Below are 72089 nucleotides of genomic sequence, written 5' to 3' on the forward strand. Positions count from 1 at the left end.
TATGGGAGCAAGAGAAAACAGAAGTCAACTTTACATGTGGATCCTATGGGGGCAAGACATAGGATAAAGAAGAAAACAAGACTGTAGATTCTAAGTCTGTGAGCATAGTGTAGCTACGAGGTATCTATAGATCTTTTTTTTTTTTTAATTTCTGCACTTTCTTATTATTATTTTATTTTTGTATCTGATGCAGAACCATCTATTTCAAAGACATACTGTTTTAGTCTAGAGTGAGTAAAGCACAACTAATATGGCACATCCAAATAGATCAATTTAAAGATCAGCACAGCTATAACTGATACCAGAAAGTGGAAAAAAAGGCTATGTAAGGAAATGTCCCAAAAGTTAAATGATACAATTTAGGTTTTTTAACATTAGAATTGATCCCATATTAATCAATATGGTAGTCTCTTCAACTTAGTTAAATGACTCAACAATAATGTCATAACTGTAGTGTTGTTTCTCTGGACAGTTTAGGGCTAATATTGCACATTATATGTCTATGGAAAATCAAGCTGTTCTTTCAGCCTTACTGATGACCCAAAGTAAAAACTCAAATTTTTACTGAAGTAAGGAAAACTAAAGTTTGGGTTGAATTAAATATCTGAGTTGTCTGAAGAGTTTATTCTAATAGTTTCATTTGGGGGTATGTAGAGTAAATAAATGGAAGAAAGGAAAGCAGCAAAGTTTTATGAATTTTGAGTACTTCCCAGACTCCTCCTTGGCTTCCAGGATAAAACAAAGTTTAAAACAAACTATTCACAGGGAAACCAACAACAGAAAAATCACACAGTGCTACTTCCATTATTAGAAGGTTTCAATTTATAGCCAATAAAAAGTTTCCAGATACTCCGCATTAAACTACTGGATGGTGCTACTAAGAACAATATATAATGGCCAGCTTGTAGGATCTGGGAAGAAGGCTTTTTGTACGGAAGATAGAAATAATGCTCTAGTATGCATTACTGACAACTCGCTCCAACAGTAGAAAAAAAAAAAAAAAAAAAAAAAAGAAGAATCAATTTCTTTTTCTCTCCCTTTTCGTTCAGAATAATAACTATACATTAAATGTTGGGTTTTTTGTGTCTCTATCTTGTAGAATTTTGGATTATATTTTGCTTTATGTTTTCAAACTATCCTCTGCAGCCATAAGGACATGAAATTCACTTTTACAAAGTACTTAAAAAAGAATTGCTAGGCTCTAGTAGCTGGGACTTTAATAAAAACTCAAGCAACAAAGAAAGAAGTTTTTTTTAAAAATAGATGGGTAGATGGATATTGAGCTAGACAGATTATGTGTGGATTAACTGAAAATTTACAGATGATGGCACGTAATAACTGTTCTCTTCTTCATCATCCATCTTTTTTTTTACAGGTATTCATACATGTCCTCCTATCCAAAAAGAAATTACATTCAGTGGTTCATAGTTAGGGATTCATAAGCAGGGATTCAACATAAATTCTACAGTTATGATTGTATATATCTCTAACTGTAATCCCCCCAGGAATGCTACTGAGACACTAAAATTACATGCAATTTCTAAAGTACTGAAATCTTACTTTCTCCTTCTGTACGCCTGATAGACTGTGGATCTTGGAACACTGCTGTGCTTTTTTAGAAACTAGCACAATAATTCCATTGTCATACATACCTGGCATATTCTCTTTGTTCTCATTCGAAGAGGACTTACCATGTGGATAGACCCCTTAGTCTTTTCTAAATGTTCCAGACTATGCCTGCCATAGACTCTTGGTTGTGTCTGTTTTTCAGCATTAATGGATTATATATTTCAATCATCAGTGTGACTCGGGGCAAGAAGCACTTGATCTAGATTCATATTCAGCAGACCTATATGCTGGCAGCATTTGTCAGTATTTTACTCTCAGTTTGTCAGAGTAACAGTTGACTACGTTTTTCACATGCATTGTTGTTACTAGCTGTCTGGCATGCACAGAATTGAACACAGTATTAAAGGAGGTAGGTATGTTTTCACTTTAAATAGGGTGTCACTTTTCTCAGCTGGAGATTTTAAAATTTAAAGATGGAAGAACAATACTAAGTAAGGAGGCTGTCTTGTTAGTCCTTTGAAAATGCTCCTAAGCTTTAAAAACAAAGTAATACCATCCAGAATTCAGAAATAAATGGATAAATATCACAGAAATACCTTACTTCATGCACCTTAAGAGATTGACTTGTGAGGTTTTTCTGTACTGTGAGATTTAGAATGGGTATCAGAACACTATCCCCTCCTTCAGATCTGGCATTGTGTTCAGCTGCTTTCTCTAATGATCTCACATTACTACATTGATGTTCAAATATGCTGTGATCTAATACATATAGCTCCATTGTGAGTATACATGATTCCGCAGTTTTTAGCTGAGAACTGAACTAACAAAACTTAGAAGGCTAGCAAATCACCCAGTCAAGCAAATGTGTTTCTTGCAGTGCTGGGTAAATTCCAGGAAGGTAGTTTGATATAACAACAACAATCATAATACACAACCAAAAGCCTCACAATTTCACCCTAATACCTAAACTGCTTTTTTCAGAAACAGTGTCTTTTTCCTTGCAAGCAGACATACATATGTGACTAATGTGTGCTTTGAACGAGTGTAGCTCCAAATGGACACAGCACTGTGTATATTTTCACGTATGTACACACACACATTATTTTAGGGCCCAGGGCCATGTTTCAATTTTCGCTCTCACAGTAATTTTAGCTGCAAACATATTAGAAAAGACAGTTCCAGGATTTTACAATATTCTGCATTCTCTGTTACTTACCTTTGTTCCTTTACTTGCAAAAAATCAGTAAGTCATCAGCTATCAGGTAAGACAATTTGCAGACCTAAAAATGGAAGGTTTATACATGAGATGCATTCCTATGCATAGCGTTACGCAGTTTATTTTAACTGCTTGTGGTAACTGCCTGTGCTCTAATAAAAATCCCCAAGGATCTAGTAAAATTCCCCAAGGATGTTATCTTTTTGAATACGAGGTGTTATAGTTAAAGTTATTATTTCTTAATTAACTGAAGGAAAAATGTGTTCATTACTTGTAAAACTGCTTATATCATACTCTGGAAGCTAAACAGCATGCAGAGTTGAAAAGCAAACCAGAATCAGAGAATGTTCTCATGCCCCACAAGTGGAAACACAAGAAGAGTAGTAAAAGCTGGGAAGCTGTTTGTGAAAATTAATGAAACACTGCCCTCTTCTGATTAAATCTAATCTTGAGGTAAATGTTCTTGCAATGAAAGAAGAGAGATCTGCGAAAGAATAAATGGACTAAATGAATGTGTGGCTTGGCAGTTAGGTTAGTCTTCTGCAGTGGTAGTTAAGTATTGAACTGCCATAATTTCTGAGCGGCAAATACGTTGACCAACATCAAGGCAAGAGCTACAGATAGCTTCAGCAAAAGTAACATGTATCTGTGTATTTTTGTGATACTACTGTAATAAAAAGAAAGGTGGTGTGACATGTAGCTAGCAGATGGATGATCAGATGCAAACAGAAGGAGGCTATTCTCACAGGTGATTAAGCTGTGAAACTCCTTGCTGCTAGGTTTTGTGGATGCTAACTTTTCAAATATTCAAAAATGAGGAATCAGAGTTTCAGAAAGAAAATCACATTATACAGCTATTAAAGGTAAAGTTTCTGAGTTGCAGACTGCTGGGTAATTATTCTGCAGAAATACCACTATTTGTTTTCCTTCGTCTTATACTCTTCTCTACATATTCACTACTGGCAACTATCAGTGATTAATTTCTAGTATCTTCCAAACTCACCTTGCTGAAGTATCTCTTCTTTAATTGCAAAAAATGAGTTGCTAACTAGCTGCCTGTACACCTACAAGTTGAATAAGGTTCATAAATATGATATATTCCTACACAACCTTCTACGCACTGAAACTTCGGTCTGATTTAGTTTGATTGATTTTATGATAACTTCCTTACAGAGAGCATCTCCCTATATTTCACACCACACTGACATGGAAGATGGCTTTAGCTGTGAAGAACCACATACACAGAAAATCCTAATGCTTTTTGGACCTGTCACAGAAAAGATTGGAAAACGAGGGTCTTACCCCTCACTGGGCATTGGCAGAACTAATGCTTTAGATGAGGTCTAATCCTTCTCCCATATCCTGCAACTTCTGTTGGACAGAAGAAAACTTCTCTTGCTAATTCTTTTCATTTTGACTCATTGGAAAGCTTTTGGGAGGACTGAGGAAATAACCCCCATGCTCCCATCCTGGAAAGATCCACAATTCTACTCATCTTTTATGTGCATCAAACAAAACAGAAATGAACATATAGGGAAACTCCTGCTTTCGCTCCACCATCATGCACTGACTCAGAAAAAAAGGAGGAGTTCTGGCATGCAGAGTTGTGAGCCTGTCCTTAGGTACCCTGTTGTGAATGAGAGCAGAATCCACATCACGGAAGTCTTAGAGTAGACTTCATATAAAAGCTTAGTTGCAAAGGAGCCAATGTAAGTGGAGTGGTTTGGATCACTTACAGTAACTGCTACACTCATTTATTAATATGACTTAAAAGGAAGAAATATTATCCTGCACTTAAGCTACATTTCTTCATAAGGGAGACATTTAAGAAGGTTTTGTATGTCATGTTAGAATGACAAGTTGCAAACTGAGAAAAGGATGATGTTCTGTGACCCAATATAGTCATGGTTAAAAAAAACCCATCAGTTAAGTTCTGCTTTTGTATCTTGGCTTGAGCTACTATGTTAACAGTCTACACCGGAATACTGAGCCATTAAATTATGGAACATAATGTGGCAGCCTAAAATATTCCATAAAATATTCCAATACCAGCAGCTGGGGGAGATGGGAAGACGAAAGAGTGGGGGAGTTTCCCATGATCATTTCTGAAGTACACCATGTAATTTAGCTGAATGTCATATTCTTTAAGGACATATCAGTTTCCAGATTCTTCATTCCTAGCTTAAAGAATATGTAGGCCTTCATCAAGTTCTGACCACTGTTGGACACTTTGAGAAACTCAGAGGCCAAAATTCATCCTCAGTGGAGTTTCATGGGGCCCAGATAAGCTGCTCGCACATATGGGGACTGCAAACGAAGACAAGTAGTAATTTGACCATTTTGCTCCAATTTCCTTTGTTTTCCCCAGACTAGAAAGCTTGACTTCATGAGCATTTTGTCAATGTTTTTTTCTCCTTCAGAACAGCAGTTTACTTGTTAAGTTGTAAATAATACAAAGCTTCCTCTCAATGCTACAAACCAGTTCTTGCTCCTGCTAGTTAGCTCTTATTAACCTTTCTGACTCTTGGCACCAAAAGGTTCTTAACCTTCACCACTAGCCATTTGCTTCATGTTCTTTTTGCTCTCAAACAGACCATAAATATTTTCAACCAATCTACTTCACTGTCATGATCTCCATCATACTGCATCTTTAATCATTTCCTCCAACCAGCATGACAGCCTAATCCTTAGATGAATTGCCAGTGTGTGATATGCTCAGCCCAGAATTATGTCCTTCAAATACTATAGATAATTTGACAAAATTGGTATGTGAATGGAATAAGGTCTGTAAGCCAAAATCTGTTAATTGTTCAATAAAATAAGTTGTGTAAAAATAACGGCTTACGGCTTTTCTAAAAACTGAACACCATAATTATTTATTGTAAATTATTTATTAGGTGATCTTTTTCTATCACACTGGTACTGTATGACTTTTGTTCAACTCTGTCTTGCTACTTAGGGTTTTTTTAAGCCTATAAGCTAGTAGATCATAACCAACTTAATTTCCTTCTCTTTTAAAAATTAACTCTCATTATAGTCAGTAAACACCCTGAGTTCCAAAGTACAATATTCCAATTCTCTTTCACTCACATGCTCAAAAACAGATGCAAAGCAGAAGAAATAAAGGTCAGGAAACCTGGAACATGCCGGTGACAGACACAAGCCTTTAGCTGTATGTTCAGTCATACAGTCACCACTGAAACATCATACGGATGTGAAGCTTCAAGAGAACATCTTCTACTGGATAAAAGGAACGGATTTAAATTATCCATGCAACATTCCTAGGAGTGATAAACAGAGCCAGGAAAGATTCAACCAAATACAGGATGCTGATCAAAATATACAGTCATTTGCTATAAGTGGTGGTAAGAAAATGCTTGTTTGGTGACATTATTTACCATTTAGATGCTGGAAAGAGCATTAGCAGTAAACTTAGGTTAATGTTTGCATTTCTTTGGTAGGTTATTTTCTTACTATATTCACACAAAACAATGTTCACAATGTGCATCTGAAGTCAGATTAGATTCCTTCCTTTATTTGTTTGTATTTATACATTTTTCTAAAGTTGATTTTGCCTTTCTGCCTCAATTAGATAAATATATTGAATATATATATTTTTTTTTATTGATCAAACAGGACTTTGAGCTTCAAAACTGAACTGCTGCTGCCTAATCATTAGCTTGTTTTTAAGCACAGGCAGCATGTTGTTTAACTGAAAAATCTGACGGAATATTAGAAAGACAGAATATTAATATGTATTCTTAGTGAATGGTTGTTTTTACTGTATTTGGAAACTTTTACATTTGCCGTTCTTCATTATTCATGTGGTTGCCTAAATACTGAAAAACAGTTGATTTTACATTTCAACACCATTGACTACTTTCTGTCTTCTGTGTTTTTCTTCAAGCTCAAGCTCTAAATATCAAGAAATCATTAAGAATTTCAGTTTTCACAAAAAACATGTTTTCTGTCCTTGTGATTGCAGAGGAAAAGTTGAAAAAAAAGCAAAGAGGAACAAAGCAGAGAGAATAAGTAAACAGAACTCTAGGTTTCCATAACTCTTTACTTTGTAGACATCCCCCCCAAAATAAGAGCCAAAAATAATAATGTGAGATTGAGGATGAATTTTCTTGAATTCAGTTATGATTTTGTTAGTAAAGTGCTGACTAAAATAGTGTAATAATAAAAATTCCACATTAGAGACTTTTTAGTGTAATACTAAGGCTATTAACATGCTATTTCTACCTTGAAAACACAAATTTTCCACAGCAGAAATTTAAGCAGCTGGTTGGATCACTATCAATCAAAAGTCTATGTCCAGGACTCTTAGTCTAGTCCTTCTAATGTCATAATAATATTAACTGTAAAGTCTTTACTTTACTTAATGTAAAGTAACATAAAGGGCAGAACTTGCAGAAAACTAGGACCTGCAGTTTACACCAGGGCCAACACACAAGACTGCTTACATCTCCTAGTAATTTGTGCAGGGCTGCCACCAGAACATTTTCTGGATGATCTTAAATACTTTTAACTGGTCTTAACGTTTTCTGTGTTTTTTTTTTTTCTTTCTATATGCCCCTAGCCTGTCAGAACTACTCTGTATGCACCCACTAAGCTATGCATGTGTAGCAGCTCTGTGTCTGAGGTGGCAGCTCTGTTGTTTTGTTTTCCCCTTTTTTAAGAAAATAATCCTGGCTTAGAGCCAAGAAGAGAGAAAGGGAGTTCAGTCTGAGAAGAGCTAGCAGCCAGTTTTCATTAAAATAATACTTTTTGGCATACAATTATTCTGGTCAGATAAGCAAATGAAGACTAAGGACTGGAAATACCAGATTGCCTACTAATTAATAAAAGGCTGAAGGAATTACTTGGTTATTTCATGCTAATTGCTCAAATGCCCTTTCCAAGACATCAGGGAAGACATCCCAGAGTGCACTGACTCATAGGAACAAATAGGTCTAATTCTGACCATGCAGAGAAACAAATCTAGATGCGTGTGCAAGCAAAACTCCATTGTGTGAAACATGCTGAAAAGAATACAAAAGACATGAAGCATTCCAAATTTAAGGATATTTCTCTTTGACGGAGAGCCTTGTCAAAAAAACAAAACAAGCTGAAATTCAGCAGTAGCTGGTATTTTAAGAAGAATACAAACCTTTTGCAAATCAAGGATGCATTTGATAAAACCATGAGTTTACTGAGCTGTTTGCAATTATGCCTAAATCTTAAGTTACTTGTCAGAGTGCATTAATAATTAAAACCATTTCTTTCCAATATGTACTTTGCTATGTGTTTGTCTAATTCAATAAAATACTTCACTGTCCCGAGCTGCTCCTTCTCTTGGACAGCAGATTAGATAGCTGTGCACGTACGTTTCTTGAATGTTTTGGGGAATCCAGCAGGCCAGTAATCAAAAGCAAGATATGCAATGTGCCAAGATATTACAATGAAAAGCAGGCATCAGGCTTGTCATTACTGGCACAGAGTAGATCATGGCTGTATGACTGTAGTTTCACTCAGAAAGAGGCATACTCTTTCCTAATATTCACTGCTTTCTTCTCCATTTATATATTTGACATTTCCCCTTTAATTTCTTCTGTTTAACTTAGATTTCATTTCTCTGTCCCATGAACAGTATTTTGCTTGAACTAATTCATGAGGACAGATTGGTGGGCCTCTCCATGTACATCCAGCTGTAAAAAGGGTGAACCTAAATTAATTCTGAAAGAACTTTGGAGACCAAAGGTTGCTTCATGTATTCTGGTCTAGTCTTTGTCTGTTTTATTAGACTACTAATTCTTACTTATATTCCATAGCTATATTTGGGAATAAAAGTCACGTAAGAATGTTACAGCAGGTCTATTATTTACTGAGTTTGCTTCTGATCTTGTCCAGAAGACAATTAAAGCTGTTTTAGTCTTGATTCATAATCCCTTTTATTTATTTTCTTCCAAAATTATGTCTGTGTGTATATTTATTATAAACTCTGCCATTTACACATCACCTGAGGCTAAATTTACTCTTTGGAGCTATAGGGAATCTTGAACACCTGTACAAAATGGCAAAGGAAAACTAGGAACTCTTTACATGCCTTAGTCAAGGAGAATTCAATAGCCATGAACAGCATGAGGTCTATTGCGAGTTCACTTGGCTAGAAAAATAAGCAACAAATATTTGCAAAAAGCCCAAAGGTTAATATGGGAGCCATAAAAATGAATGACACAGTGTTTTTAGGTTAATTTTGAGATAATTTTTTTTTTTTTTTGGTATTAAAGATACATGTTAGCCTGATATGTAACCTGACAAATCCCATAATAAAGAAGAATAATTAGGAAGCTTAAGGTTAACTAAAAGTTGGCAAAGTTGTCAGTTACAAATCAGAGATTTCAGAAACAAGTTTTGTTTTTAATTTTTGTTAGAACTTCAAAATGTCTCACATGATATACTTTAACTTGTTTTATATCTTTGTATGCAATTAATGCCACAGTGTTTTCATTTTTAAGGTGCTCTTTTACCTCTTCAACATTACAGCAGCTTTACAGTATATACAAGATTCTGGTTGCTGCAAAAAATCTACGAGATTGTATAGTCTTTAAATATTGTTAAAAATGTAAACTAGCTTGAGAATCTTACCTTTAAGTAAAACTTGTCAGTAAAATATTTCTAAACTACAGAGTGGAGGCCACATTATTTGGAAAAGCCTCACAGACTGCTGAAGTGTTCTGAATCCTACATTGACATATAAAAATGTTTTGAGTACTTGTTGTAATCATGGCTGAAACTTCAAAAAGGAGACTGGTCAGTGTTAGACATTTCAAATTGTAAGGGGCCTTATGTGATCTTTATGAGTCTCTTTCTAAATACTATTTGAAAACATGGCGACTGATGATTGAAATATTTTAATTAAGTTAGTAACTGCTTTGCTGTAAAGATATTCCTTCAAATCTTAGTATGTGCTTCTGTAGCAATAGATTAATGGTTTTGTTGTAGACTTCTGGGTAGTATGGTAAATAATAAAAATAAAAAATAAATCAGCTATTCATTACTATTTACTACAAAGTTCAGAAAATTTTAAGGTGAAAATTGACTACTTTAGAAAATGCAGAAGGGTCATAGTGTATCATCTGAAATTTGAGGATGTTCAGCAGACTGTTCAAATCTTCAGTCTTTGGAAGATTAGATGGTGGCCTCAAATTCTACCCAGACCAAAAACAAAGGCAATAAAGAAGATAGTAAAAGTGAAGATATAGTGATATAGATCTATTTAGGAGAGTGATATAGATCTATTTAGATCTATAGATATATATTAAGATACTTAATGTCTATTTAGATATATATTAAAAGAGAAGATATTTTGTGTATCTTTCATACACAGTATACTTAATGTATTGTATACTGTATTTTTATAACATACATATAACATACATATCATATTACATGATTTAACTCTTTGTTTCCTTCTTTTTTTAGGATTTGCCCTGGTACAATAAGCAGTCTAGATAGAATCCTGATTCCAGGTTAAAAGATTATGTACAATTATTTTTCCTATGTTTATATCTTCTGTTGTTTGCTCTTCAGATATTTTTTAAATGTCTTAATTTCCCTTTTGTATTTAATTGTCACTATCTTATTCTACTGTTACATTGGCTACATTTTTTTTTTTTTTTTTTTTTTTTTTTTTTCTTTTTTTTTTTTTTTTTTTTTTTTTTTTTTTTAGTCTAAAGGAACTCCTCTGTATCAACTGTGCGTTCTTCTTTACTCTTTTTTTTTCGTTTTTTACTGTTCCAGGCCTTTGTACTTTTGGTAAATCCAATATGTCAATTTAAAGAGTTCTCAAGGTAATTGGTTGAATTGCAATGAGATTTCTGTCTTTCAGTCTCTGTATTCTTAAAAGTTGCTACCAACTATATAAATGCATTGTATTTTATACCCAATCAAATTTTTCCCCCTAGCATGCTATACACGTGGCTTTCAACACTTGCTGGAGGAGCACTGGTGCTGTATGTCTCTCTGAGGATATTTTCCCCATATTTCTGGGAGGATCTGCTCTACTTCTTGAGACGGAAGAGGTTAAAAGCAATAATAAAGAAAAGGGCAAGCAATGGAATTCTCTCAATAATTGATCTTTTCATTCAGAGAGTGGAAAAGATTCCCCACAAGCCATTCATCATCTACGAAGGGAAGGTGCACACCTACCAAGATGTAGACAAGAGAAGTAACAGGCTAGCCCAGGTCTTCCTCCACCATGCAGCTCTGAAAAAGGGCGACACAGTGGCCCTGCTGATGGGCAATGAGCCCGACTTCATCCATGTGTGGTTTGGACTGGCCAAGCTGGGCTGCGTGGTGGCTTTCCTCAACTTCAATGTCCACTCCAGATCTCTCTTGCACTGTATTAATAAATGTGCAGCGAAAGCACTGGTGATAGCAGAAGGTAATTCCCATGTCATGTTTGATTTACTACTGACTTCCCACTGCTTTATACTTTTCCTCTGAAATAGAAAACCAGAGCAGTTCAAAGCTTCAAGCACTTCATATACATATACACATACTTTGGCCATAAAAGAGGGGAAAGTGATAGGTTTGTTTAAATTTTAATGGTATAAATACCAGAAATATGTGGAATTAACCAGCATAAAAAGAAGCTTCAAACTGAAACACTCAAAGTACTGGCCAATGTACCAGCAGAAACAATCGTGCATCAGGAAGGGAACAGCCTGRTGAGAAACTTCAGCAGAATCTCATTTCCACTTCTATTTACTGGCCTRTGTAGATACAAGTCCACTGATTCCAAGAAGACTCACATTTCCTTTATAAGTGATCTTTTTAACTAACAGCTATAATTCACACATACAAACCTATGAGGGATCATTAGTTGGTATGTGTACATATAAATGCTGTAACATAAAATAAAATACGATATTTTAGTATCATCAAGTGATAAGATCAGTTTTACCTATTGCAGTTAAAACCAAATGAGAAGGATAGAGAAATTAACCTTTGTGATTATCTTTTTCACTGTCCCTAGGATCTCACAGGTGGAGTTATCTTGATGTGTGGAGTGGTAGGTTCACTGTAGGCAGTGGAAAAGCACCTAACTCCAGTGCAAGTAATCAGGGCTGTAACTGAAATTATTTTAATACTAAGTACATATTTCTTTAACTTGGCAGATCGTTTAGGATCGATAGAGAAGGAGTTTATTTTTCATCTCATGGACAATAATGTTACTATCTGGCTGATGAGCACCAGTTCTCCTTTCCAGCATGTTGGTACTATACTGGACAAACTAGATAAGGTCCCTGATGACCCTGTTCCATCTTGCCTTAGATCTGTGACTGACCAAGGAAACACAGCTGTGTATATCTTCACATCAGGAAGTACAGGTGAGTATGTGCGCTAAGAACATACTACTGAAACTACCTTAAAATTTATGTGGCATAAATTTGGCACCAAGACACAGAAAGACAAAAGTTGAATTTTTAACTCAAGACAGTAAGCTACACAAGAATTCATTTACTTAAAAGACATTTTTGCTGTGACATAACAAGGGCATAAATCCAGTTAGAGAACTTTTGCATAGGTATCCATGGCTGAATTTAATTTCTTAAATATAATGCCAATAAAGTCAGTCTCTAGCAGTTTCTCAAACTTCATTATGTCAGAATTTCACAGATTATACTAAAAAGAGCTATAGTCAGCACAAGTGCTTGGGCCTTGGGGCAAAACTTTTCCTCAGTGACTGGCCCAAGTAATAAAGCTTCACACTACTTCACTGGGAAGGAAAGGGGAATTCCTCCTCCAACCAAGCCRAACAACTTTGTCAAAGCTACTCCTATTGCAAATAGCAGCTGAGCAGCACAACTCTTCACAACCTTTCCAGTTCTTGCTTTGCGAGGCAACACAGCATATGCAAGGGATCTGCATCCGCTTGCGATGTGTAGGGACTTTCCCTCCCAGACAAAGAGATATGATTAAACAGCCTTAAAGGTGAACAGACCAAAGAAGCTGATACACTAAGGAGACATATTCTTTATCTAAATACTGAAGTATGGGACTCATAAGACTCATAAGAAGGGATAATTCCACTTGTACATTCCAAAAAATTCTAGATAGCAGCAAAACTGTGAATGTAAACAGCACATTTATAATTATTTCCTTTTCTCACTTTGACAGGCTTCCCCAAACCTGCTATCATCACCCATCGAAGAACCCTGTCTTCCTCTTCAGCCTTTATCCAGTGTGGGGCAGTTTCTCAGGATATTATGTATCTCACTCTTCCTTTGTACCACATCAGTGCTTCTCTTCTCGGCATCGGTGGATGCATTGCATTAGGTAATATTTACTGTCTGGTGAAATTTCATTGACTTATGATGACCTCAGATGGTTTTGTTTCTTAAAAATCATTAAGGGAGTTGTGAAGGCAGGAAAGGCAAGGGTGACGAGAAAGAGAGAGAGAGAAAGGATGACTTGATCTAAAATTGCATGGTGCTTGCTGTATACTTTTTACTAAGTCTTCCATGTGAGTAAAATCACAAATGAAGATGCACTTCACACTGTATTCAAAAGATCAACAGGAAACACGATACAGACAAGACAAGAAATACAATATATTCAAGAAATGCAATGCAGAGATGCCTTGAATATATCCCTCTCACTCTATTGACATCCCAGTACATGTATAACTGCCAATGTTGTATCATTTTAATATTTGGTGAATAACTCTCATCATTATGTTTTGTAAGTAACAAATGAAGAATTAAATTTGTGGAACTAAAATACGTAAAAATGCAATTGGCTCACAGTCATCAGCTTTCTTGGCTATAAAATTGTGACAAACACATAAAAAAAGGAAGGATGTGGTAAATAAATCTTTCCTTAAAAYAGCGTATATTTTTTCCTCAACTATACATTCCTATTAACTTCTAATATGAAATACAGTATCTTAAGCTTGGAGTTATTATTCTAAGTGGTACTTATTACAGTTTGAATACATTTTAATGAATATTTGTTTTCTGAAATGTTATCATAAATGTTTGTGCACCCATCTGTAGTAAGCATTTGCTATTTATCTAAATATTAATAAWTTTTTTCCAGAAATTTTCTTCTATGCCTGCCACTTCCTCAGCTGGCAAATAGTGAAAAAACAGAGATCTTGGCTAYGTTATAAACGGCAAAATCTCAAAATATGAAGCCAAAGCCATAGAAATTTTTAGGTATACACTCTAAACTTTGTGTGTTTATTTTTAGAGTTCCTTGGTTACTTGTATGACAACTAAATAAATTATGTCTCTTAAAATAAGAGATAAATACTAATTTTGCACCTAAGTATCCCCTCAGACACAGTATTTGAAAGAGGACATGATTATAACTCCAAATCATAAGTAACTAGGAACTGGGAAGCTTTATGTCTGTGTATAGGACCCACATAGAAAGGAATTTTGGAAAGGACGGAAAGAGGAAAAATAGGGAATGCTTGGTTAACAGCACTTAAAGAAAACTGTAGCAAAAGGATGGTACAGCTGACATGCGAGGGTGTAGGATGGGATAGCTTTTGGAATAGAGAGCACTGGACAAAAGGAACATCAGAACAACAGAAGCAAAAAGTTGAAGGTGAAGAGTTGACAAGAAACATGAAAATGGGTATTGAGACAGAAATAATAGAGGCTCTGAGCCAGTTTTCCTTCTACCTCTTCTTACAAAAAATCAGAAAACTGCCAGCTCCCTTCAAGCTCTCTCCTCCCCCCATCAAGATTTACACTGGTAACAACCTTGAAAGAAACTTAATGGCTTTGAGTTATTCCTGAGAATTGCAGACCTCTAAAAGTTTATGACAGTTTCTCCTTTCCAAAACACGCCTAACTACAGATGTAATGATCTATATAGCATATAATCCAGAAAAAATATGGCCATAAGATTTCTTCTGTGGATTTACATACAAAAGAAAGAATAGGGTAGGATGCCTCCTAATATTTCAATTTAAACATGAAACAAGAGAACACTGAAGTAAAAATATTTTAAGCTGAAAAGTATCATTACAAATTTGAGTATGAAACTGTTAGGAGGGGAAGTCAGATTCACACAATACAATTAATTCCTACTCCTTTTCATACTGTAAGTTTTTAGATTCTAGTCAGAAATCCAAGAAGAAGTGCTCCATTGTGCCAGGCCCATTTAACAAAAACACCTTGCTGCAAATGGCTTACTTTTCACATTAGCTGAATCAAGAGAATGTTGGGTTTTTTGTTAACAATAGTGGTAGAAGATGATAGATTTTAATGYTTATGTTTAATTTCCTTGTTTGTTTTCATCACCTAGGAGCAACTTGYGTTTTGAAGAAGAAATTTTCGGCAAGCCAGTTTTGGAATGACTGTAGAAAATATAACGTAACGATCTTTTTGTACATAGGGGAACTTTGTCGTTACCTTTGTAACCAGCCCAGTGTAAGTTCCTGTTATAACTGCAGTTTTAAAACATAGCAAATATTTTAAGTTATATGGATTTACCTATTTATTGGTGGTAGAGTCTTCTTATGCTTGACATTTTTTTTTCGGAGTATACAAATACGGGGTCTTGTGTTGCTTGCAAATATGATGGAATTACACAAGTATAAACCCGGCAGGACTGGACAGCTATGCTCATATACTATCTTTACGCCTTCTATAAAGCCAAGCTTGTCTGGCTTTTCATCTGAATAAAAATAATAATGGAAGGCAGGTCAGTAAGGAAAAGGTATAAGCAATAGAAGCTTTATCAAACTTGATGATAAAATGTGTGTAAGAACCAGATTAAATCATTAACCGAACACTGCACTGCAGTGTTCCAAACTAGTTACTTATTAAGAAAAGTTGTATCCAATATTTAATATCTGGTAAATAATCTTTGTATGGCTTTGTAAGTGTTGAATGAGTTGTTTATTTTTTCTGAAAAGGATAAATTTACTTTGCTCAAACAGCATCTTTTGCTTCTGTACTGCATATATGATGATAAACCCACCTTTATAAAGGCATGCCACTACTAGTGTGGTAAAACATCATGGTTGCCCCTGGGGTAACAGTACTGAAGGACATAGAGATAATCTTGATCAGATTTAAGACAAAAGTGACATGTCACTGAGCACAGCAGCAACAGAAAAGCAAGCATGTAAGCCTGAAAACATTTACTTGCAATACTTGTTTCTAGATAATGATGGAAAATTACTAAGATGGGTTAATTCTCCTAGCATTATACTTGAGAGTTTGCAAGTTACTGAAGGGAGRTGACAAGAAAGATTCCTTCCTACCACAGAAAACATCATGGACAAGGTTCAAATGCTGTCCATCTGCACTGGTCAGAGATTGGCACGAGACCTAGCAACAAAGGCACAACTGAGTCCATTAGTTCATCTGAACAGATGAACTTGCTTTTGTGTGGTCCAGAGGTAGGAAAGGGGTCAAACAGAAAAAAGGCATCATCAGACCATGACCAAGCCAGGAAAGCTGTTGGCCAGAACTCCAGCCTGTACAAACATTTTGTCAGTACATGGATCAAACAACAAAGGAATAATTAGCTAGGCCAAACTAGTTGTGTAAAGGTCTCTCCTGCAGGAACAGACAGGAAGAACTTTCTTTACTTGGCTCAATGACTGGAATTTAACAGAGAGGATATTGATATTTAACTGGCAACTGGTAAGAAGAGGGGAAAACAGAAAGCTGTTGAGTTCAGAGTGTTGGGGATGCCAGCAAAAGTGAATCAGTGTAAAGGCAGAGTCCTATCAAAAGGATTATATRTTATACTGATCCATAATGTAAAAGATCTATAGTGTATCAGGCAGATTCTTCTACAGTGAGACAAGCCTGTGCAGGCTAATAAACCAGGCAGGCACACTTCATCTAGCCTTCTCTGCTGTGGGATGCCAGAGCACAGCCCAGTCTTGGTGCTGCGCAAATCAGGGCTACCTAGATGAGGGACCATTGGAGTAAGCTCCAACTCACAGCCAGGGCACCAGGCCCTGCTTCACAGAGCATGAAATCAAACAAGAACACGGACTTGGGAATGAGGAAGCACTCCTGGGTTTCTTGACATAGACAGAGACTCCAGAAACCCCTCTGTGACTAACACGTATCTATAGGAAGGTTAACTGGCATCCATGCACCTATCAGAACTGATAACTGTGAAATATGGTACTCCGTAGGAGCTATAACAACCAAAACAGAATATATGCTGAGGAACGTTTTTACAGGAACCACACAGGTTTTAAAATCAAGGTAATTTAAAATTCAGAGTGATGCAGGGAAGCCTGACAGACTCTGTTATACCAGGAACTAGACAAAGTGTAATAGTTTTTGCTAGCTTTATAATCTCTTGAGCTCCTGACATTTACTCTGTCCAAGTTCTACAATTGTACAAGCTATTTTGGAAAAATAAACATTGTTTCATCTTGAAGCTTTGAAGTGTAGAAGAAGGGACAGTATCAGGTATGAAGTAACTATCCCAGATTGCCAACCATCTGGTTCATAATTGGGTTTGATCACATTGACATGTGCCATGCCATCCCTTTGGGTTAATTATCACAACCGCAAAAGAAAACAGGGCTGGTTAAGCAGAAGGGAAGTCTCTGTTCCTGTTTTTAACAAGTGAAGGTTAGCCTGCCTTACAGCTGAACTAGATCAAATGAAATTGTCTGTTAATTGTCTGTCTGACCCCATCAGAGAGAGCTCACAAAACAATTTTATGCAAAGATTTTTTTAAATATGAAAAAGTTATAATACTGATTCTATTAAAGTATTTTGACTTTCCATTTAGAAACCACTTTTATTTTATTTAGAAATCAGCTTTATTATATAATTTTCAAAATTCAAAATCACACTGGAAGGGAAACAAAATGCACTGATTTGTCCTGAAGAAACTGCTTTTCCCGATCTGATTTGTTTTTCACTTTCTGTTGTTCAGTCATGAAGGCAACTGAATCAATCAGTCCTACCTACCTCTCCAAAAAAGTAGTAGTTTTTCCATAGTCAGAGTCTTGACTCCACTTCTTACCTAGGGCTTAAACATGAGAGGTGCTGAGCAGCCTGGCTCAGGGCCAAAACTATTTGCCTAAGAAAGCCTCTGAGTGGTATGTCCTAATAGTTGACATGCAAAAATGACATGGTCACAACTACATTTTGACTATAAATCTGATAGGAGTTTTGCTGAATTTGGACTTCATCACATCTAGCACTGTCTATACGCTGTCACAAGTGTTTTCTAAGAAAGTATGTTACTTATGTAATTGGTTTGGAAAGCAATTTCCATTYTATGGGAAATGGCACTATTTACAGTATATTTATTTACATTTCTAACACAAAATGATTCTTTTAAAATTCATAATAGAAATGTCTGGTGGAATTTGTAAGTGAAAATGCAAAGGAGAACTATAGGAATAAAGAGAAACTGTTCACACTTTATGAAAATCTTTCAACCTTAGACAAAACTCTGATAATTTTCTGATTTTTATAAAACTAATACCTACCTCTAAGCATGTTTGTACAGCTGCATTTTCTAAAGGAAAACTCTTCTACTAGGAAATTTTAGATCAGCTCTACGTATTTAGACCCCTTATCTCAGTTGCAGAATATTTCTTTTTGGCTGTTCACAGAGAGAAGTGGACAGAGTTCACCAAGTGCGTATGGCTCTAGGAAATGGCATAAGACCTGCTATCTGGAAAGAATTCCTGATAAGGTTTGGCCCAATTAAAATATTTGAATTCTATGGATCCACAGAAGGAAATTCTTTTTTCTTAAATTATACAAATAAAATAGGAGCTGTGGGCCGCGCTGGTGTTTTCTCAAGGGTAAGTGTAACCAAGTCAACCAACCAAGCAACTCCCCTTCCTCCTCCAAAAGCAGGTCAAAAAATAAATAAGTAAAAAATTGTAAAGACAAGGAAAATGTGCAAGGTTTACATAAAATAAACTGCTTTTCATGGAAACCAAAGCCTTATTTTCACTACCTCCATTGACTCTGTTCATATATTGTGAAGCTAGAGTAGGTAAACAGAAGTCCACAGAAGCTAAAACTACAGCACTCACTGAACAGAGATTTTTTTCCCRGAACATATAAAAAATAATCCCAATGTATAGAGGTGCCTATGCATAGGATCAATTAAAGATGGTTTTCACTTAAGTTTATTTATCATCTTAACAACTCACAGATATTAAGTGATGAGGCAGAAATTAGTTTTCATTTGACTTATGGTATGAGTCAGGAGATACACATTCTAGAACAAACTCTCACACAAATTTACTGTTTGATTGCATCTTCAYTCATTAAAACTATCATCACACTTTCTTTTCTGAAATAAGCACAAGAATCAAACTCTCAGAATCTCATAATCTAAGAAAGATAAATATAAATCTCAAAATATCTGAAAAATAAATTTCAGATACATGAGTGATGTTGAAATTCTCATTTGAGATACACATCTTCCACTCATAAAAATGCCTTGACAGTCTCAAATGTTTTTCCTATTTGTACAGACTCCTTCTGAATCATGAAAATTAAACTACAATAAAATACTGTTCAAATGATACTAAAGATTCAGATCAGCTAACATCAAAACCAGATTAATGATTTCCAAATGATTTCTGCTTTTAATCTGAGACACTGAAAATGCCTTCCCATGGCCATAATAATAACTCTGCAATGCTTTTGATCTTTTAGCAATCTTAACTATGTGGACAGGGGATGAAGGCCGGAAAGCCTAAATCAAACCATTGTGCTGTAAGTTTCCACTTCGATCTGACTGAAGTAATTTTGAGATGTCTGTAAATTTAATTTGGATTTTTTTCAGAGAATCTTCTTGATTTGCGTTCATGTAATTTTAAGCCATTACTTAGAAGAGAATGGTCGTTTTTAAGCAAAATCAACGATTTAATCAAAAGCAGTGTCCTAATTTATTTTACATAGATAATGTGAATCAGAGTGTACTCTAAAACAGTGGATTTTGTTTCTTCTCTTTATCAAGAAAGGAAACAACAATTTCATCTGTGTATCTAACGTGACTTACCATGATACAATTTTTTTTCTGACAAACATCTGATTACTTCTCAGTAACAGTGTCAGTATATTTCAGGATGTTCCAAACCTTCCAAAAGTAATAGGGGATTATTCATTAATTTAAAGTAATTTTAATCAGACCAGCTGCAAACTGAGTAAAACTGTGGGGTTTTTAATGTATATGCATTCTTTTATTTAGTTCCTACATTCTTTTGAATTGTTGAAATATGATGTCTGGAAACAGGAACTTATGAAGGATGAACATGGAAGGTGTAAGAAAGCACCAATAGGTAAGGAAAATTATCAGTTATCTATAAAATGCATTTTTTACGTGGTAATATTTTGGGGTAGGGATTAACTCTCTGCTCTTTGTGAAATACAGAGCCTTGTGTTTTTTGACATATAATTAGAAGTCAAAAATTATACAGGAAAAACATCAGTCGACACAAATCAACAAATCTGTATCAAGAGATACAAATAATATAAAAAAATACAATAATGTAAGAATATAATTTATATTCAGGGCTCAGAATGATTTTGCTCCCATCTGCAAAAACTTACATGTTCATGTTGCTGAACGAATAAATACATAAATAAATTATCCTGGTGTTTCTGGGTTTTTTTTCCAAATAAAATGGGCAAGCAACTCCTATATAATACTGTATTTTGAGACCAGACATTTACAGATACTTTATAATCTCTAAAAGTTCTGAGAAAGTAAAATATGCCTTTTCAAAATTTGGAGGATATTTTTCAGATTTTCACATTTACCAGCTGAAGTAGATTTAACTATTTAGTGCCTAAAGTTACACAGAATCTCCAAAACTGACTTAAAATAGGACATTGAATGAAAGAGCTGAAGCTCTCAGACTGAAAATAGCATATCTTTATAGCTGAGTGCTGTATTTGATAAAAACCCAGATAACTTGCTTTCATAAAAGACATAGCAATGCAGTTTATTAAAGTTACCTTAAATGTGTTTGTGTGTGCATGTGTGCACGAGTGCATGCATCCATGTGTGACAAAGTTAACAGTTCTAGGAAAAAAATCTGTAACATCACTAGCTTTGGTAATGTAGATTTAACTGTCATTTAGATAAAGTTCCAGAAGTCAAAAAAGGGTCCTGAACCGCTGAGCTAAATAATATTTGCAATAGTAATATCAGACCTTAAAGAAACGTTGGCATTGGCAACCAAAGTAATAATTATTATTAATTATATCTGAAAATGCATTATTTTCTGATAACATCTAAATTGAGAAAAAGTGACTTTTTTCTTGAAAAAAGGCTAGCTTGTTCAGTACTATTACATTAAAAACTGGACATAATTTCTTCCTTTCATAATTAGTTTCAAGACGTAGCTAAAAAAAACTGTGCAAGTGTTTTTGATTTTTACATGTATTTTTTGAATAACTTTGAAGCCATCACTTGATGCAAAGTGTGACAGCAGTGACTGTAAATTCCCAAACTGAGACAAAGAATCATCATGTAAAAATGGCTGGAACGTTGCACAACTCTTTTTTTAATTCAACATTTTTAGATGGCTTTGTTCTTTATGTTATAAAGCATGCATTTTATTTGCAATGGTTTGAGCTCCTCTGAACTATAATATGAGCATTCATTCTACTTCCCACAACTAGAGTTCAGAACAACAAAGGCGATTTCATATAAGAGACAGCTATGCAGCTATGAAGAAAACTAATTGTTTGAAAAACATCTCCATACATCTCTGGAAGGAAAAATAATAAAAACCTTTGGAAGCTGGAAATGTCTCTTAACCTCAGAAGCAGACTGGGAGATAAGCCAGTACCTACCATAGCCATAGAATAATAAGAAATGCATTTACAAGGGGAGTTCTGAGTTAATTCCAGTGAAATCAATGCGATTTTTGTCCTTAATATAAATAACAATTGTACAGCCGGCCATAATGAGTGCTACCTAGTAGGAAAATCCTGCAGACTCCTGCAGAACATCCAGGATGTTCTGAGGAACAGGCACTGTCAGACTTCCCGTCATGGCTTCCAGTGTGTGTTCCCCTCACTAGCACTGTGCAGAGAGCTATCTTTCAGAAAAATATAAAGCATACTAAGCCGGACACTGTGTTTTACTCCCATGAATGTTGTTTGATTACCATCATCCTTTTCAAATGACAAAACAGTTGTCCTTTCCTGGGCCAAATGCTCTTTCAGGGTGAGAAAAGAACACCGGGCAGGCTATGAATAATAAAGTGGAGGAGTGGAAAAACTCTTTCAAGAATCTGGAGAGATTCTTGGAAAAAAAAAAACGCAAAACATATTTTAATACTGTTTCCCTATACTCCAGAATGAAGGACAAGCACTATCAGGGGAACAGGCTTCAGAAACTGAAACTGAAACCTTCTGGAAGAGCCCAAGTGGCAGAAACAGGCAATCCTGCACTCCATGTGAGACTTTTGGGATGACATACAATCCATTCAAGTGCAAACAGAGAAGGACAAACGGTGGAAAAAAATCTTACGGAAACTGCATTCGTAGTAAATGGACCGGCAGGCCCTAGGCCATCAAAGCTCTTCCCTAAGGTCTAGCTTTTCAGGACTGAAGGAAGCAGTATTATGTTCCCTCTTCCAGTCACTTCTTTCTGCTGCTCAGGAAATAGCTATGGAAATGTAGCAATAAGATGAGTAGAACAGATGTGGCTTTCCAAAAGATTTTCAATATGATACTTTATGTTCTAAATAGTTCATTGTTTATACACCTTTCCCCCCTCCTTTTATGGTCTGCAGGTGAACCTGGCCTTCTGGTTGTCAAGGTGACACAGGAAACCCCATTTTCTGGATATGCTGGAAATAAAGAAATCTCTGAGAAGAAACTCCTGCGTAATGTGTTTGTGAAAGGAGATGTATATTTTAACACAGGAGATCTCCTGGTGATGGACCAGAGTGGATTCCTTTACTTCAGTGACCGAGTGGGAGACACTTTTAGGTGAGATAAAGACTTAACAGTTAATCCAGTGAGATGGAAGGAAATCAATTTTCCTTGAAGGAAATCACGCATACACAGGGCTGGATAGCAAAGCTCAGACTTGAACTTGATAAACACCTGTTTGGTTTTAACAGAACCATTAAGRATCTCCTCCAAGGTACATACCTTCAGATCCAGCCGAATAGTCATGGTGAACAATTTTTAAAATTTGAGTCAAATGGCACTTTCTTTTATTTTAAGGCTGGGGTTTCAAATGAGATATCACTAAATCAGAACTGTTTCTATCTGTCTACACTTTTCAGTTAACAGTCGTATACATTAGCAATAGTGCTCCACCACATACAGCCATGTATAGAATAAAAAAAGTTAGCTAATATTTACATTATTTAAAAAAATATTTTCAACAGATGGAAAGGAGAAAACGTTGCCACTGTAGAAGTCTCTGAGATCATTGGGATGATGGATTTTGTTCAAGAAGTTAATGTTTACGGTGTAAGCGTAAAAAGTAAGAACCTCCTTATAGTTTGTGAACATTAAATGAAAATAGTAATTAATTTTCCTGCTCTATTTTTTTCTGTTCTTATATACAAATGCACATTTATATGTACAGAAATCAGTAGAGTCAAGTGGGAAATTCATGCTTTCTTATAGTGCTTTGAAATCTCTGTTTCAAAAAAATGGTGTATTTGATAAAGATGACATGCTGAAAGTCCATAATGAATAAAAGAAACACTTGGATGAAACAGAACTCATAACACAGATATGAGAAGTACAAAATTATAAACTACAGAAGACTTCTGTTAGAGTAGAGCCTTTAATCTGAAAAGGCTCCAGAAGTATGGGTTAGCTGAGTGAACAGTAATGTGGATTGTGAACTGGCTGAAAGGCAGAGCTCAGAGGGTTGTCATCAGTGGYGCAGAGTCTAGTYGGAGGCCTGTGGCTAGTGGAGTTCCCCAGGGCTCRGTACTGAGTCCAGTCTTGTTCAACTTATTCATCAGTGACCTGGATGAAGGGGCAGAGTGCACCCTCAGCAAGTTTACTAACGATACCAAACTGTCATGAGTGGCTGACCCAAAGGCTGTGCTGCCATTCACAGGGACCTGGGCAAGCTGGAGAGTTGGGTGGAGAGGAACCTCATGAGGTTCAACAAGGGCAAGTGCAGGATTCTGCGCCTAGGGARGAATGCACCAGTACAGGTTGGGTGTTGACCTGTTGGAAAGCAGCTCTGCAGAGAAGGATCTGGGAGTCCTGGTGGACAAGTTAAATATGAGCTAGCAATGTGCCCTTGTGGCCAGGAAAGCTAATGGTATGCTGGGATGTAGAAACTGAGAAGAGAACTAGACTTTACACTGCTGATCACAACCCTCTGAGCTCTGCCTTTCAGCCAATTCTCAAACCACATGAATAAGGGGAAAACAATCCTCACTATTGAGAGCGACAGAGCGCTGGAAGAGGTTGCCCAGAGAGGTTGTGGAGTCTCCTTCTCTGGACATATTCAAAACCCACCTAGATGTGATCCTGTGCAATGTACTCTAGGTTACCCTGCTTGTGCAGGGAGTTTGGACTAGATGATGTCCAAAGGTCCCTTCCAACCTCAATCATTCTGTGATTCTGTGATTTGAGAGAGATGTCCTTCAASTGGACACAAAATTGTAAGCTCACTTGGACAGTACATCCCATTCTAATCAACAACTGCAGCTGACAAGCTCTCTTGAATGGCTGCAGTTATTGGACTCTCAGGGCAGAGAGTAACACACACCACCAAAACAAAGCCCCTAGTCCTTAAAAATCACATTCACCCTTGGCCAATTTAAACTGCTTTAAGTATTAATATTACAACATGATAATGTTTTGTATTTCTGAATCAACTTGAGTCTCAAACATTGCCAAATATATTACACACCAGTAGCTAAACAACTCCAAGTTAATTTCYGTGAAAAGGGAATGCCCACATTTTATCCTTTCTGTGCCTTGGTCACACCTCAAAGCTGCTTTCACCTTCTGGACAGATTTGACCCTGGCAGCTTACTTTTTCTAATTTAAATGTTTTGTCCATTGGAATTTTTACTTGTGTGTGAATAAGAGAAAGTAGCAACTGTGTTTGTTACATCTTTCCTAATAGGCTTTTATCTCTGTTTTCATGTAGAACATAATTTACTGCTTGTAATTTACTAGGAGGCACTTGGCACTATATTTGTCACTAATCTGTCCATGRAGTAGAGCAGAAGCCAATTATTCAGAACTGCTTATACAATGTACAGTAGTCATTAGACTTGATATATACYGGAGAGCACACTCACATGTTTACGTTCTGTGCTAGTCTTTGTGGAAATGTTTCCAGCTTTTTATTGACTAGTGATCACTCTGGTTTCAGTTGGCCACTATATTACCGATGGAATGATTAAGCAGGGCAGGAAGGAAACTTAGCAACCAGCTTCAGCTCTACAGAATTCCTAAAAAAAAGATGTTGTTGACATTTTTCAATTGAGTAAAAAATCTGAAAGTAACTTTAAATTTTCCCCCCAAAATTATTTTGTATCATCTACTGAATGATGTCTGAGAGGGTAGGGCAGATACACAGGCTCAAAATCTTTGCTCTGACCAATACTAAATGCTCCCAAAAGTGGTAGAAGATACCTCTTTCATGTACATAACTCATATTTGCGATACTACTTTCAATGCTTTTTTAGATTATGAAGGAAGAATAGGGATGGCAGCTGTTGTGCTTAAGCCTGACCAACCATTTGATGGAGAAAGACTTTACAAGCATGTTGTGGACTTCCTTCCAAGTTATGCCCAACCACGCTTTGTGAGAATCATGGTAAGACAAATCAGTTGTTTCCTGTTCATATTTATCTTTTGTCTGACCTGAAAATCGGTCTCTACAATCATGGAATGTAGAAATTAACTTAAAATAGTTTCAAGAAGTTAAATGCAAAAATAATTTTAAGCTAGCATTCAGAAAAAATATTCTAAAGTAATTATTTGATGGATTAAAAATATATTTTGCTTTAGGAATCCATTTGTACCTAATACTCTTAGATGCACTTAATGACTTAGCAAAGTCATATTTTCTTTTAAAACTGATTACCTTTAAGTAGCTTGTTCCAGCCAATGTAAGACAGAGCAGACACATGAGCAATATTATACATAACAGCATGCATCTGTAAAAAGATGATTCAATCCATTTAAAACCTTTTCCTAACACATTTGATCTTGAAGTGATTATTATTCATTATTACTGTCACAATATCAAAGAAATAGCTATAACTTTGCAATAAATAACATGATAAATTAGAGGATCTCATAATCAAAGAACTAGAATGAGCCCATATGCTCTAGGGTATAAAGGCAGAACTGGGATACAATTCTTTTTCAAAGTGCGCTTTAAAAGTGCAAGGACTATATCCCTTGCATGCTCCCCACAGTATGAACTTGTGCAACAAGAGAGTATGAACTGCAAAGAGCAGGAAAGGGCCCTGTTTTATATCTTCTGAAAGTCTGCATACAGTTTGCTGCTGCCAGGCTATGCTAAGAGCCTTTCGACAATTCTGTCTCTTCCTTAAAATACATTTTGGGTCTGAAGGGTACAARCTGGACTGAGAACAGGATGGGAATATAATACAGAGTGAGATAATGTAACACAGAAAGAGGTGAAAGAGAATATTATTGTTATACATATATTTGAAGAGATAATGTATTCCCTCGTTTAGAGGGAAGTGAGTATTGAAAGAGTTTTAAGAATTGAGAAAGGCTATTTTGTAACTAATGGAAATACTGTACTAGGTAGAAGTATCTCCAAATACTATCTATGGTGCCTAAGGACAGCAGTGCCCTCTCCTGGGAAAAAAATTTGGAACAGAACTGTCTTTATGTTTCTCTCAGACACAGGAAAAAAGCTATGGGAGCTCCACTGCCTATGTATGTAGAACTGTTTAAACTTGGTTAAGCTTACATGTTCTCTGAGAAAAGCTTTTTTTAGCTAGTTGAAGGAAGTCAGATATTGCCAGTAATAGTTTATGGATATCTAAATATCAATAAAATCTGATTAAAAGAGATAAAATCAATTTTATAATAAAATCAAAAAGATTTTTAAAAATTATTACTTTAAAAAGCATCCTAGTAGAGGATAATAGAAAATTTCTAAAAAAAAGAATGAAATTTTTCTGAGTGGAGCTGATTCAGAAAACGAAGTTCTTTTTCTGGAGAAAAAAAAATGAGGAATAGTTCATTCTAATCAAGAGTGACAAATAAAAATAYGAAATTCTCATGCAAAATTGGATTTCAGATAAAACCTGTCCTGAAAATTTTTCAGCTGTCCATATGCATGCTCTTTCTAATTTGGTTTGAAGTCTTTATTAATTTTGTGAAAAATAGAGTGAATGAGTGAGCGAGCTGTTTTCAAATTCTCTGACTCACTCTAAAACCGAAGCAGACAACTAGAGAGCCATGCAGACAGGCAGGGTGCTTGGAGGTAGTAGATTTTTCCTAAACTTTTGCTAACCTGGAGGAAGAAATTATGAAGAGGTTTCTGAGAGCATCCAGGGAGTTATTACAGTTTTGCATTTTTATTCTGTCCTCTGCCCACCCCCCAACAGTATTTCTCTGTATAAAATTCTGATTTTGTACAAATAGCTTCAAGGGGTCATTTCAATAGAAAATCTCAGCAATCTCTACTTGTAATACACATTTGAAAATACTTAATACCTATTTTTATTAGACCTTTCATCTTAATCATTGCAAGTTTTTAAATAATTACCAAGAAAAGACGATGCTGGCTATTGAATTTGAAGCAAGCCCAGTTGGTAATGACAGAATCATATTACCATCTGGCAGCTATTCAGTGGTTGCATGAAATGACTTGGTGGTCTAAGTGTGGTTCCTATCATAAGTSCTGCCAAAAAGAGTGAATTAACTGGCAAACTTATTAGCAGGCTCTGCTTAGAAGCCAAAGATTAAATGATCTGAGACTTGGATATAGAGTGGCAGGGGGAAGAGGAAACTAATTAAATTACAGCTCAAGAGAAAAAACAAACAGAAACTGAAAAGTTGCCTGTTTCAGTTTGAAGAGCAAAAGGAAATTTTGGCTACATTGAAAAAAATGTACAAGTAAAAACAATGCTTAAGAATAAGGCTTCTTTAACTTTCCCCGTAATATGAGCCACGTTTTAATAGATTATTTTTTATAGTGCTCTCATACACTGACTATTGTGCACAGACCAATTATTAATGAATTAGCAGTTGTAGAGCTTCTGTATAGCAACTGCAGCAACTGCTTACACAGAAAAATATCACAGGAAGGTATTTAATATATTGTATATATTTGTATTCAATGTCTCAAATGAAGTTTGGCAGCTGGAAACCAGAGAAGTGCCAGCACTATAAAATCAGCCAGCTCTCTGCAGACCACCACCAAGTGTTCCATAAGTTACAGGTTTTATGATCAGCTGCATTAATGAAAACTTGAAAAAATGCTTACTTTAAAATAGAAATTTGTGAACTTGAAAATGGCTCTGATATAGAGAATGAAATAAAAGCTACCTTTAGATTTAGATTCCACTGCATCTGTGAATCAGATCATTCTTTTTAACTCAAGCCATCCTATAGCAAAACTGTACAATCCATTTTCTTCAGTAATTGCACTATTTTTTTTTCACTGATACGGGCAGAAATGTAATATTGGACTTAACTTATTTCTTTTTTAGGATATTATGCAAATTACTACAACTTTCAAACATCAGAAAATGCATCTGGTGAATGAAGGATTTAATCCAGAAATTATATCTGAACCTCTGTATTTCTTGCATGAACCTGCATGTTCCTATATTCCTTTGACAAGAGAGATATACAGGAAGGTGGTTTCTGGTGAAATACGTTTATAAAGCATATATGTTAAAAATGTTCTACAACACAGAGAATAAATTCTAAATATACTCCTGCACTTATTTCAACATAAGTCTATACCATATTTGTTATAAAACCATAAAATAATCAAATTATTCTCACTGTGACTGTTTTTTCTTCATAACAAGAGAGAGCCACAATTGTTACACATATTCTTTAAGCTGCACTGTATCTATTCCAATTACTTCTACTGCTCGCACATACAAATTTGTATCTTACATTTCTCAGTGATTCARATTACTATTTTTGTCTAAGCCACCTGTAGCCTTAGTTGAATATCTGACTCCTCATTTAGCTCTTAATACTGGTTCTGCTTCTAGAATGCAGATATTTATAATAAAATTTTAGATGAATTAAGCCTTAGACATTAATAAAATATAAAACAGGCAATCAGAAACATCAGCAAAATACTGCRTTAGCAGTATGTGTAGACTTCTGTTCGATGTTTGTTAATCATAGTGTGTATATTTAATTGCAGCATTTTATGTTATGTGTAATTTCAGATTTTTATGGGAAATAAACATACAATGCTAAAATATTGTTATAGTATAATTACAGGCATATTTCACAACTTCCACCAGAACTGACATAAGTTAAACTATTCACAAATCACAGACTCACAGAATGATTGAAGCTGGAAGGGACCTCTGGAGATCATCTAGTCCACCAGCCCTGCTGAAGCAGGGTCACCTAGAGCATGTTAGACAGGATCGCAATCAGATGGGTTTTGAATATGTCCAGAGAAGGAGACTCCACAACCTCTCTGGGCAACCTTCACAAAGATTCATCCACGTTAGCACATGACTTCTTCCTTTACTCACTGAATGTCATACTTCTGAAATGCAGTTCATGTGAAAGGAGAACAGAAAACGCTATAATTTCTTGTCCTCCAGCTTTGGCTGAAAGTGAACATCTAGAATTTGTTAAAAGGTGCTATAAGGATTCCCTGGCAGAAGCAGACCAGAGACTACATTAGCATATCTCCTGGATATACTAAAATGTTTGATATGCACTTTAAATGTTTGTTTACATTTTAAAATCAAACAAGTCCATACTTATATAAAGAAAAACATATCTGTAAATATTCTTAAATTCACATTAGCTTTCTTTTCTCTGGATGAATAACATAGCTATCACACTAAGGTTATTCTTTCCCATTCTTAGCCCATTTCAAAGGCTTGTATAGCTGGCCTTTTCCTGAACATAACATGAAGCTTATTCATTCCTAGGTTTCAATAGGTACTATTACTACACTGCTACTGTTAGTACWGCCATAATGCATTGAAACATGGTAACTGACCAGAATGTTATTGCTGCCTCTCCTACAAACACAGCAGAGACTCTGGTCCTGCCCCACAAGAGATGTTTCTTATCTAACATAAGAAACAATTTGACAAACAAGAAAACTGGCTCTGATCATAAAGGCCTGTGACCCATCCTGTTCCCCAGCWGACAAAGTACTAGGCAGTGTACCTTTAAGGTCCATTATAGTGTCTCTGCCATTTCAGCCTCTGAGATGGACAGTGTTAGCACTGTGGGACAAGACCTGACACAGCAAGAGGGAATGGGCTGCCAGGARCCTAAAAACTGGTAATTAAAACAAGTTTTATAGAAAGTGGCAGCACCCTGCATATACGCRTGGTTGTCTGAGATCTCCCATGAGACACACAAGGCTTCTGAGCTTGGAGATAAGCAGAGCTCCATGAGCAAAACAGTCTCARAAGTCCTTACTTGTATGAATTCACAGTTTGTGGACCAAGAATATTGAGCACAATATGGGGTCAAGGAGGGCCCAAGGACCTCCAATAGGCTGGAATTTAATGTGTGACTATAAATCACCAAACACCTCCTATGACTGCAGTGGGAACCAATGAACTTCATTTGGCTTGCTGACAGCTCTCAATTCCTGGGCATCACAGTGTCCAGAAAAGATGGGATCACTTACTCATGCCTCTGAAATATACTGGTTCCTCCAACCACTTCTTCCATYGATCTTCTAACATATGATTTAATTTTATATACAAACCAAATATATATTTTTTTAGTTAAACAAATTGCAAACTTACACTGTCTAATGAAAAAAAGAAAACCTTTCCAGTAATGAAATGATAATGTAAACAGATATTGGCATAATGCTTAATACTAGTAGAGTGACACTTAAAAAGATGAAGTGTTATGTGACATCAAAGCACTTTATCGGAACTATAAAATCAATGGGAATAAAGTCTTTGCAAAGCATTACAAAAGATATAAGTTGTTATCAAGTCAATATATTCATATATCCTTGTTAAAAGGATGACATCAATTTCAAGCTCTCCACAGCAAAGACCATCTTTTTATTCTACTTTGCATTTGATCCCTCACAATAGCATTCAGTTTCACAAATAAATCTTTCATATGCTGGTAAACTACAGACTACTTACTAATAACTTATTGTAATTTGCTGCAAAGTATTTAAAAGGAATGTCATTTCAAAAATAAAAGTCTAATCTACTGAATGGAAATAATATAGAAGTATTAAGGATTCACAAAACAACTCTGAAACTTCCTCTTAGCAGCCACATAGATATAGTGTGTAATTATATACTACTTGGGTAAGGAGTTGCCTTTAACAGTGCTACCTGTATACTCAGTCATCTCAAGCACCACAAGATGGTAGCATTTCTGAACAATACTGCCACTCACTTTTCTCTCCAGCAAGTTTCAAACCACAGAATTTTCCAAAACAGCAATATTTAGATTTTTAATTTTATTTTAACATACTTATTCTTTTCAAACAATAAGCATAATATAACTTAATATATTGGACTATATTTACAGGCAGAAAAGTAAGTCTCACTTCACTCCCTCTGAAAGTGTTTATTCAGTGTGTCTTCTAAAAGCCCTGGAAAATAAATGACATCTGTTTTGTGTCCAGGTCAGTTCAATATTTTAATTAATTCTCYGGCTGAAGGAACAAAAGACATACTAATAAACCTCTGTCCACAGCAATGGAGGAGTTATCAGTATTTTGGAACACATAAGTGGAATGCAAAATAAATGGATAAACTGGATAACCAAGCTTGATAAWCTGGAGAACCAAGGAGATGAAATTCAGCAAAAATGTGTAAAGAACTAAATGCAAGAAAGAATCAATTATACCTATACAAAAAGGAAAATAACTAAGTAGCAATACTTTGAAGAGGAGAGTTTAAGCTCAAAATGATGAAAATTTCAGGACATTCCTTCAAAAGTAGGTACAAACAAACCAGGTCATTCATTCTTCATGGAGACCACAAAAAGCAAGCTGTAACCACAAACCATCAAGGTTACCCTGCGTACTTAGCACTGTACCCAAATTAAGTCGACCTGCATGAAAGCTTGTTTCTTTTCCTCAAGGCTAACACAGTTACGCAGCTTCCAGAACAACTGAGAACAGAGAGACAGGGGCTCAGCGATGGCTGTACTCACCCGAAGGTAACCGAAAATGCTAACAGTTAATTCTCATGACCTACAACTGTTGACATACAGCCTGCCTAACTAAGCATGCAAGTTGCCTCTGAAAGCTCCTACCTCTTTCTGCTAATGATAAAGCTTTCAAATCTGGGTGCTCCGAGCTGCACTTAAATTAGATTCCTACAAAAGACTGGAATAGATTTCTACAAAAGACTGGAAGTACGAAACCCCAAGCTAAGGGCAAAGATCTTTCAAAAGAACTTCATTTTCCCATGGATCTCCCTTCCGTCTCCCTCAGCCCTGTGAAGGCAGAGTATCAACACAAAGTTTCACAAGCAGCAGGGCTGAAGCTCAGAAGGGATCTSAAGGTAAAAAGTTCTGTGGCGTGGGCTCAATGCTGAACCATAGGCTGCTCTCAGAGTAAGAGAAGGGAACAAGGCAGTTTGGTATTATGAAACATTTTCTGACACTAAGTGTAAAAGTTCATAGGTTGCTGTGGACACTGTGAAATATATGTTGTTGAGAGCTTTTAAAAAAACATGTCCCACGCTTTTGGCCAGGACATTTCCAATAGCTTGTTAGGGACCTACCTGAGAACATGATCCTGTGACTGGAGCAGGCAGCCACCCTGTCACAAGGGCACAACAKGAGATCAGGGATGATCATACGGGTACCAGGAGTGGTCATGTCAATTGTTTTGGAACACCTTATCTGTTGGTGAGGTAAAAATTAGGAATATCTGGTTTACAGCTGATAGGCTTTTAAAATGAAGATGTACTAGATGACTTCTCAGGTCACCTTCCAGCCTTAAGCTCAGTAATTTTCATTCAWAAAGTAGGAGTTTTACCTCAGGACCAAAAGTAATTTGCTTTGTAGGCATCAATAAGGGCTAAGCGACCTACCAAAATCCAGGATTTGTGAGGTTATTCTGGTAAGAAAAGAAACAGATGGCAGAGTCATGTACTTTTCCATATGCTTTTATCTGCTTCACAGTTCAGAGCATTTATCAGTCACTTCTTTCAGTATCAACCTTTCTTTTTTTTTGTTTTTGTTTTTCCTTGAGTACTTTCCCTGATTGCATCAGACTTCAGCATCTTGTCTGTTTTTTTCGTTGTTTCTTTCTCATATTACCAAACATCTTGTTCAAAGCAATACCAGTAAACTCTCTTCATCTGTTACTTCAAATTTTCATTTGGATGCTTTTGCATTTGTTTTGGAAGAAGACATGTGCATTCGGTTTGGAAAATCGTATTACTTAAGAAACTTACTTTCATGAAATAATTAAAGGCATTGTACAACCATCTTAAGCTGAAAACAGCTGTTTAAATAAGATTCAAATSAAAAAATTAATTAAAATATTATGTTAAACATTTCTAGTACTGAAAAACTTTTAGACTGTAATTTTTTAATTATGTTGTAGAAACAACACTGACCTGTAGAATAAGACCCTTAAAGATACTGAGGGATTGAATACTTCGTACGCTGATCAAAGTACTTGAGACAATAGATAAAAGTTTTATAAAAGAAAAAATACACTTAGTACATTTAGGATTTCAACAATAAATAGAGAGTTCATTTCTTTTCTTAAAATCTGGAATGCTTTTAGTTGCAAGAATTCCAAGACTTTATTTGCTGACAATGCTGTCTTTCTTTTAAGCTCTGAAGAAACCACATGAAACTTATATGCTTTTGCCATGTTACAGGTAAAGAGGACCTCTGAAGAGAAGTTCACAAGAAAATATGTTCATATATAAATATATGTGCTAAAGCTGTATTTATACAGAAGTGTATGTACATACACTGAGAAAGCCTTTGATTATTAAGCTTATGTAGTAGTAAAAGGGACAGAAAGGCATGTATCCACTTGCAGGATGCAAATTATTTAGCAAAGACATACCTCTAGTCATCTTTGTCAAAAAAATTTTTGATATTAGTCAGAGAATTTACTATTGCCACTGACCATTTTATCTAATACAGCTCTCAAGCGCTCATCAAACTGCAGAGTCCATTCCCCTCATCAACACTTCCAACCATCAAGGCTCCTGCCTATGCCAGGGTCATGCACATTAATAGTCCTGCAGTCTCTAGAGGATGCTCCCAGTCTGTGCTGATGTGCAACAAAACAAATTCATCATTCTACTGATCATGTGCATGATTTAACTTGTGCAAGAACCTTCTCTACCTATGAATWAATCTGTACTTACAAAAATGAATCAAGTTGGAAAATAGGCTAAATACTCAAAATGTTTCCTGGCAGACTGGAGAAGAGAGTACATAAGGGAGGGGAGGGAAGGCATTAAAAAAAGAAAWGGTTTTGCAAGAATTAAAATTAGAACTTTTAAAACCCAAATCTTTGGGCTCTCATATTTGTACAGAGCCAAGGTGTCCACAATCATACCATCTGAAAGCCCAGACTCTTCAAGAACCTGCAGCTTCACRGCTGTGCAGCACAGGAACCTGCAAGCCTGGGAAGTCCAGAAACCTGGAAAGCTGCTAGTCTGTTCAAGGGACGCTAGGAAATATGTGAGCTCTGAAACTTGAGCAAATTGGCAGGAAAGCAGGCTGACCTCATTAAAAGTTCAGGGGGGGCTGAAGCATTGTGTACAGCATTGTGATTCGCATTCTATACACTGATTTTAGAAAATAATAATGTTTCTATGCATCTTTACTAATTTTCTCTTAGGCTTAAAAGCACTTACTTTTCTTAGTTTGCTCCCAGAGGGCTAGAGAGAAGTATRAAAGTTTTAACATGAGTTTGACATCTTGCACCATTTTCTACAAATGGGAGTTTTAATTAAAAGAACACTTACAGAAACCATCATTCTATATACTTAATTACCATTGGCAAAAATTCTGGCAAGTAACACAAATGACTCCGGTTTAGGTCAACAACAACATAAATACAAAGAGGAAGGAAAACATAAAAGTCATTAGCAAAGGAAAGGACAAACTAARGATTTTCTTTCCACCTTTGTTCAAAACAGTTTTGTAAATGATAGTTTGTAATAGGTAAATTAAGCACTTTTTACTACCTACACCATGCTTAAACTTTGAAAGTCAACACCAAGAGACAGTAACGTTTACTGCAAATATGCTACTATTCTTCAAAAAGGCAAACATGGCAGAGAGGAAGAGGGGCAGGCAAAGCTCAGTCCAAGTAATTCTGAGCTATCGATGAGTYCTCCTGCAATAAAGCAACATGAGAGCAGAATTTGGTATTTAAACATATTGAAATTGGACAAAAGAGTGAAAATAAAAATTCAAAGATGAGGGATCCTTACTTGCAGAAAAGATAGGCTAATGCCAAGCAGACATAAAGTAAAATCTTTCAAAGTAAATTGTTTATATTGCTTATTTTCCTGTTGCTTCTATTCAGGAATCATATTTATATTATTTTCCAAGGTCCCACAGAAAAACCACAGTTCTAAGAGGCCTCATATTAGAGTCACAGAAATAAGATAAAATGTGAGTTTTAAATTGTTTATTGTTTCTTAGGATCTGGAGTTAAACAATAAACCTCTCAAGATTTTAAAAAATGTGATAGTATTTTAAACACCACAATGTGTTTACTACTGGAGAATGCCTGCTTAAATATGTCTGATTTAATATACACGTTTCCTTGAATTTTATCAAATTCATTAAAGCTCATCAAAATTTTCTTTGGAAAGCCTTTACTGAGTGTATTAACTAAACAGTGCTGGAATGCTGTATTTTAAGTAACAGCCTGCATGTATAGCTGTCTTTAAATCAAATCATCCTAGATTTTAGAGAGATGAATTAAGAGGAAAGTTTATAAATAAATGTATTGCCTTTTTAGCCACARAACTCTGATAACAACATGGCTCCTACTACGTGTTGTTTCACAGATATTGAAATACATATTTATCCTTCATATAGGATATACCAAATTTTCCAACAGTTATTTATGAGCAATGCAGGTGCTAGGTTAAGAATTTCTTCCAGAATGACTGAGTTAATTTTGATTTTTTCTAGTCAATTATTATAATACAACTACAGTGTGAAGTTATTAGCCTATTTTAGTAACAGATAAAGGAAATACATTTTATACTGCATGTATCTTAGAGTGCATTCATTCCTGTGTAGGGAAACAGTTACAGATCTTAATGTAAAAATACTGAAGAAATCTTTTCAAAGACTAAATAAACTATTAGATCATGTTCTCTGACAGGCAGAATGTACTTTACAAATAAACTCACGCATAGGCTGCTTCTTGCTMCAAGACACAAAAATTATGCTAGAGTGCACAATACTTTGAACTTTAAATAACAAACAGAATTACATATAATTAGTAGATCAGGATTGCCTCTGTTTAAAAAMCGCCTGTTATTTACTTGTTCAAAGTAGGAAATATAAAAATGTCGTCTATTCCCACTGTGTACATATGCTTACTTTCTACAAACTTTTTTATGCCTATTAAGTAGACATCTGTGTTGACACATAAATACTCACAATGCATATACATTTTATGGGTATTTTGATATCGAAAGAAGCCTTATCCAAACCGCYATGTAGATTTACTTATGGATTTAAAGACAAAGAAACAGAGCTAAAACTGTAACATTGATCTACTTACCTCAGTAAATAGAAAATTAGGGAAATAYGCAAACAAAAATCTATACGTAACAATAAACAATGAGCCCTAGCCTCCTTCTTGAGAAGTTAAGTAGTTGGTATTACAAGGATATACTAAGGACAAATAGACCGATAATCTTAACACAAGTACTGTTTTCATTGTAAAATAGACATCCTGCAGTATGCCTTGAGGACTGAGCCTTTTTTGACCTTAGCATTCAAGCTCAGAAACAATGTTTAATTTCAGTTGTAGCAGTACCCCACCACCTTGCAGTGATCTCTGAAGCAGAACAACAAAGACAAAATACCAAAGCGATTAAGGACATTCAGAGATAGAGATGCATCTCCAGCCTCACAGTGCTGATTTGTGAGACAGTTAGAAGGGATAAAGATGCATGGGAAGATTGCACGTGTCTGCTTCTGCACGTTAGAGGCAGTAAATACACATTTGGTGTCTGCCTGTCATGAGGAGGAATCAAAAAAAAAAGGTATTTTCCAGCAGTAGATCTTTATTTTAATTCTTGTCCACAAGCCCTATCAAATGGCTTTTCTATATATGGGATAGATTCAATACCAATGGAAAGCAATATTTAGCAATTACCACTGAAAAGATTATATAAATCACTGTGTTGAAATACAGTTAAAAAGTAATAGACTCCCAACTGTGAAATAGAGATGTCTGTTAAGTGGTTGTTTTTTAACTTCCGATTACATTGTTTACCCAGGTCTCTCATACTATTTTTCTGCTCTGTTTCTAAAGCTTCAAGGAGATGATTCTTGGAAGAAATTTGGACTAAAACGCAACATTAATACACCACTGCACTCCTGCATTTCTGACAAAGCAAAGAGCATGTACCCAGGCTTGCTGAGGCAACGTAGAGCTGCGGGGGCGAGGAGAGGAACGGAACGGAACAAGATAAAAGTGCAGCATGTCATTAGCCTCTGCACCCTTCTTGCTATTGCTGAGGTGGCCTTTCCCCCCACCTTCTTCCACTGTACTCCTTCCCCCACCTCCTCCCTCTTCCCTTCCCGCCCCCCTTGCTAGAAGGCTTGGGCAAAAGCTCCCTGTTTTCTTGGGGTGGTATTTTTCACTTTAAGCTGTTTAAAGAGGATGGTGCCTGAGGGAAGTGATTTATTGCCATGCCTAAGCTAGTGCTGCCTAGATGGATTGCCACAGTCACTACTACCACAACAGGAAACTCCCTCTTCTGTAAGCTGTGTTTTTGTTCCACCAACTAAGCAATTTTCTGCTTTGTTTACTCTGAAAGCTAATCAGGCACAACCCCCTGGATCTCCTGCTGGTAGCAACTGCAAAAGGAACTCTTAAGCTCAGCTTCCCAAGCTGTTATTTCGCAGCTATCATGGTTCACAGGCAGACTGAAAGGTAGCAGATATATAACCACAAAGACTCTAATCAGACACATGGCTGGCTGGTTATCTTTGTATATCTTTGTACTTCCAGCTGATCAGTGGAGAGCCTCCTGAATCCCTTCTGCTTTTGGTCMTAAACAGTGTCAACTATATCACATCACAAAGAATTTTCAGTGTTATCACCAAAGTGGCACCTTTGATGTAGTAGACAGCATGCTAGCTGAGAAAATACAAAATGAGATCATCTCAAAATGTATTAATGCTTTACTGGCCACTAATACTTATTCTGTAAGAAGGACTCTGAACAATGTAAGTTGAGATAGGAGTATCAAGTTGTGATTACTAACATTATTGAAAAATCAGGCCATTTATTAAGAAGTTATTCAAATAGTGTACAATACTGTATAAAAGGATGCTAATGTACAATACTGTAAGTCCCTTTAAAAAGGTTTGGCCCCTGCACACAGGAATATCCTTGAAAATTACATTTTCATCACCCTGGCATGAAAGCTACATTTTGCAACAAGATCATTCCTACAGATATAAAAAGTTATTAAACTAAATCCAACTGAAGATTTTGGCAAGAAAATGCCTTTGAAAAACAACAGCGTAGTTACTTGCTCATATAATGCTGATTTTTTGTAAGTGTCTATACTTGTCTTGTTGTTACCATTTTTTTCTTTTATTGCCAACCTAGCATTTGGAGATACCTACATGTTTACCTCCCCATTCATAAGATAACTAGTTAAGAACACAGACACACCCCAAGCAGCTGGAAACTGAAAATGGTTAATTTGTGTGAAATATTCATGGCCTACAGCTTAGAAACACTATGAAGTAACACACACACACATACAAAAATATTTTCTGAGCATACAGTAATGACTAGATCAAATCAATGCAAAGTTAGTGTCACATTAAATTATCTGATTTGAGTCATCTTGTTTCTCTTTAGCCTCATGAGCTTTATCAATCAAGGTGGTTGCGTATGACAGAACTCATTTACATTTCATATGAGAGCTTGCATAAATGAACATGAAAGATTATTTTTTCCAGAAAAACTTCTCAGAAAACTAGTAAACACTTTTGGCTTCAGCTGGAATCAGTAGGTGCTGGAGCTTCTTAGGACTTTCAAGAATCAAGGCCTGGGTGATGTTAAGTCAGGCAAAGCCTAACTGGCTGTTAGGCCCTGCAGCATTAACTAGCCTTAATGGCCCTAGCATGCCTCACCTGGACCCCCGGCTCACTCACTTGGTCACRCTCACACCCACACCCACCCACCCACTGGTCCTGGAGCTCTATTTAAGCTCAGGAAGTGCACTCCATTGTCCTTTCTCCTGGGTGGACCTTATTATATCCTTGTCTCTAATCCTACCTTCAGCCTCCTCTCTTGACTGGACACCCTGGATGTGATTCGCTCCTTTGCATTGTCTGGGACTGTTGATGGGCTCCTGGACTCTGCTGTGTTTACCTGCTGTGGGGCTGTCCCCTCGTCAGGGAGGGCACTACCTGTGTTGGGGATGCCCTGGCACTTGGTTTGTTCCACCTGCCTTGTTCAGTAGCCCTGCTTGCACTGGCAATATGAAATTCAACTAAAGAAATGTAAGTAAGTAGTTTTCTTCTTTGGTTGTCTCAGAGTAAATGTGTTTGTGGAAGAGGGGAATAAAATGGAGAAACACAATGAGGATGTCAAAGGAAGTTTGGAATTCTGGTGTGCCAGAAGCTTACCTGTAAAAAACACATCTTCTTAATATAGAAGACTACAAGAGAAATCACATTTTATAATCATGTTTCTTACAATCACATTTTAGGTAGAGGATGCTTGAGGAATGAGTGTCTCATGCATTAAAATAACTAGTTATAAGGATTCACAAGAAATAGCCTGTGCATGTGTAGAAAGCTACAGGTATCTTTACATTACTTAAAAGTCCAAATACTACTTAAAATTCTTTTCTTCTCTGGCTCACTGTATCATGTCTCTCTGGCTTCTGAGGGATTTGTTTCTCCTCTTCATTTCCAGAAAACAAAAGGGCATGTGAGGAGAGGAAAATTGAAATATTGAGCGTAATTTTTTTGCCATTAAATTCATGGAAACCAGGATTTTATCACACAATGCAGTTATACCATGATGACAAAGTACTTCTGAAAATGGTGTTCCACATAAGATGCAAGTGATCTCTATTGAAAGAAAAAAAAAGGGAAAAAAAAAAAAGGTGTTGACAGATTCAGAATTGGGAGTTTATGCACAGGAAAGTACTACTACCAAGAAGATCCCACGGTGGGGAGGAAAAAAGAATTAAGCTAACATTAAGAATAACAACTTGATGTCAGATAAAATTTCTTCTGCAACCAATTCAAGTACAAAATAATGAAAGAACAAATAAATGACAGATGTTCTTTGGCATATTGTTTAACTCATGATGGAAACATGAAACCTAGGAAAATAAAGGCAAGTTGAAAACTATCTTGGGCATGCCTGAAGGCTCAGGAGGCAAACACCCTGTTCCAGTCCTTTGAAGGATAATTCCAACAGCACTTTCACCTAGAAATTCAACAGGATAAAGACTGAATGCTTCAAACTAGTAGCTATTCAAAATGCCCTGATTAGGATTATGTATGTCTCTTAAACAAACTTTGGTTTTATTAGCAAGTATCCAAAAAGCATAAAAGCAATGGAAGTGCTAAGCATCTAGCTGTGAGATGGTTTCTTAAAGTTAGAATTCGTCGTATTTACTCATTGTTACAGCTTTTGCTCATGATCTTCAGGTCTCAGATGTGCTCCTCAGCATTTTGACACAGGCCAATGTGTCAGAAAACTTGCCTAGTGATCTTGGAAGACTTTTCCTGCTAGACTCCTATGTTATCTTATTCTAAAACAAGTAAGATCAAATAAAAGTATGTTTTGACACCTCCTAAAAGGTATAAGGATACTAGACTGTTAGTAGTCTAGAAGAGCAATTATAAGGATAGCCAAAAATGAAAGGGAGTGCAATGCTTGTATAAAGTTCCTTGAAACTGTCTAAAACTCAAGCCAAGTTTCATTAACAATCAACAAATATTTGAAGGATCCAAAACAGCACAGGTACAATCTGTTTTTGTGTTCAGTTCATTTTCTTTTTGGCTTTCCCCATGCTTTAAAGATTCGGTTTTCTTGCATACCTTACATCTGGGACTGTATTCCTCAGAATATTCTTTAGTCTATCCCTTTCTATAGGGGTTACATTCAGATTCAAATCTTCAGCTCAAAGTTAATGGACTCTTAAGAAGTGCTTTTGATCTTTCCCTACAAATGATTACCTGTCCTCAAGAGTCAAGGTAGAGGTCCCTTTTACAGATCAGGTACTATTTTCTATATTTGGTTAATGAATTGTGTGGAGAATAACACCAGAAACAATTTGCCTGATCCTATCAAGGTAAAATGTGAAACTCTTCCATGCTATTAATATTATTTCATCTCAAATGTATAAACTAACAAGTAAATGCAGAAAAAAAGTGGTTTTTGTGCATGTGGATTGTTATCAGTTCTTCATTCAGATTACTTCTGGAGGATAGTGAAATTGAACCTACTGTCTATATTCTGTATTTGAGGGATTCAAGAAACACAAAATTGTGAGCGTCATTCCTTCAGCCAACAAAACTGTTCAAGGAGCAAGAAAATCTGAATAGTAGACCTTGATTCCCTAGGAGATTATAGCTAAATTTTACTAGAATATGAATAAATTGTTATAAAATATAGGCAAATCTCCCAGTATGAATACAGCTTATACTAGAAAAGCTGTAACTTATTACTAAAGCTTATTCTAGGGAAATTAGTACACAATAAATAAGATACTTTTTTTTTTTATTGTCTACCCTATCAATGGTAAGGCTCTCTGTTAAAACAATTACATCCACCAGAGATGATACTTCCCTACATCCTAGAAAAGCTGATATTATGGCATGTCAACACTACAGACATCTGAGTGACTTGAGCATCCTAAAATATTACAAAAATGATTTTTCATTTCTCACGGATTTGAGGCCTAAATGCTTTGCAGTGATTGAAATCTCCCATAATATCTTACCTCTGCCACTGTAACAGCACTAGTCTTGACCTCCTCAGGTCCCTGTGATACTTTTAATGTGAGTATCCTGCTCATATTTCACAAATTCTCACATTTCCTTATTTAATGAGTTAATGTTTTTACCTGGCCCTGCTTAATATTCCAGTAATCTAGCTTAAGAAATACTACATATGAAACTTGACTAGAAAATTAAGATAGTCTTGTGTTGCTGAATTGATTAATACTGCTTAATCATGAAGGAGAAAATGGTTTTAGTTGTAAATGGAGTAAATGTCATTCAGAAGGGCTGGAGAAGAAAACACTGACCTCCTCAATTCTACTTCTACTCAGAAAACAAGTGTGCTCTTCCATTCTTATATCCACAAAGTCACAATATCTGTACTTCATTCCACAGCAACTTATAAAGTGGCATATAATGCTGCAAGTGCTGTAACTGTTCAGGAAGTAAGGAATAACAATATGGTGCCATTTTCTTTCCCTGAGTACACTACTTAATTTAAGAAATTCTATAGCAAGGATTGTATAGTCCCTATAAAGTATGTATGTGTATAAGAATGGTCAGAGCATGAACAGACTTTATCGCACATTAGAACACATTATATGCCATAAATCAAAATGCTATAGCAGGTAGAGAGTCACTACAGAATCTCCCAGTTCTCTTCCCTACTGCTACATGCATTCCCAATCTTCTATAGCAAAGGTAAACTGAGATGTAAATTTTGCCTCCATGTTGCCAGCTGATCCTGGGCTTCTGCGATTCTCTTCTACCTGGGGTCTACAAAACTTTAGACTAACAGAGTAATGTCACCTAATATATCAGTGTGTCTCTCACTGACTTGAGCATGAAACCTTTTGAGGTGTTTTTTTTTTCCACACTAATAAAAGGTGCCACTTTCATCTGTTCTCAAACTCTGACTAACGGAATTGTATTAAACTGAGAGCAAGTATTTCATAGCTGCCATTAACTTGAAATTTACTATTTGTGTTTCAGATTAAAGAAACATTTAAAGAAAGGCTTGTGAACTTGATTATCTCTCTATTCCAACTATATCTTGTCTACTAAAACACCTATACAAATCTTACCTCACTGAAAAGACATCTTTACAGATATTTCCTTGTAATGTTTGTTATGTTGGACAGCAATGTTGGATTCTGCTTTAATCCTGTCTTTGGACTGTAAATTCTTTCTAAGGCCTTTTTGGTCTTCAAGTGATATAGCAATTACAGGATGAACAGTAAGTATGAGTATAAAAACCTCCAAACCCTCAAATATGCATGCATTCTCTAATGATCTTATGTAATTCTCACTTAATGTTTTTTTACTATGACAAGTCTTAAATTTTCTGACAAATCTTACAGAAAAAAATTGCTTATGGATCCTTTTCTGTTGTAAAAATGTCTTATACTAATATTGAAGCTTTTATACTTTTTATAGTGTATCACCACATGGCCAGGATCAACTTTCTATCCATTTTGTATAACTTTAAAGAAATTTTAGTGCAAATTTTAATAGCTGTGCATGACACCATTCTATTCAAGAAGTATGAGCCAGGTTTTCCAAATCTTCAATATGTTTTAGAGTTGTTATAATGTAATTTTTGATTAACAGAAAAGCTGCATTCCAGTGCCTAGCAGTCTTTCACCAACCATGTCTAATTTGCATTTCTATTTCCATCTGAAATGCAAAGGTGCAACAGGAAAGAGTCAAATAGTGCGGCATAAAGCTTTGCAAATCAACAGATGTGCTGTTGAAAATGTTTAAGTGTCAGACATCAAAAATTTCTTTTAGGGAAAAGCCAAAACACACATAAAATGAAATAGCGCACAATCTTGGTGACTCAAACTGTGCGTATTTTGCTAGGATACATACAGTCCTAGTAGGACCTGTTCAGATAAAACTCTAAAAGAATCTCTCTATCATTATTCAGCCACTCATTACAAACTTGCTTTTTTTTTTTGTTTTGTTTTAAATCCTAGGACTTTACTAGATATAAATTGTAGATATGTAAGACATGATTATTTTACTTTAATAGGAAGGTAATTGCTTAGTGATGTGAGGAATTGAAAACCGCATTTGCAAGGAATATATATTTTTATATGAAATGTGTATATTATGTATGTACATTTTTTCAAAATAGAAAAAGATTCAACAGATCCTAAGAGAATTCTCTAGTGGTGGACAATCTGTAAGACTATATCCATACTGTGAAGCTGTTTTCTTCCCTCTCTCTGTTTCACCTTTAATCATATTTTACAAGAAAAATTTTCCATCAGAAAAATTAAAGTATTTTGTATTTCTTTATTGGGTCATACCATACTCTTGAGCATCAAAATGTTTTCTGTTGGAGAGAAATTAAGCAGAATAATTATAGCATAATAAATAATTCAGGGCTCAGTGATTTGTCTGTGCTATGAGTTCTACATAATCCAGCGTAAATATATTCCAACTCATTAAATTTTACAAGGAACGGATTAATGGATAAATTTCTTATTACACTTTTGGGCTTATTTACTTAAAAGTATATATCATTATATTTAAAGTTTTCTTAGAGTTAAACTTGAAGGTTTTTGTGTAATATGAATTTACCACCTGCAAGCATGTTATGTAAATTTTAATTTCATAATAGCATATGATTTTTTCCCAGAGGACTATGGCTTTATTCAATTCATCTAATAGCTGATATTCACTTACCAATAATTCAGCATTTTGTGTTTCACATTGATCAACATATGCAGTAAACTTAATGAACTAGCTAATACTAGCAGGAAAAAAATTTATTGATTTCTTCATGAGCCTTTCTAATGTATGCTATTTATGTCAGAAAACATTAATAAGTGTTCATATTTTTCCTTTGGGTGAAAAGACTGAACTCTCTTTCAGGTAGAGTGTCAAGGTACAGAACGTGAGATTCAGCCCCCCTAAATTTAAGGGCTAGTTTCAGCCACCTAAACTTGGGCATTTAATGCCTATTTGGGATGCCAGAGGTATCAGACTAGTAAATATGACACAAAAGCTACTACCTTCTGGGGAGTCACCTGAAGTTCAGGAATCTATCTCCAAGGCACCCAGAATGATGCAAGATGTCTATTTGTGATTAACTGATTCAAGTCCTGGCTACATGCTTATAGTTCCGTCATAGTGGAGATCTAGTCAGGACAGTCAAGGAAGCATTTCACCTCATCCTAAATTAAACATCAGTATTTGGTCAAATAAATGACTTCAAATTCTCTTGACCATAAGTGATCTTCATTAATCATAATTGACGCTTATACTAAATACTTATGTGTGGACAATCCACCTACCTTGTAGACACTAAAAGTTAGGGTAAACTGAATCCCACAAGGAAAAATTGCTTAAATGTGTTTACTAATCTTTAAGAGCTAAACTGTTCACCATTCCATTTAGCATCATATATAAAATATGGCTCCTGGTGTCTTCATCTACAGTTGTGTGAGTAGCCACCAAACCTAAGAGTCTGAAGGTCTAATGTTAGGCATACAGCATGGTTAAATCACCCCAGGTTTGAAGAGGGTATAAATTATGCCAATATCACATGGCATTTCTGTGGCACAGGCARGGATCAAATCCAATTCCAGTATTAGTTTATCTATATTGCAACCATTTTATTTTTTACTGAAATCTGCTGTCTCAGCTTACCAAGTCTCTCAAAAAATGAGAACTACTGAAAGCCAATTAATAYACTATACAAATTCTCCCTTTTCCTTGTGTGTGTGTGGGGAAAGAAATTAATGCTTACTTTTTACAAAGCCAAACTTGGATAATGAGTACAGAGGACTGAAGTAGTTGCTGTGTACAGTTGAGAGGAACAGATGACAGACAACAAAACCACAGTTCTCCCTTAAAACTAAGTACTTCAGAGTATCAGACTTTATACTGGGATCTGGTTCATCATTTCTTTGGGACTGGCACTGATAACATCTGAAGTACAACATTCCTCTCTGTTCTTATGACTAAAGTGTTTGTCGATTTGCTAGTCATTAGTCATCTTAACACCATCTTCTGCTTACTTGCCTGTCTGATTTCTAGCTCAGCACAGTAAAATGCATCTTTCTCATCCAATGTCTATTCCATTGTTTGTATTTGTCTTGCTTTCGTGCTCTATTGGTTATCCATTACCGATTGCTTTTTCCTTACATTCTCATCTGTATACCTCAAACTTTTCACAATTCTCATCTGTATACCCAGAACTTCACGTTTTTGTTCTCATTCCTTGTGGTGATTCTGCACTACACCATAGAATGTCTCCCTTCTCCTTTCTGCCTTCTTCAAGGTAATCCTTGCAAATGTAATTATTTTTCAGACTCCCTCCATCTTTCAAAGTAACATTTAAGTATACATCTTATATAAAGTATATGTTCCTTTCCATTGTGTATTATTTGTACATATTCATAGTTAAATATGTGAATCTCTAAAGAAAAAAATTTTACAATTTTTATATTTAGCTACAGGTTACTGTAGCATTTAATTTATTAAATTATTTAGATATTTTTAAGTGAAAATGCTGGCACAGGAAGTTGCATTCACCTAAGACAAAGTTAAAAATCTGTCTCCCCATGGAAGGTCTTGAAGTGATAGACTAGCGAAAAAAAACGAATACTGCTGTTTTATAAATTTACACTTCATATACTTATAAATGTATGCGATATATAACAAAGAAGCAGATACTTCTATTACACCTTACAATTACATAAACTCCAATACATCAATATAGAAACAGCAGCAGACTGCCACCATCCCCTTTGAGAAGCTATCAAATGTATTTGTAATCTAATCTTGCATTATTTCATTTGCTTGAATTTGTTTCCAACAGGTGTCCAGACAGGACCCATACAACAATGCTATGTCTGTACTTTTTTTCATGAAATCAGGCCTCAGTCTCGGTGGTTAAGATAGAACACAACACTACAGCCAGCTGAGAACATAGCACAGCTCTCTGCTCTTCTCTCTTTTTTCACAGCATAGCCTAACAAGTTAGCCTAGAATTAAAAAACTTTACTGTAAAGTCAGTCAAAACCAGAGTTTTGAGCTAAAGTGACTGGCTTATTAATGGAGCTGAATGAAGTAAGGTTGCTCATTATTTTACACAGTTTGACAGTTGTGCAATGGAATAAAGGAGAAGGGGTTAGGAGCACTCTCAGGGTTGAAAAGCAGTTTAAGAGGCTACTGCTTAATACTTCTCACCTATCTATTGGTGCATCTCAGCTCACTTTTCACCCTGATATTGTTGTTCCATTCTCAGTGCATATGGGAACTCAGGTAAGACTGTTCTTACAATCACTGGGTTTCAAGGCAAGAGCTAAAAAGTCTTCTCAAATCACATTAGTAAGTAGGAATATGAAGCTGAGCTCTGGCCCGAGTCAAACATACACTGCAGACATCTAATAGTAGATGAGAACATACTTTCTTACTTGAAAATATTCCTGTCATTGATACAACAATCTGTATTTTTCAAACAGATTTTCAATAAATCTGCCACCAGTAGGTGCAGTAATATGACTGTAGACAAAGGACCTTTACAAAGGTGTTTGTTTTCTGCCAGTGTTTGCCAGTATTTGGGCAACTCTTGGGATACTGCTGGAGCATAAGAACATTTTTATAGTGTGTTACAATTTTGATACCTAAGCCTTTGATTAATAAGTWGCTACATTCTAGAAAGCTGTTCATGTTACAGGATTCAACTGTATTTAATATTACTAAAACTGAGATTTTTTTTTCTTAAATAAAATGCTTAGCCCCGGCTTCAATCCAATTCTCTCATCTTCCAAACTTGACAAACTGTTAAATAGTCTCAAATTCACATGCAATGGACTTTCTGAAACATCTGTGAATAGTAAAAATATTCTAAGGTCTATGCTATGTAATATAAATAAGTAATCAACAATTAAATACCTGACTGTCATTTTGTATGCTTCTCCATCCTCTGCCCTTCAAATCCTGTCTGTGTGAAAGTGTTGTGCACTGTAAACAAAAACAGAAAGCAGTTTCCTTTCTATTCAACAACATTCAGAAAACTGAATATTTGTTAGATGAAATCTTCACTTGTATCCTCTTTTCATTACATTTTTTTTCCTTAGGAATTTGAACAAATCGGATAATTTGAGGTAATCTCAAATTTATCTTTTTAGTGTTTTAAATGCACTTAGTAGTTTTGGACAATCTGAAGGGGATATTTACCCTTTATATCCACCTGCAAGCTTCACTTTTTATTGAAAAGACAGCGGCAATTGTTGGTGTTGTAGGAATAAAAGTATGAGTCAGATGTGCCTTAAAACCACTACAAAAATACCATCACCTTACCTATAAAAAACCCAGCTTAGTACCACCCTCACCATTAAACAGCCCTTCTCTATGTTTCATAAATTATGAAGCTCATAGAGCTTTTCTCCCCAAGAAATTGATGATTCACACCCTGAAAAGCAGAATCTGAGGAAAAAGAAAGGATAGAACTACTTTTAGAAGAAAAAAAACACGCACATACAACTCTGCAATTCCAGCAAACTTACCTATAGCAGAAAAAAATGTCAAAATAAGTTTTTTTTAAATATATTTTTAAAAATTTGCTTCATATTTGCACAAACACAATTTTCATCTTTCACTATATTTCACTCAATGGACAGAACAAAATTTCCATTATTCCATGTGTTCCCTCTCAGCTTCACAGGCACAAAAAGCAGAATGAACTCTACCTTTTCTACTAAGATTAGTGGGGGATTGGTTGCTAATCTACATCTAGAAGCAGATGGAATCAAGTCTTTCCCCTTAAAGAAAAGTATCCACTCTCAGATTGCATAATATGGAACATCCACCAAAAAGCCTCATGAATATATTGACGATTCATTGGTTTAGTTGTTGTTCCTTTATAACTGTTCTTTCAAACAAATTTTACATTAAATTATGGAAGGCACTATGCATTGTGATTTTGAGTGACCTTTTTATAAGCTTTTGTGTTTACAGAACAGAAATCCGTATCATTTACTAAGGAAGGGATAGTCTTGTTGTAATACTCCGATAATTTGAGGAATTTGTTTGCAATTTTTGAATTGCATCTCTTGGATTCTTAATTAGTTCTTCTTTTGCTATTATCTTATTTTGCAATTATTTTGGACTAATAGGAGAGCAATGGCATGTGTGATATGCTGCAACCTTGTTGCCATCCTCTTGTGAGAATGCAGGTTTGCTCCTTAAAAGAGTCCTTTGTGCTATAGTCTAATCAGTACAGGCCTTTCTGGGCTTGCCAGAAACTGCACATTCCTCAATTTGATTGCCTGGGAACCATATCCTTTCACACAGCTCGCCTTTTCAGGACTTTTTTGTTATTTTCTCATGCATATGCATTTCCATTCATACTTCATTAACATCAATTTTACTACTTCTGTCACAAGTCTCTAAAAGAGACTGAGGAGATCCTTGGACACAAAGAAGACAACTTGAGCAAAAAAGGATAACATGCTGACAGGACTTCACAGCTGAGGTGACCTGGGCTAGCTGAGAAACTCTCAAAGGTTAGGAAAAAATTGTTGGAAAACCTCTCTAGTTCAAAGTAAGGTATAAATACTGGAAGGTTCTGGAAAAAATCATGTAGTTCATTTATTTTATGTAATGTTTAAATGCTATAACTGTCATGTATTTATAATATCTGAACATTCAAAATTGATATGCAAACTGTCTCTGCTTTCATTAGAAAAGCAATATAGTATAGCCTGGTTTACAGGCTGGAAGAATGACTGATATTTGGAGTTGGAGAGAAACTGTAGACTAGTAGGAGTAGTAAACTGGAGATTCAGCAGAATAACAGACAGCGCTACTGGTCTGGATGAATGGCATACCAGATGAGTGCTTTGGAGAAGGAAAGATCAGCCCTGTTATGCACTGAGTGGAGGCACAAGTACTCGTTGCAAGAAAAAAGAACTGGAAATCATGAGATGTCTAGAAGCAGGAAGGCAGGATTCTAGAAAGAAATACCCTGAGTGATGGGTTCCTCTTCCTGGTCAGGCTTTGCTGGGCTCAGGGTTTCTACTGACAGATGTGCTAGAGAAGAGGCTTAGCATATTCTTTTAGATATGGGATTCATCAAATCAGTAAGGTTGGAAGGGACCTCTGCAGATCATCTAGTCCAACCTCCCTGCTCAGCAGGGTCACCTACAGCATGTTAGACAGGGTTGCATCCAGGCAGGCCCTGAAGATCTCCAGAGAAGGAGACTCCACAACCTCTCTGGGCAACCTGGTCCAGGGCTCTGTCACTCTCACAGGGAAGAAATTCCTCCTCACATTCCAGCCGAACTTCCTGTGGTTCAATTTCTGCCCATTGCCTCTTGTCCTGTCACATGGGATAACTGAAAAGAGTTTGTCCCTGTCCCCTTGACACCCTCCCTTCAGGTACTTGTACACTTTGATCAGATCCCTCCTCAGTCTTCTCTTCCCAGGCTGAAGAGGCCCAGCTCTCACAGCCGTTCCTCAGAGGGCAGATGCTCCAGCCCTCTGATCATCTTTGTAGCCCTCTGCTGGACTCTCACCAGTAGCTCCATGTGTCTCTTGGACTGAGGAGCCCAGAACTGGACACAGTACTCGAGACGAGGCCTCCCCAGGGCTGAGTAGAGGGGCAGGATCACCTCCCTCGACCTGATGGCAACCCTCTTCCCAATGCAGCCCAGGAGACCATTGGCCTTCCTGGCCACAAGGGCACATTGCTGGCTCATGGTCAACTTGTCATCCACCAGCACTCCCAGGTCCTTCTYTGCAGAGCTGCTCTCCAGMAGGTCAGCCCCCAGCTTGTACTGGTGCCTAGGGTTATTCCTCCCTAGGTGCAGGACTCCGCACTTACCCTTGTTGAACCTCATGAGGTTCTTCTCCCATAACTCTATTCATAAAATCAAAGAGAGAGTCCTGAAGAAGTATCCGAGATATAAAGATCTTTGGCCGGAGAAAGAAGACATCCCTTGACAGACTTCCAAGTGCAGAAATTACATGGCAGGTTGGTTTGGTACCAGAAGACAACAGGGCTGCACTGTTGAGCATTCAGATTTTAAAATTTTTTTAAAATCTCTTTTGGGAAGAAGAAAATTTCAAAATCAAGTGTAAGCTGTATTGACAAGATGTACATTCTTGTTGGTACTGAAATAATACTCAGGAATGCCAGTTCTTGACTGTCTTGTTTTGGTGTAATATTGGCAACAGGCAGAGCTGCAATGCGAACAGTTAGATAAGGTGTGGAAAGTGCAGAGGTGTTCATAATGTGAACTGCCAGTCCTTAAGAAATACAGAACTGACCTCAAAAAGTCAAAATTATACAAGAAAACATGCCTATATCCTGTAAATGGGTACATTTGCTACAGTCTATGCTTTTAAAATAAGGAAGTAGTAGAGTCACGCTTTCAAGTTTTTTTTTTTTTTTTTTTTTTTTTGTGACAAATGTGGGGGGCAGAGAAGCCGTCACTGGTGAACACGACCTCAGCCTCTTACGGCCCGCGTAGCTCCAGGCTCTGCCGCACTAGGACACACCAACGCCACATGTCGCACAACTCACCGAGGGCCACCGCAGCGGGCGCCTGGGCCCGAGCGGTACGTGGATGCCCTCGGGGAGACGGAGGGGTGCAGCAGCGGGGCCAACGCGGCGTCCAGGCACCGGCTGCCCGTGGCCGGAGGTTTCCCCTTCGGCACCTGCCCAGCAGGTGGGCCGTGGGGCGGCAGGAAAAGCGGCATGCCGGCCGGCTCCCGGGCGGCCTGAAGGCGCGGGCGCTGCGAACACGTCTGCCGCAGCCCGCCGAGGCGCGCGCGGCCCTCGCGGCGGAGCCGTTACGGATAACGGACGGCGCCGCCGCCCTGCCCGGGAGCCACCCACGCTGCCGGGGGGAGGGGCGGGGTGAACCGCGGAGGCAGGAGCGAGCGCCTTATGCAAGCGGCTCAGGGAGGAGCCGCCGCCACCGCCGGCTGTCCCGCGGCTCGCGGCGGCCCGTGAGTGCCGAGGGAGGGTGCGGGGGGCGCTGCGGCCCCGCCCCCGCGCCGGAGAGGGCCGGCGGCCTCCGCCCCTGCGCACCTGTCGCCCGCTGCCCGCGGCCCCGCCGCCGGGCACGGCGTGCCGCCGCCGCCCCCATGCTGCCCGCCTGGGTGCCGGGCGCCGCCGCCGGCGTCCTGTCGCTGCACCTCATCCAGAGGCTGCTGTTCCCTTACTTCTGGGCCGACCTGCGGTACCTGCTGAAAGTGCTCAAGTACGGGCTGCGGGTGGAGGCCTACCGGCTGCGGGGGCAGATCGTCACCGTGCTGGACAGGTTTGTGACGCTGGCCGAGAGGCAGCCCCACAAGCCCTTCCTCATCTGCGACGGCAAGGTGCACACCTACCGGGACGTGGACAGGAGGAGCAACAGGGTGGCCCAGGTCTTCCTGCAGCACGGCGCCCTGCGCAAGGGTGACACGGCCGCCCTGCTGATGGGCAACGAGCCCGACTTCATCCACGTGTGGTTCGGACTGGCCAAGCTGGGCTGCGTGGTGGCTTTCCTCAACTTCAATGTCCGCTCCAGGTCTCTCCTGCACTGCCTCAGTAGCTGCGAGCCCAAGATACTGGTTGTTGGAGCAGGTAGAGTATATGCCCGACTTGCACGCCCAAAGCTTTTATCGTCCGTCTCCCCAGTTTATGCCTCTCCAGCTGCTTCACTGAAAACCTGATTTCCCCAGGTGTTCATAGAATCAAAGAAATCTGAGGCTGGAAAGAGCCCCAGGAGATCATAAAGCCTAAACCTCTCGCACACGAGACTCAAGAATCTAGTATCCCTATCCCCAGGGAACAGGTATTTAACCTGTTCTTAAAAAAATGTACATTGCAGGAATATTTATAGCACGTAACTGCAGCTTTTTACAAGTGTTTAATCACTTCAGTAGTTGCTTAGTGTGTCTCAGGGAAAGTTAAAATGGAATATTAGGAATCATTTCCCATTCCTAAAGTTTAAATAGCTAACTTTGATCTTATTGAATCGTGTTCTTTTTTTTTGGTACTGTACCACCATCCTCTTGGTGATCAAGAACACTGTGAGCTAGGAGGCTTAAGCTGCAGGTTGTACAATTTTTGCTGCATCACTTTTTGAGGTACGATTGTCTTCCACAAGTTACAGCTTCAGATTTCTCTTTTATAGGCGTAGCACATAAGAGGTTGATTTATAATAACCAACTTACTGCTAGCATTGGATTGTGGAAGAATTACTTTGCTTTGATTGAGTAGAAAGTAATAGTATGCTTTGTATTAATATCCAACTTATCACACTAAGTGCTTCAAAGGAACTTAAAAATCTTGACCCCTAGGTATTTTGAACGTTGTATATTGTAATTAGTTTTTAATTACCACAAGGCAATTAATACAGCCTTCTTCTGAGTGAGATAATTACACCTTTTTTCTTCTTTTGGTACTGTCCCCCCCCTTTCTTTCCCCCAAAATGTTTCTGCTCATTACAAATGGCATACCTTTATCCAAATAGGCTTGGTGCTACTTAAACTTGTGTTTTCTTCCACACCTTTTTCAGTTTTTCATGTTGCCTCTTGCAAGATCTCTCTCATTTTGTGGACTTTTCTTTGAACTCTTTGGTTTTGTTTTGTATCTGCATATTTTTCTGAGGTTGTGGTTTGGTAACCCAGTCCAATTACTACAATCTTGTTTTTCCTCCAGCACTTGCAGTCAGATCTTGTTCTGGTCTGACAATTCTGATATTTTCATTGCTTTTTCTAACCTTATATTGGGATATTCTACTGGTCATTAAATTTTAGGGTTTGATTATGACTTAGGTATTCCACAAAGTCTCTGCAATTGAATATTTGTTTTTAAGCCTCAGTGTGTTATAAAAGCTTACAAATTTCTCCTTTTTGTTGTGTTCTCTTATAAAATGGATATCTTTAAAAGTTTGGATTTTTTTTCCCTAGAACTGTAATATTCCTTTAATTTACTTAGCACAATCAAGCAACTTGCTTTCTTCCTTCTGATTCAAACACAAGCTATAAAGCAAATACAGACTGTCTGGTTTGCCAATATTTAGACTTTCCTTTCATCTTCCTTTCTAGTATTTCCATATGGCTTTGTGATAGAGGCAATTTTGCTTTAGCCCCTTCCAGTTTATGCTACAGTCTCAGAGCATTTCAACCGTTTTGGGATTTTTTAGCTCTTGGTTTAATTTCTAGTGTAACATTTTCACTCTTCCATTCCCAGGAACACAATCTATCATCTCCCCCCCTCTCCCTGTTCTGGGAAATCTTTTTTGAAAGAGATTCAAAAGTTAGAGTTTAGGACCGCATCTTTAATAAGACAACAGTTAACTAACATGCAAGTAAACGAGAAACTTGTGAAAGAGAAGTAAGAGGCTGTACGCCTTCTCTCTATCAAGCTGTCAACATTAACTTACTCCTACAGCAAATGCTTCCCAACTGGAACAGTCTGGCCTGTTTAAAATGTGTTTGTTCATACTATGTTTGTTACCAGATTCTGCCACCTTTATTCATTTTAAAACTACTAGATAAACTGAGGATAAGGTACTGCCTAATAGCAGCTTTTAAGATGTCAAAACATTGCATCCTTCCCAGGGTATTCTTCTAGTCACTGGAGTTCTGCTTGAACAAGAAAGCACACTTTGCTTTCACACAACTACTGCTCAAAAGACAATGACTACTGAACAATACTTATAATCCCACCAGAGAGATGCAAGTGGAATTTTCTAGTGCGTTTATGCTGTGTAATGTACACTGCTACAGCTCTTAGCAGGACGTCTTGGGTTGCCATCATGAGTAATGATTCAGGGGTTCAGTAGTGAAAGGGTTGCATTACTAAAYTCCATGAGTTTGGTGTACATCAGTGTTCATTGCAAAGAGAGTGTACAGAATTCTATCTCACAGCTGTTCAATGTGTATCACTTTGCTGGACAGGATCCCTTACTCTCAAGGCATCAGCAGTGCCTACAAGCCATCTGGCCCAAAGAAAAATCACTATTGCTTTCTGCCACTGCTGTGTGTATTCTGAACTTTTCATCATGTGAACTCTGAAGCAGGATTTATCTTGGCAGGAGTGAAGTTCAGCAAGAAGGGAGTTTACATCCCAGAGAAAGAAAGTAAACAAAATCTTTCTTGGTATTTGTGATTTAGGATCATATGGTGTGATATATAGTTAGCAGAATCATCACTCATATGTTAATCACTGATTGTATGAAAAATGAATGGATGAAAACTATTAAGACTTTGCCAGAAACTTCATCTTTCCTTAACTATGTGGAGTAAATGATCAAATCTATCTGTAAACATCCAGGGCAAGGGAATAGTGAAAGACCTGCAGAAGACACTCCTAACTGCTCTATTTGATGCTGTCTCTCTTTAATTAGTTGCTTGCTTCTCTTTTAGTTTGTAACTCTATCACAGATATCCTTTGATTGGAAAACAGTGCCAGCTGTTTGTGATTTCCAAGCTTGCTTGTGTTTACTATCTTTACTGCCTTCCATGGCATTTCAAGATGCCACTCTGATCCTAAGTCACACTTGAGTTGTAAAGATTTCTGTTGTTGTTTCCTTAGTGAGAAAAGGAGGCTCAGGGGACTGACTTTAGGGAGTCACTGGGGAATTGGGTGCAGATTCCAACTATCTTCTGATGTCAGACAGTGTGGGAAGGGATTTAGACTTGCCATAGCTTACAGAGCATATCAACCAGGGAACACATCAAATTTGTGTAAGAACAATTTCATACAGTTTTTTTTTTTGAGTAACTTTCTGTGCAGTACAAGTTGATCCCATAATCTGATTTATTCCTTTCATCAGTGCAGAACTGTGTCTGCTTGCCAATAGGCTGCATTGTTTCTTTGTTAGAAAATAACATAAAAAACCTTCTGTGCAACTTGAAGCCCAGGACAGCAGTTCAAAGCCAAAAACATATTTTGTCTGCTTTCTCAAAAGATAACTGACTTACATATTCACGTGACTATAATGTAAAATACTGTTTCACCAACAATCTGTTAAATGATGAGATGCTTTAAAGGCAAGAGGAAGAAAAAATGTTGGGAGAAGAATTTTCATTTCCAGGAATTAATGTGGTGTTTTTTAAGTAGAAGCCAACTGATTAGCAAAAGGTGAATATTCATATATAAATACAATGTAAGCAGCACACAGAACTGCTGGTTACATTGCCAAACTTGGGATAAATGGTCATTTCTTCCAAAGCAAATAAACCAAAACCTAAATGTAAGTTTATAGTTTAAAAAGCAAAGATATACCTGTGATGAACTGCAAGCCTGAAGTATCTAGATTGCTCACTATATGGTGACCTACATCTACCAGGCACTTCTAGAAATAATTGAACTATAGTTTCTCTATGTATTCCTGACACGTGGACAGGACCATATGTAAAGTCCAACAAGCTTTTTACAACATCTGGTACAGAAATTTTTTGTTCATGGAACAACACATTAGCTGGTTATCATCAGAATTATTCTTTGGAAATATATTAGTACAACTGAGARTTATCTTCAAACGCTCCATATTCATGCATGTTCCAGAAGCGATTTCAAGCTTCTGGCTCTTTGAATACAGCTCTTTTAAATTACTCCTCCCTCCTCTCCCCCCTTTTTTTCTTCAGGTAATCACTTATTGTTTCTGCTGTTCTCTACTATCTAACCAGAAATCTCTTTCTAGATAACATATAATTACAAATGTCCATATATTGTTCCAAGTGCCAAATTGCTGCACACAAGAGAAAAAAATCTATTGTATAATCAGTTCATAGAACCGATGTTCAATACTACTTTAAAAAGTGCCCATGTATGACAACAAAAACCTTAGATTATATGAGTAAAATTATAGAAATAGTAAATGTTTCAGTCTGCTAAAAGGGAGCTGGGTCCTGCTTTCACCCTTGAATCTTAATTTGTTAGGTCCATATAATTGAAATTATTAGTTGACATTGTTCTTCCTTCAAAGTGGAATACTTAAATAGGCTTTGTTGTAATCTACTAAAGTCCACTTATTTTGATAGACTTTCAGTTCATGTTACTCGGATACATAAAGAATTCAGTGCACATTTTGTTTGGAAGTACTGCACAGTTAAAAAAAATCAGAAATACATGTCAATTTTGTCATGTTGTGTAGCCATCAACAAAAACTTCTTCAGTAGAGAAATCAACAGTTAGTAGGTAATACAACTTCATTTTCATAACTTTCAGAAACATACTCAACGGATCAATTTAAGATACTGAAAGTAGGACTGAATCTATGGAAAGTAAGGAGATTCAGTAATGGCCCCTTTGGTATCTGCAGTCTGCRTGTCACCAAACAATGGCGATAGTCTGCTGGTTTTTGCCATGCCTTTTTCAAGAGAYTAGTTTGCAAGTAAACAATAGGCAAACTTTCAAATAGAGTTACATTTTACTTACAGTAAACATGATAATCTTATATGGTGACATTTATTGGGCAGTTTTTCTCAGTATTTGTACATCACACTGAATATCTGGTAAAGATGCAACACACAGGATGGCCAGCTGGATCTTAGTCGGAGGATAACTCGCTGTTGGAGAAATTAAGAAATTGTTCTCGTTAGGAAATCATCTTTGATATTCCTTTCTGCTGTAATTCGTGGATTTGCTAGTGCACCAATAAACAGTGAAAGTTTTAGCATATTTGAGAGCAGAAATGCAGCTCCAGCCACTTCAAACGCATTTTTCTGTTGCTAGGTTCTCACCCAACTTGTACCAAACAATTAGTATGTTTGGAAGACGTGCTTAAGAAGACAGAAATCAGTATCTGAAGCTGAATAGTATAGCATGATGTGTTATACTAGATTTGTTAATAGCTATTTTTCATTAGAAATAGTACTGTTGTATTTTCATATTTACGATGATGAAAATATGCCCTAATTTTGTATTATGGCAATAAAGCAGAACACCAGTGAAACTTGCATTTTCAGTGCATCATGTTTCTTGCAGTAAACACTTGTCTCCTGAGGATTATTTTTAATTCTCAGTATTTTGTCTGTTATTACTATGTTTAGTGGAAGTGTACTCTAATATTTCACACAGGAGGCTGTCTTTTATATTTCTCCAGTTCTTTGGGTGATTTCTTCCTGAAATCATCTTGCTGAGCAAAGAAGTTAGGACCGAAAAACGTAAATGTCATGCTCCATCAGATATATTTGCTAAATCTTGTATAGAACACTGCAAAAATTCGTAGAATATACAGAACTTGTTCTCTGTGGGCTTCAGGCTTGGAGAATGTTTGTTTTGTCAGAGACTATAGACACTCTCTCTATTAGAGTGGAAATGGAAATTAATATGTTATTAAAACATATACAGTAGTCTGTCACTAGAAAAGCATTTTCTGGAAGATTAAAAATCTTTACTTATTTTGTTGCAAAATATATGCAAGGGTTTTTTATTAGTATCTGTATCTGGAGAAAAGCGTTCGAGGTGGAAGTTCAAATGCTGGCTCTGGCAATGCCTCATTATGAGGTTCTGGGCAAGTCATTTCAACTTTGTTTTTCCGTTTATAAAAACTGAGATAACTTAAATTTATACCCACAGGGCTATTTACAAGATTAATTACATAGGCTGTGATCCAGCAAAGCACTTAAGTATAAATGTATCTTTAAGTATATGAATGGTTCTATTGACAACAATATAAGTATTCCTGTTCTTGAGAATTTTGCTGGATTAGTACTTTAATGTCTGTATAGTGTTCTGAGAATGTGACAGATTGTAAAATTGCTAAAAAATATAAATAACCAAATGCATTACTTAGAAATAGAGGCCAATTCCTATATTTTCTTACTATTTAATCTGGCACTTTCTCATTTTTTCTTTCCTGCTTACTTGTGCTACTGCTTTTATTTTATAAAATTGAATTTGTATTTACCTTCAGGAAAAGCTAATAGAAGGAATCGCTTTCAGTGAATGTACATGTGATTCTAAGAAAATAAAATTTTCTGAGGCACCTAAAATCAGATTTGCTGAGGTATCTAAAACACTTGAAGAACTACATAAGTACCTATATGTTTTTTCAGAAGCATCTGAATAAGCAGATGCTTGTACCGTATTTTCATTCTGTGAAATTCGGGTATCTACATATAGATATGATAGGGTGGACTTTTTTTTTAATGAGTCACTTCTGTGCTTTTGGAAAAAATCCTGCTTGATGATAGATTGCTGCTGAGGGCATCCAAGGAAACCTGTGTTATAATTACTAGCTATGTATATATTTGCCCTGTATCATTAACCGATGCATTAACTGATTTCTTGATCATTTATTTGAAGTTGAAGCTTAATTATGCTGTATTCTGGTCGTGGAAATGATCAAACGTTATCYAAAATAAGGTGGAAACCAGAAGATAGTAATCCAGGCTCACCATTTTCTCTTGATGGCTTGTTGATGTTTAGATCACGTGTGGTCAGCAGTATTTGTGCCAAATTACATGCTGTTTTCAATGAATTCCCATTTCAGTTGATCATCATTTATTGTATTCATTTATGCCATTATTTCACTTTCTATTATAAAGATTAAAACTGTAATGGAAAAAATACTAAATTTGAATTTAGTTTTGTGAAGATGTTAGATAAATAACATTATTTTATGTTGAATTTCAAGATTTGCTTGGGACTCTAGAAGAAATTCTTCCTTATCTCCAAGAAGATGTTAGTGTTTGGATAATGACCAAAGATTCCACTTTGCCAAGTGTGCATACCCTTTTAGACAAAATAGAGGCTGCATCTGAAGACCCTGTTCCAGCTGATCGACGCTCAGCAAACAACCTCAAGTCATCTGTTCTCTACATATTTACTTCAGGGACAACAGGTACAGGTCTCCTAAAGAATCAATATTTCCCTAAAGCTTTCTCGAGAAACTTTTTTTTTTTTAAGCTGTTCAAATCTTTGTATAATTTCATATCCAGAAGCATTATGGTTGGAAATAAGTGTGCTTCTTATCAGTGACTATATATTGTTTTATAAGCTTATCTTCCTTTTTTTCTTGCCAAATTGTGCAAATACTCTGACAGAAGTTTTATCCCTTCTTATTACTTAACAACTAAGGTAGTTATAAAACGTTTTGCTTATTCTGGGAATTTACGACTGTAGTAATATTATTTCGTGATCACAAAATACTATATTAGTTATAATGTATCTAGAATATTACAGCTAGTATTATATCTAGAACATTAGAAAGCCATTTTATAATGAGCAAATATATATTTAGCTGTTTTTCATTAAATCATCTTGTATGCAGGTCACTGTAGAGACAGAAAATAGGATTAAGTTATTAGCCTTTTAGTTTAGAAACAGATGGCTGAATTTATTACTAGTGCTCCAGCATTTAAGAAGCTAAGACTTTTTAAAAACTGATCACTGACATGAAAAGCAGCATGATGTTGTTAAGATAAGCAGATTGGCATTCTCATTCAGTTGAACACTGCAGTTTTAGCCATAAGAAGATTTAAAATCAAGATGAATTTTATGGCTTGATTTCCCCACACAAATAATTGTGTTTGTTTTGGATTCTGGGAAATAATGTGAGAAATAAAAATGTAGGTCTAGAATAAAGAAAAAAATTAAAAAGTATAAATATCATTCAGAGATCAGGTATGTTTGAAATACTACTAATACGTACCTGGTTGAGTTTGCTGGTAGAGTTCTAGCTTAACAATATTATAGAATCTTCCAGGGAAGCTGCAGACTTGTTCTTGTAGCTCCATTCAGAATCTCTGTGTAAGGTCTCTGTGAGTTTTTGTCATATGGAATTTAAAATATTTCTGAATAGTTGTATGTATAACATTAATTTACATTGCATTTCTGATGTATGCCATGTACTTAGAAAAATAAGGGTTGTTTAGTCTGAAGAGTATGGAGTATGTGGTTTTAATCTAAAGTAATTCTGCATTTTCACGCTTTCTGATAATGCAAGAACATAGTGTTGCTCATAAAATTAATGACTGGTAACCTTCGTTAAAATAAAATAGTATCTTGCTAAGTCTGTAGTTAGCTGTTTGTAAAGGCAGAAGAAAAAAAACTCAAGGCCTTCTTGACAACACCTCTTGTTTTAAGTGGTTCATTGACAGCGTAGGCTTACTTCCTCTTCTCATCAGTATGATGGGTTATGGAATTCATCAATTCTGTCTTCATTCAGTCTACATTTTTTTTTATTTTTATTTTTTTTTTTTGTAAAAGTTCCTTGTGTTTCTTATCAGAAACGAGCCTGGATTTTGTGCATGTGTGCATATGTGTCTAGAACAGGTATGAAGCAAGAACACTGCCTCTACTCCAAATAATGAGTACCAGAGAGTAGCCTGAGGAGAGCTTTTAGCCCTAGCATGTGGGTATTCATGTCACTGAACGGAAATTCTGTGCTGACCTGTAGGATCTCACTGAGAAGAGCCTGTTAGACTGGACTCTTAGCATCTTTTGCTGAAAATGCTTAATTTTGCATAGCCTTCACAGTGTTCTAAGTCAAATAGCTAGACTTGAGAGGAACACACTTTTAGATAAACAGCCATTAATTGATCTACCTGGTATATATCCCATACATTTCCTAGGTATATTTTGCTTATTCACTGTGGTTCTTGCCTAGAATGCCACTTCATGCTGAAGAACTCGTGTGTACCTTAAATGCTTTTTGCTCTAAACTGATTCTATGTAATTTGTCAGTGCTGTAGCCATGGAGTTTCCTCATGTTTCCTCCTACCTGAATTGACTTGACATCTGATTAAATGACTAATAAATGGCTACAAACTGGCTTATTTATCTTCATGTATATGGAGCAAACACATACAGTATGATATTAAGCACCCAGTTGTCTGTTTAGCTAAATAGATGGCTGAAAATTTGGCTATGAAAGGAAGTATTGATTCTGTTGTAATTGTATAGACCTCCCAGGGAGAGGAGAGAAAAAAAAAAAGGAATTTTGACTTCTTTTTAACATATGCTTTGTATGTACTTCTGTGTTCTCCTTATAGGTCTTCCAAAGGCTGCAGTCATCAGTCACATGCAGGTTCTAAAAGGAGCTGCTGGGCTGTGGGCTTTTGGTGCTACTGCAGGAGACATCATTTATATTACTCTGCCACTTTATCACAGTGCAGCATCTCTCCTTGGAATTGGGGGATGCATTGAATTAGGTAAGGCTCGTTTAATTTAATTGTATTGTTAATAGAGAATTGATCATTTAAACATGGATTAAAACACAGTTAGGTTCGCTGCCTTTAAGGGAAATAATGCTTTGCCTAAACTGAATGGAAATTCTTTTCTGAGTAGTTCTATAGTTCCATATTTTTGGGGTAGAGGGATGTGTTGTAACAGAAAAGAATCTCTTTAACCAACTCTTTTGTGGATATTGAAAAAGGATTACTTACAGTTATTTCTGTCAAGATTTTTTGGTTTTACATTCGGGAGAAAATGTAGGCAGACATATAGTATTTGATAGTGTGTAGCACATTAGTGTGTGTACAGACTGAGTATTGTACATTGGAATAGAGTTAACGTGCTTAGGTAAACTCAAAAACTGAATATATATATATATATATATATATATATATCAAATATATTCAGTTTTGTGATATATCATTACATGAAATAATAACTTTTGATTTTCATTTTAATTGTATTCTGTTTTGACACGGACTATAAAATAAGTATTTTACTGAGACAATTGTAGGTGTCCTCAATGACTCTCTTAGGAAAGATTTATTTGGAATTTAATGACAAATATTTCCTATTTTCTGAAGCATCAAGCCAGAGCAAGAGAGAAGATCAGATGCATAGGATTATGTCTGAATTTGCTGAAAAATGAGGTTTCAGTGATCACCAAACTATTTACTAATTCAGCCTGAATTTGCTGAATATTTGCTGAACCTTTTTGGATAACCTCACAACACTAACAAAGGAAAGCTGTCTTTTTCCTTTTACCCCTGTCTGTCAGTTGGTTTACTAACTCAGGAAGGAGATTGGGTTCATGTTCCTTCTTTGTCTATCAGGGTTTGAACATGCATCTTCTAATAAGACAGCTTACCTACCAAATTACATGACTACATGAGGGTAGTCTTGGTTCCTCTCGTGTTCTGTTTTGTAGAAATAATGAACGAATCTAGCTAAGCTGCCATGTGGAGAAAATACTTCATTTCCTTTTCTACTGTTTCCATAAAGGTGCAACTTGTGTATTAAGAAAGAAGTTCTCAGCTAGTCAGTTCTGGAATGACTGCAGAAAGTACAATGTGACTGTCATTCAGTACATTGGAGAACTTTGCCGTTACCTTTGCAGCCAGCCAGCGGTAAGCAGAATAAAAATGATGGCTATCCAGCTCTAAGTTCTTTGTACATTTATTCTTCTTGCTGTATTTGTGGTAAAAAGGGAAATAAAACTACTGAGCTTGTCCCTCAGCTSTTCTTATGTGAGGTTCCTCAAGTAGTTGGTTGTCTGGAGACTGTAAAAAAACAAATGGTTGTAATTAGGAATAAACACATTAGAGGAAAAAATTTACAGTGAGACTGAAAACTGAATCAGTATCATTTGCTAGAAAAGAAATACAGCTTCAAGTTTTGCAAAGTGAGTTCAGAACACCCGGATTACTGAAAAATGCCTTTTCGGAGTTTTAAAGACTTTGCTTCTTGCTACATAAATGAATGAGAAGTCTCAAGTTTTACAGGTCATGTTTTAACACTATTTTGGCTTGTGAGACATGTTTCAATTTAGACCATATTTTAAAATTTCAAAGAGGTTTGATCCAGGTCTGYAGCCCAGAAGAAAAAAAATTAATTGTTCCAGTTAGAAAGCTGTTCCAGACAATAAGGCTAATTTTGTTAAAAAGCCATTCCTGCCTGAATCTCTTAGCCCTAACTTCAAAGTACTTTTTTCGCTATGGCAGTCCTCAGTGTTGTCTATCGACAATGTATCAAGTACTAAATATGTCGAACCTCTTGTAAATGCCATTAATAACTGACTCAGGTTAATTGAATTAACTCACAGTCTGGCTATTTTATTATATGCTCATGTATCTACTCACTGGCGATAGAGGGAGCCCAAGATGTTTAGGCTGAGTTAAGTGCCTAAAATTTGATGGAATTAATTCAAGTCTTAGTATAAAATAATATAGCTAGAATGGATCAAGACCAAAACCTTTTGAATAGCAAACACAACTTAATTTCTGTCCTCAAGTGCTTGGTTTAACTGTGTCAACATGAATTTGAAATAAATATTCTCAGTCCAGTGGAAACTAAAATTCATCTTGTTAATTCTAGTGACTGCTGTTCATCTGTTTTATCCATCCTTTGCAGATTGTACTGTTGTGTTTCAATAATAAGCCCTAAATATAAAATCATGAATCATCTTACTTGGTAAAGCATTTTAATGCTTTTATCACAACAGTAAATTATTATCACAAACAGCTTTTATTTTTAACGCTGAATAAAACTAACTGCTTGCAAGTACCTGTATTACATTAAGCAAAAAGAACTGTATCTGCTTTTAATTTAAGACATTGTTTAGGAAAACACAAAGAGGTTTGTAAAAATGTACAGAAGTTAGATGCATTGCACCTAATCTGTTTGAACATTCTCCCTTTACCTCTGTAAATTATAATAATTATATTTTGGATTTCAAATATGTAAGCAGGGGATTATTTCCTTTTCAGTGAATTTTATTCAAATGACTCCTGTTTCAGGAAGTGGTGGCAGTAATTCAAATTAATGAAACTGAAAATTCTTTTTTAATTCAAGTCTTATTTTATGATTTTCCARAATGATAACCTCCTTCTTCAGCACCATTTAATCAATTACAAAAGAATGCAAATCAGCCTGGTTTTCCAGTGGAATAAAAATTTGTATTTAACATCTTTAGTTTACAAATTGAAATCTAATGGGAAAACCTAGTGTTCAGAAAACACTATCTTTTTTTTTTCTTCTGAAAATTTTCAGAAGTATATTTAGATAGTGTAGAGGTAGACTCAGAGTTCTTACACCACTGTCTGTGCTTGCCTCCCAGCAAAGAGAATATTTCTGGATTAAAGAGCATGAAGAGACTTCATGTCTGATGTCCCAGTAACCACCACTGACTGTGATGTGAATTCCGAATAGTGTATTCTCTCTGTCTGTCTCTCTCTCTCTCTCTCTTTTTTTTTTAACTTTATGTAAATATAAAGTTATAGTATATGGGAAGAATCAAGCTCAAAACAATGAGGAAAATCAAAACATATGGAGAGGCCAGCTTTGCATATGGTAATTTTTCTTCACTGTAGGCTAATGTGATTTCCCCATTTCCCCATTTCCCCTTCTATCCAACACCTCCCAGGTTTTGCTGTTTGCAGCCTCAGGTATTAATTGTTTGCCTTTTCTGTCCTATAAATGTACAGTTAGACATGGAATTTTGTTTTATAGTATGTTATCCAATTCAGTGTCTTAAAACAAGGTTAATATACCTCATTTTCTAACATAAAGTCTTTCTTTCATTTCTAGATCTGTCCCAAACCATAATAAAGTTAAAGGAGTTTTGACCTTTGTGAATCATGTTATTTGTGCTATCATTAAATAATCCTCCTATTTGTTAATACAAGCTTGCCTGTGAGACTGGCTCTTTGCCTATGAGGCTACTTTTCTACTTTTTTACTGGTCAGCTAAAGGGAAACCTGATGTTTTTTCTGGGAGAAAAAAAATCAATTTTAAAGCTTATTAGATTAAACTTAGAAAAATAGTAACTATTTGTCATATTAGAACTGGAAGAGAAACATGTTCACACAAATAAATAAAAAAGATTCTAAATATATTATACAATCCACTATTATTTTCCAAGAAAGTGAAATAATTTGTCAACTTATCTCTTTTTAAGTTTCATTAACTTTTGCAAGCTGACAGTATATGTATTCTTTCTAAAGATCTGGCTAATATGAGTTTTAAAACTCTATAACGATACTATGTGGGCTGAAGGGGCAGTGTTCTCAAGATTGGTGTTCTATAAAGCCCTTTTAAAGAGCACATATTAAAATCAAAGGAATTGCCTAAAGTGCTTCATTTATTTCTTCAACACTAGTACTAAATTTGATATAAATTGTGTATTTGTAAAGAGTTCGTTTTGGACTTGTAAGCAGAAAAAGCTGTTATAAATGAAGTGCTTTTTCCTTTCCTGCTTGTAGATACACTGTAACACTAAAAGCCATTTAGCTCTTTTCCACAATATCTTTCTGACCTGTCACCTACCAGTTCACTGGTATGTCTGTCTTATTCCTTGTGCAAAGAAAACAATATGCAAGATCTATCAGGAAGTTCTGTGGCTGAGGTATTGACACAAGAGAGGCCCACACTGGCCCTCCATTATGTGAAATTATTGTCACAATGCTTCTCATTTTATACATTTCAGACAGAACTCTTGTCAGGTCTCTGTGGTAGCATGTAGATGCTCTTCTTGGCTTTCCTTATTAGTTCTGTTTTGTTTCATCTTTCAGCCTCCCACTCACATCTGCAACAGCTCTTGAAGACTCTTTTGCAGTGGAATTTCTCTGCAATCTGCTCTGCATCCAGTTTGCTTTAGTAACAAACGTGTGGTCTGGAAAGACCGCTCATTAGAAAAGGAAGCCTTGTCAGCAGCTCTCCCCATTCCGTGCTTTATTTTTCCTCAAGTGCAAGTACAAAGGCCTTGAAGTGTGTGATGTGTGTAGCTTTTGCTGGGCTACTAAATAAGGGAGTAGTCCTCATGACTACCTCCCTCCAAAATTTTTTTGCTTTCTTTTCAGCTTAATGAGTATGAAATACATCAGTAGCTAGAAAGCTGTCTAATATATTAGCATGGCTACTCCTATGAAAGAGGATATTCAGAAAATTAATTACTTGGTCTTGTGGGTTGCCATTGCTCAAAGTCTTTATTGAAAGTGCTGTAAGAAGTTTCAGAAGAAAGTATGACATAGAATAGCTCTGTTTCCTCTTTAAACATAGGCCTTGGAAATACTTTTATTTCTGGATATATTTTCCTTGGAGCATTTCTGCATATTTAACACTGAAGTGTATACATAATCATCCTAACGGACTTGCAGCTTTGTTTCAAATTTGAAGTGATGAGTTATTAAAATAATAAAATGATTCTGGAAGCTTTTGGAAAGATATGAATGGTAATGCAGTATCCCTTTTGTGCTTTTCTGTAAAGGAGATGTGGATCCTGAAATAATTTACAGATACAGGTTAGAAATTGATTCTCTAGATCATTGTGTTCTGTCTACTACTCTCATATCTTGCTATATGTTGTGAGATCAATTGTATATTTTATGATCCCTTGTATGAATTTGGTAAAGTCTGTATTAAAACTAGAGTTTACTTCTACTTATATTGACAGTCTATTTCACAAGCCATTAAATGATTGCTTAGAAATGTTCTTTCAATATCTATCCTGTTTTATTTTCGTTTGGTATTGAGCAGGTGTTATGCTTTGGCATCAGTAACTTTATTTCGTTAAGCTGAAACAAGCCAATCTCTACTACATCTAGTTTGGCTGAGGTTCCTTTGGATGGGATTAARCTCTCTGAAGTGTCTTTAGAAAAGATGCTTAAGCATTTATTTTTTTAAAACTCTTTTGCTTAGAACAATAGATTTGGTTTAGAACAATAGATTTAGAAGGGGAAAAGAAGGAAATTGGTGCTGTTAGGATCAGCAAGCAAGATGAACACTTATTTCCCTGCTGTTGACTCAAGTGCTGTGGGAAGAGAGGAAGAATGGGGCAAATATTTGTTAGATAGCTCTATCTTCCATATGGAAACTTATTTATTTAAGGAAGAGAATTTGATAGGGTGAGGAAAGAAAGGGAAAATGAGTCAACAGGCACCACTCTACAATGCTGGATTTACTTGGTACTCCATAATATTCCCTGTTAGAGGTATGCTTTTGTTCAATTTGTATTTGATGCTAGATATTGTTCTTTCTCTTATCGTTAACAGGTGGAAATTTGACAGGGCCTTAGCAAATTTTCAGCATAAACATTTTGCTAAATACCCTGAAGCAGTAATGTATCACAGCTACGTAAGAAAAGTGCCTCAAAAGAAAATATACATTATTTTAGTACAAGGTAATAACTCTTAATGGAGTTTGAAAACACAGATAGACTTTTAGATTAAGAATGTATTCAGCACACCTGATGAGAAGCTAAGAAACAGACCTAAAGATTGGAAGCATACATTTCCCCCCAAAACTATATCARTTGAGCTAATAAAAGATACTATGTATTACAAAAAAAGCTTTGCCTATGTGATAGCCTTAAACTGCTGTATCTACAACAACAGGATTATTGACAAAAAAGGGATTTAGAAACAGTCTATAATCCTGTCCATTCTGCCTTTTGCCTTCTGATATTTTAAATCCAATGGCCTTACTTCCCTTGGTCACTGTCCACAGGATGATTATGTGTCTCTTCTGGTTTTTCTTACCAATAACCTTTATCTTTCTAAAAAGGTCTGCTGTAATGCTCCTAGTTGCCTTGTCCTTAGGGAGCACTGGTTTTGCAAATCCAAACCAGCACTGAAGGCTAGTTAGTAAATTAGCTAGTAATTTTGGCAYGGTTGCTTAAGAGTTTTTTGAGTTTTTATGGGTGGTCTTTGACCAATTCTTAATGTTAGAGTTTATTTTCCTAGATATTTGTCTTTTGGGATTGAACTGCTGCAATCAGGCAGAAAATGTCCCAGTACTGAGGCCAAGAAATAGCATTCATACTTTTACAAGGTGAAGTTCCATATTGTTCTCAGGATATGTAGGAATGCAAGGAATATTCTGTGCCTGTTTTAATTCTCTGAATTGACCTTTGGAAAGCTTTGTGTATTATATTTTTACTTGTAGGCTCTTGAGACAGTCACCAAACATACAAGGATATCCTTTGTATTTCTAGGTGGAAAGGGACAGAAGTGATTTTTTTATGTTGGTAGATAATTTCTAAGGTAATAGAAGTAAAGTAAAAAAAAAAGTAAAAATAAAGAAAACATTTTCTATCAGAAAAGCTAAATGAAGAATACACTATTAGAACCTAATCCTGTTAGATTATCTGGAGAATCATTAATGAAAGAGTGCTGAGCAACGCTACGTAGTAAACAACCCAGTTCTGCACTGGAAGGAAGCATCCTGCTCCTCTTTAAAATAAACCTAGAATTCATGTTCCTTTCTTATGTTGCCTGTCTTTTCAATACCCTTCATATTTCCCTTTCATTTTTAAATCTTTGTATGTATTTCTCTCAAAAAAGAACTACTTGCAGTTCATAGTGGGGTATTACTGTAAAGTGAATGTAAGCATGTATCCTGAAGAATTTATGTCTGTCAGTATAATGGCAGTAGGATAGCTCTCATCTCATGCTCACTGTACTAATTACCTGATGCACCTTTTTTTTTTTCTTTTTTCTTTTTACCTTTAGCAGGGCTTATGAGTCAATAGGGAATTGGTGAATGTAGTGTTACATATACTTGTAAATTCTTGAATGTGTATTTACGTGGTCTGTACTTATTTTATATTTAACGGATGTTTGCATTTCTCATGCCCTGAGATTGCTCTTAGTTCATCAAGGTCATAAAAAAGGAAACATTTCAAATCTCCTTTGCTTAAAGTTGCCTTTGCTTCTCTCCCACTCAGCATTGCCTGCTGCAGAAATGGACGACGAATCTGTTTTCTTGGATTCTTTTAAAGCAACTGCTGAATACATTTTTATAAAGCTGCAGTCATGAATCTTTCCCACACCCAGTTAATTTACTGTTGATGGCACTTTAAAAAGCATTTCATTTATAAATGACTTAATCATGTGTATTTTACTCAGTTTATAAAGGACATTTAAGGAGGAAAGACTGGCAGATGAAAAATCCCAGCTATGTGGTATTTAGTGTAATAAGGCAGATCTTGACTTGTCAATTAATTACTATACAAATGAAACAACCACCAAAAATGGAGAAATAATGTGTCAAAATTGATTTATGATGTATGCAGACATTTGGTATGTGGTTCAAAGAGCTTGGCTGAATGCACTGTAGAAAAGTCCAGCTACAAGATAAGAACAATGCTGGTTTATTAATGCTTCCAAAAGGTATTGTTTTTACCTTYGCTCTTAAAAATAACTGAATATAGATTGAATTCCGATTTTGCATCAGTGTCACTCCATGAGGAAAGAAGATCACAGTGCTGGAAAATAAATAGTTAGAAAGTTATTAAAACTATAGAAAGTACATTAAAGTCAGAAAATATTCTAACTGTTATTCTAAAATCAGTTTATAAATACTGCCTTTCTGATCACCCAGAAATACAAAGCATGAATAAGTTATTGCAAGACATAACTTATTTGAACTGATCTGTGATAGTTGTCCAAAGCAAGGCACAGCACTAAGTCTCTGTAAGTAGTGTGCTTTGAGGGAATTTAGCTCTCAGTGAAGGAAGTGTTAACCAGGTACTACACGACAGCAGACTAAGAATGTGCACGCAGACAGTTACTGCAGACCAGCTGATGCACCGTAACTGGCTGATCTGCTAGAACTTGTTCAGGTGTCAGGAATGGTACTGGGATTGCTGAGCTTACCTCCCAGCAAGGGTGGGTACTACGTGGCTTCTTGCAGCCTCTCCTAATCCTACAGTTCTGTGCACCATAACAATTGGAAGCTAACTTTTGGTTGTATCTGAATACGGCAAAAATTGAAGCACGACTGTTCGGTGCCGTAATCCATTTAAAGCACAYGTGCCTGTGTATTTAGTTTATTTAGATTTTCATACATACCATACAACACCCTAATTGTGCACCTCTCTACCATATTTCTAGAATTTGTTGGCTTTATCATCCTTCACTTCTCTTATTTATTACATTTTTATTCAGAGCCTAAGCTTTCTGCAAGAGTGACCRTGGATACCTATATGTGTGCACTAAATTTGGACTCTGGCATTGATCTGGACAGTAATACAGGCAATGAATAGTAAAAGATTAAATCATGAAAAATATGTTGTTGAAAGGATTATACACATTTTATTGAAAGTGGTTCGCTTCCCATAGCAAGTTAGTTATGCATAAAGCTGACAGGAATTAATGTCATATATTAGTTTTATATAAACTTAGGTAAAAATATGTAAGAAAWAAAGAGCTGTATGAATTTAGTTACATGTAAAACTAAGGCGAATCGTTAAATGTTTAAAGTTTCCCTCATTTATAATCATTCTTTTTATACTTTCTAAACATTTAACAATAAGGAGATTATATTGTGTAGGTTTTCMGTTTTTATAGTTGAAAGACTGCTAAAATGTGTGACAATTTTAGGGCTTTTTCTCTGGAAAGCTCTGCAGTACTCCTCAGTGACTCTTGCATCAATCTGCGATAAAGATGACTAMATCACGAGTACTACAGTTGCAGCATTGCAGTCCAATAGGAAATTTAGCTCAGTGGTGAATGATGTGTGAATAAGTGAATTACTGTCCTCTGTTTTAAGAAAACTTGCTTTCTGCAGTCAGGTTTTGATGACTTCATACACCTTCTTTGTACTTCTGCAAAAGGACTGAGCCTTAGGAGAGTATCTCCTGAAGTGCAGTAGCCATGCCTTGTATTTGCGATAGATATTACTGTTGCAACCAGGAATACTGGCCAGAGTGTCAGAGATAGTTTGCCTCTTTTCCTCTAGAGAAACCTTTAGCATTACTTTATGCTTTACTAATATAAACCAGTCAGAATAAAATCAGGAACTGAAGTAGTTGACCCTATAAACAATGCTATATTTGTCTTTTTTGGGGGAAAAGAAAAGCAGAGTGTAGATCATTGTTTTCTAGTTCATTCTAGTTTGTGTCTCTTCAGCAAACTTTTAACAGTACTCCAATACAATGTGCTACTTGTTGTTCTTTCATTATTATTAGACTGGAACCTACTGGAACCTTTAACAATACATTTTTTTTAACAATACAGGTATTGTTATAAATATAGARGCAAACTCTCCTGTTTATTAACTTGATCTCTAAAGAGTTTGAGTGTTCCTAGCCTGATGAATGACCCGCTCA

At 36.3% G+C, this 72089-nt stretch overlaps 2 protein-coding genes and 1 long non-coding RNA gene across 4 annotated transcripts in view; 2 read left to right on the forward strand and 1 right to left on the reverse strand.

The window, feature by feature from the left end:
* Positions 1-6293: 6293 nt before the first annotated feature.
* Positions 6294-28634, forward strand: LOC146585278 (long-chain fatty acid transport protein 6-like). Of its 2 annotated transcripts, XM_085323207.1 has the most exons (12): positions 6294-6349; positions 10735-11213; positions 11950-12162; positions 12953-13111; positions 15095-15223; positions 16606-16619; positions 18396-18590; positions 19994-20084; positions 22554-22752; positions 23160-23257; positions 25443-25573; positions 28458-28634. In XM_085323207.1, exons 2-12 carry the CDS (start codon positions 10736-10738, stop codon positions 28632-28634), a joined length of 1884 nt encoding a protein of 627 aa, XP_085179333.1. In that variant the 5' UTR covers positions 6294-6349; position 10735. The 2 variants fall into 2 exon arrangements, with proteins under 2 accessions (XP_085179333.1, XP_085179332.1); XM_085323206.1 differs by lacking the exons at positions 6294-6349; positions 16606-16619 and having other exon boundaries at positions 10736-11213; positions 15095-15219.
* Positions 28635-52230: 23596 nt separating this feature from the next.
* The window catches only part of LOC146585279 (long-chain fatty acid transport protein 6-like), a 36623-nt gene continuing 16764 nt past the window's right edge, over positions 52231-72089 (forward strand). Inside the window, exons 1-4 of the mRNA XM_085323225.1 lie at positions 52231-52711; positions 59724-59930; positions 62083-62241; positions 63266-63390. Of these exons, the coding sequence (XP_085179351.1) occupies positions 52231-52711; positions 59724-59930; positions 62083-62241; positions 63266-63390 (972 nt within the window). The remainder of the gene's footprint in view (positions 52712-59723; positions 59931-62082; positions 62242-63265; positions 63391-72089) is intronic.
* The window catches only part of LOC146585280 (uncharacterized), a 15216-nt gene continuing 6589 nt past the window's right edge, over positions 63463-72089 (reverse strand). Inside the window, exons 3-4 of the long non-coding RNA XR_014898038.1 lie at positions 70163-70244; positions 63463-63543 (exon numbers count right to left, since the gene is read on the reverse strand). This is a non-coding gene — a long non-coding RNA (uncharacterized LOC146585280). The remainder of the gene's footprint in view (positions 63544-70162; positions 70245-72089) is intronic.

This window comes from Rhea americana, unplaced genomic scaffold (assembly GCF_003343005.1).
Source record: "Rhea americana isolate MKP2758 unplaced genomic scaffold, rheAme1 scaffold_83, whole genome shotgun sequence".
Classification (NCBI taxonomy): domain Eukaryota; kingdom Metazoa; phylum Chordata; class Aves; order Rheiformes; family Rheidae; genus Rhea; species Rhea americana.